Source organism: Haliotis rufescens, unplaced genomic scaffold, assembly GCF_023055435.1.
Source record: "Haliotis rufescens isolate VD_foot unplaced genomic scaffold, xgHalRufe1.0.p SCAF_26, whole genome shotgun sequence".
Lineage (NCBI taxonomy): Eukaryota > Metazoa > Mollusca > Gastropoda > Lepetellida > Haliotidae > Haliotis > Haliotis rufescens.
Window position 1 is genome coordinate 5,598,217 of NW_025963957.1, and position 72,089 is coordinate 5,670,305.

The 72,089-nt window shown below is 40.9% G+C and overlaps 1 protein-coding gene across 2 annotated transcripts; it reads left to right on the top strand.

Annotated features, from left to right (window-relative positions):
* The first annotated feature begins 1,181 nt into the window (after positions 1 to 1,181).
* Positions 1,182 to 60,361, top strand: LOC124147379. 2 transcript variants are annotated; one of them, XM_046518079.2, is made up of 6 exons: positions 1,182 to 1,522; positions 51,064 to 51,422; positions 54,135 to 54,289; positions 54,830 to 54,982; positions 55,747 to 56,056; positions 58,291 to 60,361. In XM_046518079.2, the coding sequence occupies exons 1-6, from the start codon at positions 1,437 to 1,439 to the stop codon at positions 58,512 to 58,514; spliced, it is 1,287 nt and encodes a 428-aa protein (XP_046374035.1). In that variant the 5' UTR covers positions 1,182 to 1,436; the 3' UTR covers positions 58,515 to 60,361. The 2 variants fall into 2 exon arrangements, with proteins under 2 accessions (XP_046374035.1, XP_046374036.1); XM_046518080.2 differs by lacking the exon at positions 54,830 to 54,982 and having other exon boundaries at positions 1,190 to 1,522.
* The last annotated feature ends 11,728 nt before the right edge of the window (positions 60,362 to 72,089 follow it).

The window sequence follows — 72,089 nt, forward strand, 5'->3', positions numbered from 1 at the left end:
GGTCTCCACATCGTGCAGGTCTCCACATCGTGCAGGTCTCCACATCGTGCAGGTCTCCACATCGTGCAGGTCTCCACATCGTGCAGGTCACCACAGCGTGCAGGTCTCCACAGTGTGCAGGTCTCCACAGCGTGCAGGTCTCCACAGTGTGCTCTGTGCAGGTCTCCACAGTGTGCTCTGTGCAGGTCTCCACATCGTGCAGGTCTCCACATCGTGCAGGTCTCCACATCGTGCAGGTCTCCACAGTGTGCTCTGTGCAGGTCTCCACAGTGTGCTCTGTGCAGGTCTCCACATCGTGCAGGTCTCCACAGTGTACAGGTCTCCACAGCGTGCAGGTCTCCACTCAGGCGAAGTGAAGCAGCGCTGATCGCGGTGAGTCGAGGATGGGTGACATGTTCGACAGTTGAACTCCTAAAAGATTCTACACCACACTGAAGCTCATGTCATACTTGCTGTCTCCACAGGCAGGTGGATTTGTTCGAAATATGCCTCTGGTCTTTCAGCAGTCAATGGGTACCAGGTAGGAGACTTTCTACAGCCTCACAGGCTGCCTGGATATTACACTCCCCAGGGAATGAAGACTAGAACTCGAGTGCAGACACATAGTAAATACCCGAGGGAGCTGAGAATTGAAAAAAATCACGCACTGGGGTAATAGTGGATTCTATAACCATACGATTTTATGTGGAAAACGGTGCATTATAAATGGGCGTGTTATTATGTTAGTCTCACCTATATAAGAAATGCACAAAGTCCATGTAATCCTCCCATTTATATAAAATCATTTGATTACATCCATAACAATTTCTACACGCTCTGCTCATTTCTTAACTTATTGAGAACCTCTGAGCCCTAAAGAATCCTTGAACCTGTCTTTGTCCAAACACTTTCTTCAATTCCCATTGGGATTTCTTGACAATTTCTTAAACGCCGTTATGTACTAGACGGCCATGCCCCAACAAGTCATCTTGTTAAATGAATAGAGTTGATTATAACTATTCCCATTGTTATAGCAATGTCACATATCAGCTTCAATCGTGTTCATGCGAAGACAAGGCTGTCTTTCGACATAGGGATCGTTCCATGGAGACAGATGTTCATTACTATAACTACAGAAACCTTTCACAAAGGCGGATAATTTGAGAAAACTCAACGAGACCCCATGCTTACTTTCCAATCGATATCGGTCCCCACACAACACACACTGCGCATATGCGGAAGGGATCCCATTTTCAATTAGATCTGACTATCGCTGTGTCGTTTGTCGAACATTCAATAACGTGAGACTGTGTGAATCTGATGTGACAGTGTCCCTTCGTGTAGGTATCGCTGGATGCAAGTGAGGAGATCTATGTGTCTGGAGAACTAAAATGGAGACCTGAGGTCGAGGGTATATCTGTGTGACTGTCCTTATTCAGGTTTAAGGACTTGAAGCCATGATATCTATGGACATTATGGAGAGGTTGCCCTTCAGTACGGACAAGCTGAAGCAATCAGCGCCATGTGCCTTGAAAATAGCCGGGTAAGTACGCTTGTGTTTTACTGAACGAAGCGACTGAAACGTCATTGTCATGACACTAGCTAGATATTTTGCTTCGCAAGTGCGCTGCTGTTTTTCGTCTGAAAGAGCTACGGGTTACAGGCTTGTCAAAACAAGATCTGATTATTGGTGTTCAATTTATACCATTAACATCGATTGTGTTTCCCCACCGACGCCGCACAAGATCAAATATTGATATCGTGTGCATGTTAAGCTCACCTGGACTGATTCATAAAATAAATGTGGGTTCAGTGATGAACTGTTCCCTTCAATCTTCTGTAGCCGCAGCCTTAGCTATATGCTTTCCATTAGATCATAACAGAGGAGGGGAACGGATGACCAAGTCGTCTAATATGCCGCAATTATCTGTGCAGAGTTGCGTCCCTTAGGCACGCCAGGAACCTATGATTGAGGGTTAGAATCCCGGTTCGCCCATATCATGTTTCTAGGTTTGTTAGCACCATACTCGTGCTCACGGTTTCACCTAAGTGATAAACGTCCGCATCACTTCGGGCTTTCCTCCCACATTAAGCCGACACGCTGCGATATAACTGGAATACTGTTAAAAGCAGCGTTACATGCCACTCACTCATAAAAGAGTATTGATAGCGATCTTTACCTTACACTTGTGTAATCATATATAGATGATTATTCACAATGACGTGAATATTGCCGTAATACTTTATCAACCATGTCCTCATTCATAAAAGATTCCGGGGGAAAATAGATCTTCAGCAACCCATGCTTGCCGTAAAAGGCGACTACCGGGATCGGGTGGTCAGGCTCGCTGACTTGGTTTGATGCATGTGATGCTCATGACATTAGTCACTGGATTGTCTGGTCCAGACTCGATTATTTACAGACCGCCGTCATATAGCTGGAATATTGCTGAGTGCGGCGTAAAACAACAAACCAACCAACCAACCAAATCATTCATAAAAACAACAGCAAAGTAAAGCTAACTATGTAGACCATGCTTAACCAGCTAGCTGAGACCGCTTGTAAACATGTATTGTTGAATTGAAAGAGGCATCAGCGGGAATACAACCTACGAGGTACTTCACTAAGCACCAGTGGGAATCCCATGTCACCACTGACCATTACCATTGCACGGAGAACCGGCGACCAGAGCCCGCTTGAAAACATGTCTCGTTGAACTGAAAGAGGCATCAGTGGGAAATATTACCTCTGAGGTACTTCATTAAGCGCCAAGGGGAATCCTACGTCACCAAACAGCAATACCCCTACTTTAACGATCCCCATCAGGAGGATGAGGTGGAGCGGAAACATCAACGAGATTGACCATCATCCACATCTCAACATGCTAGGAGGCCAGGGGATGTCAACGCAGGGCAAGCTACAATACCAGCTCATGTCGGAAGGTCGATACGGCTGTATGGCCAATAAGTAGAAAAATGTCCGGAACTACTTTGTCCGGTCACGCTTTCCGCCGATTCAATCGTAAGAGCGTTCGTGTAAACACCAGGTTTATTACTCTCTTCACTGTTTGATTAATCCATAAATGTGAAAATCCGGACGATTTAGTTCAAACGTTAAACGTATCCCAGAAAATTAATAATACGCAAAATCGTAGCTACGAATAATAATAATAATAATAATGATAATTAAAATATATATTAAAAAAATATTTTAAACAAAATAAATGAATAATTATTATAATAATAATAATAATAATAATAATAATAATAATAATAATAATGATGATGATGATGATGATGATAATGATGATAATGAAGATGAACATGATGATTTTCATGTGTTATAGAGGCCAGAAAATCAAAGAGCGTATATATCCTCAGATTTCAGCCTGCTGGCTTGTTTATGCCTACGTCTAGGTATTCATATACGAGCAATAATCTTGAAGGTGACATTAAACCCATGTCAGCTCTCCCTAGAGATAAGATCTACGTATATAAGTGGCATACGCCACGGCGTTGTCCGCTTTGGCGGGGTATTCCCCGTGACATATTCATATATTCCATCATCAGTTATCCAGTGCTTCCACCTAGACGTCGTGGGTGATCCTTATGCCACGATGCTGTGCCAGTCTTCGATCAATGACTATTATAGTGCAATAGTTCCTGCTCCCACTGTCCGTCATGCTGAGAAGGAAATATTGCCATTGATATTGATGATGGGCGTCTCACGCAGTTGCTCATTCAGGACCATGATGTATCAGTCACGCTACTAAATCGCATATATAAAGATAAAGATACTTTCATCACGTTGCATGTAGGATAAACAGGGAAGGGCTGTGCCAGTTGACTAAGGCGCCTCAATGTGAACTGCAGAGTTGCTTCCCTTCGGAGAGACAGGATTTTCTGATTGTGGGTTCGAATTTCATGTTTCTTCATGATCATTTGTTGCCAGAATCATATCTGTGTTCAAAGGTTTCACCAACGTGGTAAACATTTTAGACCTTGAACTTCGGACTTTCCTCCCACGTTATCACGCGGTGATATAACTGAAATACTGTTGAAAATGTCATTCACTAATTTAGGATATATATAATTGGCAGTAAAAGTCATGATATATGCAGGGGCAGGGGGGGGGCAGTCGTCTAAGGCGCGATTCGCTGTGCAGAGTTGCGTCCCTTGGGCACGCCAGACACCTATGATTGTGGGTTCGAATCCCGGTTCGCCCCAATTATGTTTCTAGGTTTGTCAGCACCATACCTGTGCTCGTAGGTTTCACCGAAGTGGTAAACATCTGAGACCCGCATTACTTCGGGCTTTCCTCCCCCATTAAGCTGACACGCCGTTATATAACTGGAATAATGTTAAAAGCGGCGTTAAACCCAACTCACTCACTCACTCATTCACTCATGATATATGCAAGAGGACTGAGAACACTGTCTTTGCACATTCAAATTGTTTTACTGTAAGTATTTTATTATTCGATACATGCAGGTTCGTCATTATGGTAACCTCCATTTTTATGTTTTAATAACCTCCAAATAAAGTTCTTGAACTCGATAGTTTGGATCGTTTGATTCCACTCAAACCTAGATGACTGAAACAGGGGAAAGATATGGAAGTAACTGATTGCCCTTGACCTCATATTGAACATGTACCAGAATCCCTGAGTTCATATATTCCTGTTTGATGCGTCCAGAGCTCTCGTCCCACATCGTGACAAGAACGGTAATTAGTTACATAATACCCCGTGAAGATCCATGTTAGAATTGATCTTCCGCAACCCAACAATCCTGCTTGCAGTAAGAGGCGAGACAGAGATTGGGTTGTCAGGCTCACTGACTTGGGTTGATGCATGAAAATCGTTTCCCAATCGATACTCATGATGTCAATCACTGGCTTGTCTGGTCCAGACTCGTTTATTTACAGACAGCCATGCTATATAGCTCTAATATTGCCGAGAACAAACAAATAAGTTACATGAAAGAGACTGCGCAAAACAAGCAGGACAGGCACAACCGCAAAGAATCGACATCTTGAAAAAAATATATCTTTGAGCAGTAATTCATCCTGACAGTAATTGAATACATGCGCCATACAGAACCAAGGGACATCACGAACACCTATTTCGAGGAGTTGAAATAATGCCCATGTCAGTCATCAGCAAAATCTATATATGTTAAAGTAAGGATGTAGCCTTCGTGAGAGGCTCAAGTTGTCTCATCGTAACGTGATTCGTTACTTAAACATGAGTCTCCATCGCAACAACTGGATCCGCCATTGCTTCCTCCTCATCTGGGGAAAGCGAGACGGTCACATGCACAGGCGTGTTAATAGAGACATTCGATAGCACATGTCTGAGCCGAGTTGATTGGTTCTAATGGACAATGGTCAAGAAAGGCTTCATTTGCGTTGCGGCGTCTGGCTGTGGCATGTGCTCGTCTGACTAGAGAAGCTCTTCCTTGTTCCAAGTTTGATGGGTATTTGATGAGATAAGATATCCTACGTGTCTGCAATGGCGAAGTGCTTCCGATCCTTCGGTGGAGATATTCAGTATATTCATAAGGCTGGTTCGCGATCAATAACATATAGTGCTATTTTTCTGAACCACGTATTGGGCATGGGTGACTACGTGGCCTGTGGTTCATCAAGCATCTCCCAGGTGACACAACAGATTGCTTGTGGTGTCTAATCCTGAAATGATTCGTATGATCAGAGCTCGTGGGATTCATCTGCGTCAAGTTGGCTTGGGGTGACTGAAATACTCGTACTCAGTTCTAACCTTACTTAATGTACCATGCGGAAATACATTCGTAGTTGTAAATGGTCATGTTAACAAATCATACGGATAGCCAATTGAAAGTTTAGTGCAGCCTCTAAAATCCTGGGAAATCACAAACACACTGAAAGTCACGCTAATCCGAATAGAAAGTAAACAGTGAGGTCACACATGCAGCATCCGAAAAGTTCGTGGCTCTTCCTAGTTAATCACCCCCACCCCATCCCCCATCCCCCCACCCCCCACCCCCCCACCCACCCCCACCCACACACACACACACACACACACACACACACACCCACACACACATACACACACTCACTCACTTACACTCCAGGAACGAACACGAAATACAGAGAGGCTTCAAGACGTTGTTAATACAGACCACATATTCATTCCAATTCCCCAAACGTAGTAATAAGTCGTCACAGATATGTATCCACGATCTGGTATTAGCATGGGACGTGATTACATCCATTAACGCGATACAGGCGGACTTTCACGCATATCAACAGCTCCATCCCTTCAGATGACATGGCCATCCCGTGCTGTACCACGTGACTATTGTCTGACAAAGGGAACCTATTTCATTACGTTATACATAACTGAACAATTACCCCGCGAATGCACTAAGGTGAATGTCCAGCTAAATAGTGACCAGTAGCTCAAGTACTAATGACAAGACTTAGTGTTACTCCTGATAAGGCATGCTAGCCCCCATTTGCATCGATTCAAGAACTGATTTTGATCGCTGCCATGTTTGCATGAACAAGGTTTGGTACATGTCCCCAAATTGATTCAAATAAAACTGTTCTCTATAAAAAAAACTGCCCTCCCTGCCATACACTAAACTAAACTGCATGAAAAAGAATGTACACAGGGAAATTGGATTTGGCCAAAGTATTACAAACGTTTGAAACGTTACTAGGCTAAAACAGTCGCCGAAACACAAACTTAAGGTCCAAAACACAATGATGATACCTGTATCAAATACATCACCACCGAGTGACCACTTCTTGTGTGTTTGCTGTAACCACCATCACACAGGTGTATACTTTCTCTTGCCCTGCAGTTTATTATGTGACGTGATAACTACAGTGAAGGCAAAGTATCAAGACGTCTGAAACTGTAGCGCCGGGAAGATTTGACATTGTGCACAAAGCCAGCAAGTTTATACTGCTTCATTATATTCTGCACTTGTATTCATTGCATCTGAGAGACATCATTACACAGTCACACATTCCATCCCTAGTATCCAGTCGGGAATACATGTAAAATCATTTATATTGATGGAATGTTATCTTGAATCTCAGAAAGCCCACACTAATACGCCAAAGTAATAAAGACCCGCATCACTTTCGGCATCCCTGCCCCATCCAGCTGGCGTACTTGATATAACTTAATACTGTTAGAGCGGCGTTAAACTCAACTTGCTCACCACCGCTGTAAGTTACGGGATGATGAGGTAGCCCGGAGGTTATAGCATTCACTTGCTACGCCGTCGGCACGGGTTCCATTACCCACATGGTTTAAATGTTTGAAGGGTATACTCCCCAGGGAGTTGAGAATGATAACTGGAATGCAAACGGATCCACTGGTAGGGGAACAAATATAACCGAATATGAGCAGACACCAGTACCTGGATGAACCTCTTCTGGTGTCACCTGCCAGGGTATTGCTAGAATAGTGGCGTAAAACCATACTCACACCTTTCATTTACAATGAAGAAGCACCTACCTCAATTGACGGGCTAAAGAAAGTATATATTGAAAATTGGATTTGGCCAAAAAATTACAAACTGAAAACATTCGGAGAAGCACTTCAAACGTGAGGTCCAAAACAAAACTGTGATACCCTTAGCGGATACATTCCCATCGAACAACCGTTTTTTGTTTCTCGTTTGTTTTATTTTAGCCACCGTCTATCATGGGTGTATACCTTCTTTTGTCAGGTAGTGTAGCTTGGGTAGTCTTAGTTGTTTTTAAGCAAAACGAACCCTGTAAATAGTGCTAATAATTCTGTCTATAAGAACAGGGATGACTCCAGCTTAATGTCCCTGTGTTCTTCCTATTGTTAGAGGTGCCAGTGTATTTAGCACAGAACACAACCATAATGATGACGCATATTGATTTGCTATTCGGGGTGTCGCTCTCCCTCATTAACTGTTAATGACATGACAGGTGATGGTGTCTCCATGGATAGACACTGGCGTGTATGTTTCGCTTCTCAATCACCTCAAATTCCATTAACAACTGGAGGTGGTCAAATCATCGGAGACGCCACAATCCGCTGTTGATAGGCTAAATTAAAGCTGCAAGCAGCAATGGCGGGCTCCAAGTTACACTGTGCACAAACGTCCATGTTCGAATCCTTAAAGGGTTTCCTTGTACCAAATCCGTCACAAGTAGGCACAACTTGCTGGGTATTGCCGCTACGAAATTGGCGTGTGCTAAGTCTGTTTTAAACCCATTTCCGACATAAAAAATGTTCGAATCCTCAAAGGGTTTGTTTGTACCAACTCTGTCAAAAGATAGTCACCGTTTGCAGGACATTGGCGTGTTCCAGGGGTGTCCCAAATTCTAATCAAATATTACCACCAAGTGTTGTTACTTTTTCCATGCACCCAAGAACAGAAAATAAGATGCATATGATACACTAACTTCATGTAAACTTGCAATAGTTTCTGTCAACAAGCTAACAAGATATGATCGTTAAAGTAAAATTTCGGTAATTTTTTTTATCAAAATCAAAATCCAATACAACCGCAACTAAAACAGATATCCAAAAACGGCTAAGAGAGTTTGCTGTGTTGTGTGTGGAGACAATTCTCAGAAAATTTGGAAGCATTTCATGCAGTGGACTCGGAGTTGTTTGCGTTTGAACACAGGTACCCAAAAGACACTTTGAAAACCTTGAATCCAATATGGCTGCCAAACCATGTGACCAATGACCAAAGTCAAAGAACAAAATATGTCAAGCAGCTCAAGCAGCAGATACATGCAAGTTTTCAAAGTAATCGGATAAGCGGTTGCAGAGCAATAGGGCGAAATACATCTTTAAAAACGTCTTGATTTTTAGTTATCTGCCCTTGGCCTTTGGGCCTACGGCCTTGGGTTTTTGGCGGGCACTAGTACCCAACGGTCTTCATACACATACAAAATTTGAACAAAATCGAGCTAGTGGTTATTTTGCTAGCTCTGGTACAAAAATCGGCGGAATAATAATAATATTAAATCAAACGCTAACACTGGGGCTCTTCAGCCTTTCGGCTTGGTGACTCTTTAACAGGCTGTAACTTCTTTGTCAGTTGGGCTCCAGTCAAACGGATTAGTGTTCTGCGTTCGTCCGGGCCCCAGGTTCCTGTCGCATTGCTAAACCTGTTTCCGACCTCGTTCATATTCGAATCCTCAAAGGGTTTACCTGTACCAACGCCGTCAAATGTAAGGAACCTCTTGTGAGACATCACCACCACTAAATTGACATGTGCCTGGGTGTCCCAGGATGTTTTAACCAATTTCCAACTTCGACCATGTTCGAATCCTCAAATGGTTTGCTTGTACCAACGCCATTATATGTAAGGAACCGCTTGCGAGACATCACCACACGTGTCCTAGTGTGTTTTTAACCCGTGCTTGACTTCGACCATGTTCGAATCCGCATATGGTTTGCTTGTACCAACGCCATCAAATGTAATGAACCGCTGGTGAGACATCACCACATGTGTCCCAGTGTGTTCTTAACCCACATTTGACTTCGACCATGTTCGAATCCCTAAATGGTTTGGTTGTACCAATGTCGTTAAATGTAATAAACCGCGTGTGAGACATCATGACATGTGTCCCAGTGTGTTCTTAACCAATGTTTGACTTGGACCATGTTCGAATCCGCACATGGTTTGCTTGTACCAACTCCATCAAAACGTATTGATAGTCCACGTTTGCAGGACATTGCCGCTACCAAATTGGCGTGTGCCACAGTTTCCCAGAGTGGACTAAATGCCGACCTCCATATTCTAATCCGCAAATGGTTTGCAAATGGTTTGCTTTTAACAACGCTGTCAAAAATAAGGTACCGTAGCAATTGGCAATTGAGAAAATGAAGAATCCCGATCCGATCAGTCGCCTCCTGTGACAAGCATAGTTGCCTCTTAAGACAAGCATCGGTTGAAAAAGGCCAATTCTAACTCTGGTCGTCAAGGGTAGTACACATAATATTGAACAAGGCTGTGGAGAACGCTAGGGTTTCTGCAAAGCCAGTGAATGGGGGTTTATAGTAGATTTATGAGGCGCTTCCTTCAGTATTTGTACTTGGGTGAATTTTTTTATCAAAATCAAAATCCAATATAGCCGCAACTAAAAAAGATATAAAAAAACGGCTATGCTCATTTGTTGTGTTCTGTATGGAGACAATTCTCATAAAGTTTGAAATCATTTCATGCATGGGATTCAGAGGAGATAGTATTTGAAGACAGGTGCCCAAAAAACCCTGTCAAAACCTTGAATCCAATATGGCTGCCAAACCACATGACCAATGACCAAAGTCAAAGAACAAAAAATGTCAAGCAGCTCAAGCATCAGATACATGCAAGGTTTCAAAGTAAACGGACAAACGGTTGTGGATCAGCAGGGTAAAATATATCGTCAAAAAATACTTGTTTTTCAGTTATCTGCCCTTGGCCTTTGGGCCTACGGCCTTGGCTTTCTGGCGGGCACTAGTACCCAACGGTCTACAAACACACACAAAATTTGAACAGAATCGAGCCAGTGGTTATTTTGCTAGGGCAGGTACAAAAATCGGCGGAATAATAAATAATAATAATAATAATAATAAATAATTAAAGCTGCAAGCAGCAATGGCGGGCTCCAAGTAACACTGTGCACAAACATCCATGTTCGAATCCTCAAAGGGTTTCCTTGAACCAAATCCGTCAAATGTAGGCATCACTTGCAGGGTATCGCCGCTACAAAATTGGCGTGTGCCAGGGTGTACAGGTCTGTTCTAAAACCATTTACGACCTCGAACATGTTCGAATCCATAAAGGGTGTGCTTGTACCAATTCTGTCAAAAGATAGTCACCGGAAATCGTCGCTACGAAATTTGCTTGTTCCAGGGGTGTCCCAAATATTAATCAAATATTACCACCAAGCGCTGTTACTTTTAGCATACAACCATGAACAAAAAACGAGATGCATATGACACACTAACTTCATGTAAACTTGCAATAGTTTCTGTCAACAACCTTACAAGATATGATCTTTAAAGTAAAATTTCGGTGAAAAAAATGATCAAAATCAAAATCCAATAGGTCCGTCGATTTAAAAGATATCCAAAATCGGCTAACAGAGTTTGATGTGCTATGTATGGAGACCATTCTCAGAAAGTGTGAAAACATTTCATGCAATGGATTCAGAGGAGTATGCATTTAAAGACAGGTACCCAAAAGACAATGTGAAAACCTTGAATCCAATATGGCTGCCAAACCACGTGACCAATGACCAAAGTCAAAGAACATCAAATGTCAAGCACCCAAAGCAGCAGACACATCTAAAGTTTGAAAGTAATTGGACAAGCGGTTGCGAAGCAATTGGGCAAAATATAGCTTTTAAAATTGCTTATTTTTCAGTTATCTGCCCTTGGTCTTTGGGCCTACGGCCTTGGAATTTGTGTGGTATCTGGTACGTAAGTATCTGGATACACATACAAAATTTGAATGGAATCGAGGCAGTGGTTATTATGCTAGCTCTGGTACAAAAATCGGCGGAATAATAATAATATTAAATCGAACGATAGCACTGGGACTCTTCAGCTTTTCGGCTTGGTGACTCTGAACCAGACTGTAACTTCTTTGTCAGGTGAGCTCCAGTCAAATGGATGAGCGTTCTGAGTTCGTCAGGGCCCCGGGTTTATGTCGTAATGCTGAGATAAAGTGCTAAACCCGTTTCCGACCTCGTCCATGTTCGAATCCTCAAATGGTTTGCCTGTACCAACGGCGTCAAATGTAATGAACCGCTTGTCAGACATCACCACGTGTGTCCCAGTGTGTTCTTAACCCATGTTTGACTTCGACCATGTTCGAATCCTCAAATGGTTTGCCTGTACCAACGGCGTCAAATGTAATGAACCGCTTGTCAGACATCACCACGTGTGTCCCAGTGTGTTCTTAACCCATGTTTGACTTCGACCATGTTCGAATCCTCAAATGGTTTGCCTGTACCAACGCCGTCAAATGTAATGAACCGCTTGTCAGACATCACCACGTGTGTCCCAGTGTGTTCTTAACCCATGTTTGACTTCGACCATGTTCGAATCCTCAAATGGTTTGCCTGTACCAACGCCGTCAAATGTAATGAACCGCTTGTGAGACATCCCCACATATGTCCCAGTGTGTTCTTAACCCATATCCGACCTCGAATCCTCATGTCCGAATCCTCAAAGGGTTTGCTTGTACCAACTCCGTCAACAGATAGTCACCGTTTGCAGGACATCACCACTACAAAATTGGTGTGTGCCAGAGTTAACCAGAGTGTTCTAAACCCATTTTCCACCCAGACAATGTTCGAATCCGGATAATCGCCTCTTGAGACAAGCATGAGTTGCTGAAGACCAATTCTAACCCTGATCTTCAAGGGTAGTATACATACTGCAAAAGACACTTGACGGTCAAAGGGAAATAATCCTGAGTTTTCTGAGCGATGTATTCGGTATTTTGTCCATATTACCACCAAGCGGTGTTACTTTTAGCATGCAGCCAAGAACAAAAGATGAGCTACATGTGCCCGACTAACTTTATGTAAACTTTCAATAGTTTCTGTGGAGAACCTTACAAGATGTGATCTTTATATAAAGGAAAAATTCGGTGAAAGAAATCATCAAAATCAAAATCAAACAGAGCCGTCACTAAGACAGATATCCAAAAACGGCTAACAGAGTTTGGTGTGTTATGTGTGGAGACAATTCTCAGAAAGTTTGAAAGCATTTCATGCAGTGGATTCAGAGGAGATAGTATTTGAAGACAGGTACCCCAAAAACCCTGTGAAAACCTTGAATCCAATATGGCAGCAACTAAAAAAGATATCCAAAATCGGCTAACAGAGTTTGATGTGATATGTATGGAGACAGTACTCGGAAAGTTTGGATGCATTTCATGCATTGGATTCAGAGGAGATAGGATTTGAAGACAGGTACCCCCAAAACCCTGTAAAAACTTTGAATCCAATATGGCTGCCAAACCACGTGACCAGTGACCAAGATCAAAGAACAGAAAATGTTCAGCACCCTAAGCAGCAGACATGTGTAAAGTTTGAAAGTAATCAGACAAGCGGTTGCGGAGCAATAAGGCGAAATATATCTTCAAAAAATACTTGTTTTTCAGTTATCTGCCCTTGGCCATTGGGCCTACGGCCTTGGAATTTTTGTGGTATTTGGTACCTAACAACTTGCACACACACACAAAATTTGAACAAAATCGAGCCAGTGGTTAAACTGCTATCTCTGGAACAAAAAACGGCGGAATAATAAATAATAATAATAAATAATAATAAATCGAACGATTACAATAGGGCTCTACAGCCTTTCGGCTTGGAGCCCTAATAATAATAATAAATCGAACGATTACAATAGGGCTCTACAGCCTTTCGGCTTGGAGCCCTAATTACAGTTCAAAGCGGAGTTAAACCCATCTTCCCGAGGCAATAGTGCACAATAACCTATATCAAAGTCAAGTGGAAACTTGAAGACTTTCATATAGTCCAGTGGACTCTTTTGCCTCGGGAAGATTTGTTAAACCATACTCACAGAACCCCGTAGAAACACATTCGCAATTGCAAGTTATATAAATAAACAGCCGACATCGAACGTAAAATTCTCCCTCTAAAGTCTCACAAACACAACCAAAGGGATTTAGAGTAAACAGTTAAATTGCATCTGAAACAATACGGAAATTTCAGGATTTTTTAAAATAATTGAGTCTATTATACAATTATAACTGCCTTCGTTCCGGAGAAAGCGATTGATAAAAAGCCAAGCCTTAATCTTATTATCAATCTGTTCCTTTTTATTTTATAAGCCGAATGAGCACACAATCCGAAACAGCAACCGTCAAATACATGCCATTAAGGGCCATGAGCCTGCAATTCGGGATCAATCAATCTGAGAGAGCATACTTCATCAACTCCCCAAATACGCTATGCGCCGTGGCTCAGAACCAATGGACAAATAGCATTAAAATTCACCTTGGAACACATGTTCTCGTCCAGTCTGATACTTTGACACAAACATATTCATTGATTTAATGGTGTTTTATAATAAACATGGGAATATTACCAAAGACTCGGGGAAGTACAGAAACAATATGACCACTGATGAGAGGCATAATGCTTAACTGATGGACGGGGGAAGTGATTGGTGGGCGGGTTGGGGGGCAGTCGTCTGTGCTGCGCTGCGTTCCTCGATTGAATATAAAAACCTATGATTACGGTGCGCCCTGATTATGTTTCTAGGTATTTCAGTACCAAACAGCCATGCTCGTGGATTTCACCATCGTGGAAAACTTCCGCATCACTTCGGGCTTTCGCCCACGTCCTGCCGTGATATAACTCAAATATTTACCAAAGCGACATAAAACCAATCTCACTCACCTGATCATTCAATGACATACGTGAAATGTGTAGTCCATCAATGACATACGTGAAATGTGTATTCCATCAATGACATACGTGAAATGTGTATTCCATCAATGACATACGTGAAATGTGTATTCCATCAATGACATATTCGTGGCCCTTAGAAACATAAAGTGTGTACTTGCTCCTATAGTCAATTATTCATTCCTGCATTCGTGGTCATGGACCTTGCATAGTTTCTTTATTTTTTCTTTAGGAAGAGAATCACGTTTAGTTCCCCACATGTCATAAAAAGAGAATCACGTTTAGTTCCCCATTATGTCATGGGAAGAGAATCATGTTTAGTCGTATAATTTCCAGTGGAGTAGAAAAGACGAAAGGTAGACACGTGAACGTCGCCTTCCACTGCGCAACAGGTAGACATCGAGTGGTACTATCAGACTGGAAACCTCTAAGAACACGTGGTTCAAATACGTCACAATGGAATGCACACAGTACTAGTGTTATAACTACCAATTAGGAACTACGTGGACAGTACTCCAGCACAGCTAAAAGATAGCAGGATAATGTAAGCCTCGTTGTGGGAAAGCAGTGCTTGGAATGATCGCTCGATGATTACCTTTAAATGCACACTTAAAGGGGGACTACGTTTTCAGTACAGGCCAAGATGTTTTAAGCAGTTTCTGAAATTGAAAAATGTCTCTATGTAATGAGTGTATTGACTTACGTCTAGAATAAATAAAATTTTAACAGATATACACAGTGATATTTGGACGATAGGGATTGAACCAGCTTGGACTCCCACTCACTGTGCCCGAGCTTAGTGAACCCTTAAATAAAATTTACGTAATTTATTGAGTATTTAAAAATGTTTTGTTTTATTTACATTTTCTGCATCTAATTGCATGGAATGTTTGAAATTGGATCAGAAGTAGGTGAGTAAAGAGAAGAAGTTTGATGCATCTCACGTTTAAATATACGAGGAATACATAAACGCGTATTATTTTCTTGTAACGTATCTGAGGAATTGTTTGACCTTCTAACCATACAATCCGTATGACACCGACGTTTTAATGACTTAAAACAAATAATTGCGTGCTTCCAACTGAATAACTAAATATTTGTATGACTTTATCCAGGTACACTTCTCGATAAGTCGACTCCTGTATGTTCCATGCTTCAGTCAAGATGTCCTATCGCCTGATTCCATGGCTTCTCGAGTAGTCATGTGAGAGACAGCAAGGGAATTCTGTGTCGCTTTCGCACAGACTCAATGACGTTCGTCCTTTTATTTCGTATTTGAATTTTAGCAGCAGATAAGCAAATCAATATTCGCTACTTCAGGGAATTCCAATAATGATTCAAACATTGTTTACTGAATTTGAGTGATGTGCGGATGCACTCATAGCGACCATCTTGTTTGAGGAAGTCATCTTTGTCAATCAAGACTTTTTTCATGTATTATTAGGGCTTGCGCTTTGGGCTGCGTCTAATATTCTTTGCTGCCAAAGTCAGAACTTGAAGAAAGGCTTTGATATGCCTTTTTGTGAGTTCTGAATTCTCCTTGAATGATGAAGGTGGAAGGATGGTGACTTCAGTGGTCACATGTGTCTACGGGCCATCCTTGCCCGGTCATTATTAAACGTGACAACAGGACAGAAATGTGTGACTTTGATACATGACTGTGGGCGTCTTTAATAGGTTTGTGCAGTTCTGTTTCAGCATCGATGCGTTTGTTTCATACTAATCAAAGTATATAGTCCCCCATAACTAACAAGGATCTGCCGATTGAGTTCTTTCTGAAAACAATAGTTTTGTAGTTGACAACCAACGGTTACGTTAACGTTCATATTACATGGTAAATACAATCGAGCCTTAAAAGTAAGGTGCGGCCAATATACAATAAAATAGCATTAAATAATACTATACTATAAAGAGGTGAGGTGAGGTGAAATTGGGTTTAACGTCGCGTCCAAGATTATTGCACTTATATAGCAACGTGCATGTACGTGTGTGTGTGTGGCTGCTTGTACTAGTCCGGACTGATGCCGATTTATAGTGCTAGCTCACTGAGATACCATGCCGCAGTTTAACATGAATACCCCACTCAGTATACTGACTCTGAGCCGACCAGTCCTTGTTTTAGCCCCTTAATGTCGATCGCCAGACAGGGTAACAACAAGTACCATCTTTTAACGTCTTTTGGTATGACGCGGCCGGGGATCGAACCCCGAACCTTCCGCTCTCCGGGCGGACGCTCTACCACAAGACCATGGAGGAGGCATATACTATAAAGAAGTTGTTATGCATAAATTGTGTCTACTTTGTTGTCCCTCAACATCTAAGAAATGCTTAATTAGTATCAAATAATTATACACAAGTTATTCGTGAAATATATTTCATAAATCTTTTATGTTCAAAAGAACTTTTTTTTCTTTGTCACAGAATGGGTAGGTGTCTCAGCAGGAAAAAAACACCGGATAAAAACGTTATCCGTTGGGGTCAGTTACAGAGTAGATACTTTCAGTGTTTGCAAACATGGCCCCGACCTTGTCGGTCAGAGAACATTTTGGTTCGTTGTAACCATGTGTTAGGTCATACCATGTGTCAGGTCATACCATGTGTTAGGTCATACCATGTGTTAGGTCATACCATGTGTTTGTAATCATTATCTACATTATCGCCTAAGATACCGAAAACCCTTTTGGATTTCTATTGTCTGCTGTCTGCTGTCTGCTGTCACTTATCACTAACTTTGTGGCATAATAATTTAGTGTCTACATTCCAGGGACTTGCACGTGCACTGTTTTGGCACCGATAGTGAGAGATGAGAATAATGTTTCGACGATAGGATTTAAGATCTCGCTGTGTATTTTCTCAAAATACCCGAAACCGATCGCGTGATAACCTCTATGAATGTTTACTCTCAAAAAATTATAATGATAATTTCCGTAAACAACATTTTGCCTTCGTGATGAAAAAGTAGCTTTTCATATGCATGTGAAATTTCGTTAGTCGAAGTCCTGGTGATCATCCAAATACTTCAAGTTCTCTTCTGTTCAAGTCAAGCGGAGTATCGATCTAAGATCATGGCACCGATAAGGGTTCTTCGTTTCATTGTCTCTGTTTCTTAGACTTTACCATGTGTTCCCATGTATTTCATGTGAATTGACTTGGCATTGCATGTGTTTGTGACGGATGCGAACACGCGAACACCTGGTATCATCAGTATTTGTTAGGAATTCATAAACACGTGCATATGACGTGGAAATCGTACAATTGGCATTTAGTGGAAATGTCTTATGAGTGAGTGAGTTGGGTTTAACGCCGCTTTTAACAGTATTCCAGTTATATCACGGCGTGTCAGCTTAATGTGGGAGGAAAGCCCGAAGTGATGCAGGTCTCTGACGTTTACCACTTCGGTGAAACCCACGAGCACGGGTATGGTGCTGACAAACCTAGAAACATTATCAGGGTGAACCGGGATTCGAACCCACAATCATAGGTTTCTGGCGTGCCAAAGGGACGCAATTCTGCACAGCGAATCGCGGCGCCTTAGACGACTGGGCCACCCGTGCCCCCGGAAATGTCTTATGAAATGGTGTTTGTCATTGTTATTTAACGAGATATCGAGTCAAAAGGGTTCGAGATAACGGAGGTTCACTGTAATTGTGTTCGTAATTTCAGTTATATAAGTTGCTTACAAAACGAATTGTGTAAGAAGGCGAGTTTCGCCGAGCGGTGCACAGGCTACAATACAAGATAATGAAGAATTGATAGCCGTAATCTCACAGGAGAATAGCATCTTAACTATCCTAATTGGCGTTTGACAAGCCCTTGTCTCGCTCATTTGCCGCGCACCGTACGTTGGGAAACTTCTAGATTATCCTCAATTCCACAAACAATTTGGAATAACTGGAGTGTATGTGATTTATGCGTCAATGGCTGTGTTAGTCGGAACGAGTTGTATCGAGAGCGACGACGTCAGGCTCGTTTTTGACTTCCCAGGTATTTCAAATGTGATGCGGTTTTACAATACTCCATTCATATTTTATAAGAGTTAACTTAATAGCGACAAGAAACATAGATGAGAAAGAATGAAAAAAAGAAAGTGAAGTTTGACGTTTTGTGCGTAGGTTTGTTTGAATGCTTTGTGGACATGGCGGATATTAATAGGATTTTACAAAACTGACATGGACCACCTACTGCTCTGGACTTGACTGGAGGTAGCTGCAAACAGCATTCAATCTTGACTAGGGACGGTTCTGTCGGTCTGAACGGTTGTGCAACACGCATATTACTTCTGGTGTCATACTTACAATGCATATGGTTTTACGCCGCTTTTACCAATAATTCAGGAATATCACTACGAGGGACATCAGTTGAACCATCGTGAATTCATCGAACGTATTAAACCACTAGGCTACCCCATCGACTCCAGCGTTATAATTAAAACAATTGGTCCAGTGTGTAGACGTAATTGTTTCTTAATTGTAACTTCCATTTTACTTTTACAGAGATACAAGTAGGAATACCTATTATCGACATTGTAAAACCAATAGCAGAGTGTGCAACTTCCTGGTTGGTTGAGAAAGCGTTGTTGGATGAAAATGGAAGCCATGGTATTTCATGGACTTTTTCAAGAAGTAATGTGGGTAATTAAAAACTGAAAAACATGACATTCGCCTACGCAAAATGCATACATCATTCAGAATATACTACTCACAAGGATTAAAAGAACACCCTTTTCTTTCATACTGCTACTCATGCCATCATAGATTAACTATAGTCAAATGAAAGAATCGGGTGTTCTTTAACTCCTTTCGATTTAGTATTTATTTTGTCAGTATTTATCATTTATATTTGTCAACTTCGATTATGGTTCATTGGATTAACATGAAGGGTGTGTGTGTGTGTGTGGGGGGGGGGGGGGGGGGGGGGGGGGGGAGGGGTATTCGGTATGAAAGGCCACATGATCACGATACAATAAGTGAGACAAACCCTTTTGCACATTGACAGGTGGGACAAATGTTATACTATCTCAATACCAGATACTTATTGCATAAACTGGCAGATTTACATGAATTCATACTGTAGCATTTACTGTCGCATGTTAAAGAGGGAAAACACGAACAGAAGATATGTAGGGTATGATCTCAGTGGAGTTGTCTCAGTTGAAGATATGTAGGGTATGATCTCAGTGGAGTTGTCTCAGTTGAAGATATGTAGGGTATGATCTCAGTGGAGCTGTCGCAGTTGAAGATATGTATGGTATGATCTCAGTGGAGTTGTCTCAGTTGAAGATATGTAGGGTATGATCTCAGTGGAGTTGTCTCAGTTGAAGATATGTAGGGTATGGCCTCAGTGGAGTTGTCTCAGTTGAAGATATGTTGGGTATGATCTCAGTGGGGGACACGGGTGGCCCAGTCGTCTAAGGTGCCGCGATTCGCTGTGCAGAGTTGCGTCCCTTGGGCACGCCAGAAACCTATGATTGTGGGTTCGAATCCCGGTTCACCCCGATTATGTTTCTAAGTTTGTCAGCACCATACCCGTGCTCGTGGGTTTCACCGAAGTGGTAAACGTCTTAGACCTGCATCACTTCGGGCTTTCCTCCCACATTGAGCTGACACGCCGTGATATAACTGGAATAATGTTAAAAGCGGCGTTAAACCCAACTCACTCAGTGAAGTTGTCTCAGTTGAAGACATATGGAGTATGTTCTAACTGGAGGTGTCTCAGTTGAAGACATGTGGAGTATGTTCTAACTGGAGTTGTCTCAGTTGAAGACATGTGGAGTATGTTCTAACTGGAGTTGTCTCAGTTGAAGACATGCGGAGTATGTTCTAACCGGAGTTGTCTCAGTTGAAGACATGCGGAGTATGTTCTAACTGGAGTTGTCTCAGTTGAAGACATGTAGGGTATGACCTCAGTGGAGTTGTCTCAGTTGAAGACATGTGGAGTATGTTCTAACCGGAGTTGTCTCAGTTGAAGACATGTGGAGTATGTTCTAACTGGAGTTGTCTCAGTTGAAGACATGTAGGGTATGACCTCAGTGGAGTTGTCTCAGTTGAAGACATGTGGAGTATGTTCTAACCGGAGTTGTCTCAGTTGAAGACATGTGGAGTATGTTCTAACCGGAGTTTTCTCAGTTGAAGACATGTGGAGTATGTTCTAACTGGAGGTGTCTCAGTTGAAGACATGTGGAGTATGTTCTAACTGGAGGTGTCTCAGTTGAAGACATGTAGGGTATGACCTCAGTGGAGTTGTCTCGGCTAGGAGGACTCAATCATGTCGAAGCCTGTGGATACTGGTTGTTCGGGGCTTAACGTGACGGGAATAATAAAGTGTAGGACCACGTTCCATGCCTCACGAGAGTGCTATTGATTTATTGGGAGAGGTGGCCATGCAATGTTATCAAAACTTGTCTCCCAACAAAACTTTATTTAATTAAGTTTCACTTCTTGTCTGGACGTGGCCAAGTCCAATATGAATGCCCAAACGTGATGACATTTCCTGAGGTTTCTGCAACAGAAATCAGTTTCCTCTTGACAAGTTAATGAATACCACTGCCACGTCATGGGCCCCGTAGTCCGCACGGACCTGGTTGTGTTCAGGGAAGGACAGGCGATGACCAAGTGTCACACCATACAGGGAATAAGAGCGACAAAACCCTTTTCAGATTTATAAGACATCTCTGCTAAAATCAGAGTCAAGTGTACGATTCCGACTATAGCATGAGCATGTGTTTATGAATCACTTTCATATAGTGATGACACCACGTGTTCGCGAAAAGGGTGAGTATGTCCTGCTCTACCGCTAACACCCGCCACTCAAACATGTTTTGTATATGCATATAAAAATGCTTGTTGCGTGACCGCACGGCAGTACTCCTGCCATACGACGGCGGCCTGTAAAACTCGAGTCTTCACCAGACATGACGCTTTCTAACCGTCAGTACTAAAATTTCCTGTAAAGAGTAGTGTTTCGTAGGTGTGCCAGAAACCTATGGTCGTCTGTCCAAATCCAGATTTGCCTTGATAATGTTTTTGTAGCTTCCCCACTCGGAGATAACGTTTGCTACGTAACAGATACAGCCACTTCCACAATACTGGCGTGCATCCGTTATATATCATCACATCATATTACTTCATAATTCAATGAGTCTACAGCACGCTGTATCGTCTTCATCACCCCGAGTCATGGTACAGAGGACAACATCAGATATAGTCGCTAAATGCCCTCACTTAACGCCCTCCTATGTTTGTACAGAACTGGAGTTATATGTGATGGTCATGGTATTATCTGAACTAATACATCGCCAGAATTAACGTTACGTTGGCAAGGAAACCAAATATTGCTACAATTGAGAGCGCATACAGCGAGTGTTGATGGATGAGGTGTGTTATATTACATTCGTGATTGTTGGGTGTGTTGGAAGTGTGCCACACGCCCGCCAGGAGTTCGTACAGCACGCCCTTGTTTCCAGGTGAATTAATGAAACTCTCTGACATGTTGTTTGTGTGCCAGTGGAACTATAGATGGCGTCCAGTGCAGGCTTGGAAGGTTCGTTAGGACTCGCTATTAAAGCTGAAGAAGGAAAACGCATAAACCGAACTCAAGGATATTCTCAGATGTGCCTAAAGGAGTGAGTGACTTGGAGTGAGTGAGTGAGTCAATGAGTGAGTGAGTGAGTGAGCGAGTGAGTGAGCTAGTGAGTGAGCTAGTGAGTGAGTGAGTGAGTGAGCGAGTGAGCTAGTGAGTGAGTGAGTGAGTGAGCTAGTGAGTGAGCTAGTGAGTGAGCTAGTGAGTGAGCGAGTGAGCTAGTGAGTGAGCTAGTGAGTGAGTGAGCGAGTGAGCTAGTGAGTGAGTGAGTGAGTGAGTGAGTGAGTGAGCGAGTGAGCTAGTGAGTGAGCTAGTGAGTGAGTGAGCTAGTGAGTTAGTGAGTGAGTGAGCTAGTGAGTGAGTGAGTGAGTGAGTGCTACGAATGAAAAAGACAGCACGTATATGTGAGTGCTCGAGATGGATTTACCATCGCTTTGAACAATATTCAAGTTATATCACAGCGTGTAAGCGTAATATGAGAGATCTCAAACTCGAGTGAATCCTGCGAGTACGGTTAAGGTGCTGACAAACCCAAAATCAATATCAGGACGAACGGAGATTCGAACCCACCAACATAAGTTTCAGGCACGCCTAAGGGACGCAACTCTGCACAGCGAATTGTGGCACCTTAGACGACTGGGTCACCCGTTTCACTTGTTGAAAGTCTACGTGCAGCGCAGCGAAAGTTTGGAATTTAAGCACATGTTTGACGAGCGAACATAATACTATCTACTCTACATGAGCCTTTTGCCAAAAGATGAGCAAGGAGCTTGTTAGTGTTTTAAGAGTCTTAATGTTGTACAGCGATAGCCATTCTGTATGGCCCACCCAGTACATATTCTACAATCTTGTCTCACTGTTTAGGTTTAATAAGTGGCCCTACTCTTTAACATTTTCTCTGAGGATGATTCATGGCGCCCGTGCACTTTGGAGAGTCCGTTGCCAACGTTCACGATCTGAACAAAATGCAATAAAGCTACTGCTAATCTCGGTTAGTATTGATACTAGGTCATACGGCTGTTCCAGGGTCGGCGCGACCTAGACATGACTTTCCTTAAAGCAACACGCTTCGTATAATGAGCTTCACTACCAATGAACTTGATCAATGTTCCAACCATCGATCCGCTGCTCGATCTGTCATCTGCACGAGGCACTTTGTTCGGCCCAAACAGTCGCATGGTTTAGAAACTACTGCTGCCTTCACTGTGTTTACAACACGAGGACAATGAGAGGTTTGTGAGGGTTTCACAGTTTGTATTGAATCATTGCAGAGTGGAGCAGAGGAGATGATGAATTAGAGAAACAAAGAGATCCATGGAATCTGAATTGATTCAGATTAACTCTGAATGAGATCCGATCTATTTTCCAGTATCCGCAAGCCAGGATGGATTGGGTTTTGTCTAGGCTGGGCTTTACGGGAAAGTAAATAAGGTGTATATATTTGCAAGTAAATGTGACCATTTCACCGGCGTGGCGATTAAATGTCCCAGGTTGTTCATCAAAGATCGGGGATGCTGAACAAATGGCCACTGACGGTGATCATGTGACCGGTGAGTGTGATCATGTGACGGATGAGTGTGATCATGTGACCGGTCAGTGTGATCATGTGACCGGTGAGTGTGATCATGTGACCGGTGAGTGTGATCACATAACCAGTGACTGATCAAATAGCCGATGGCGGTCATTGTATGTGATGCTACGTGAAACAGATCCCCGGGCAGGTTTGTACGGTGACAGATTCAAACCGCGACACCGTCGACCTTGTCCTGTGCTTCTACTGCTCCATCGCTCCTACCAGGAGCACGTGTCTGGTGTTGATGACGTCACTATGTGATAGCCCCAAGTAACCAGCCTTACTCTTATGCGAACGCAAAGGGCTAGTTCATATAACTATTCTGATAGGTCGAAGAAGGCAGACGAGGTACGTTTGCATTCGTCAGAATTGCTGTGTTAATTATAAAAAAAAACAACGTTTATATGGTACGTGTTGTTACCCTGTCTGGCGCTCGGCATTAAGGGGTTAAAACAAGGAGTGGTCGGCTCGGAGTCAGTATACTGTGTCTGAGTGGGGTATTCATGTTAAACTGCGGCATGGTATCTCAGTGAGCTAGCACTATAAATCGGCATCAGTCCGGACTAGTACCAGCAGCCACACACACACACACATGTGCATGCACGTTGCTATATAAGTGCAATAATCTTGGACACGACGTTAAACCCAATTTCACCTCGCATAGCATTATGCCTGATTGGCATAAGTCCTTGCAAGCCGTTTCAAACCTTCTTTCAACTTGAAACTGTTTTGATGGAAATTGACAGCAATTTAATCAATGTTTTGTACCAAAATACAACACCAGCATTGTATTCGTGGCAGTAGAAACAGTGTATTGCTTTATTTGTAGTCGGACGTTAGTGGCAGCAAGTGAATGAAACACTAGTAAAATGTCAAGCGCTGGAGTGGCCAGGTTTTGACAGGAAGTGATTAGTATGACCGGTCCCTAGTTGTTGTAAATAAACATGGTAGGCTTGATTTCACCACCAATGCTGGAGACGAACACTTTCACCACTGTGCTACATCATCGTAAACATACCACTTGGTCGCGTTAATTGTAAGTTAGGAGAATGTGTGACAAAGTGGTTTCGGAGCATCAGCTGGTGGCACCGTCAAGACCCTCTCTGTCAACAAAGTATACCGGCCCTAAAACCATGCTCTCACATGCAGTGAGTGATCAATTTGATTGAATCTATTTCACATGATGGGTTCTATCGCACTGCGAGGAGCATGTATGTTATTGAAGGCACGCGACATGATATATGATCAAAGTGATTTTGGATGATGGTCTCCAACATCAACCTGTTCTCCATCTAGGGGAGCTTTGAAACATAGGTTCCATCAGCATCATTTCTCCCTTGGCTCTTGGCGAGATGCTGACTCAAGTGACGCATCTCTCTGTACTGTCACGATTCTATATATACCCATGCAACCTGTATTCCAGAAGTATTACCATTACAGTGATGCTTATGGAAATAGACGCCGTTAAAGTTGAGACACGGTATGAAACTCCACACCTCTTAGGGCAAGTAGCTGGTCACGTGTCTAAATCATCCCTGCCTGTACGTACTGGTTTTACTGCGCAAAGGTTGATTATTTACATGCGACATTGATACAACTTTATCATCATTGACTGCGGCATAAACAATATGCAATCACCCGCTCAATGTTGGACCGAACTCTGCTCTTCAATTCCTCCCTATCTGAACGTCATTGCAATCTCCCGATTGCTTTATTGCTGAACCTGGGCCGTATGAAACCGTATGTGTTAGACTGTGTGTACGTCCACGCGCCGTAATGATTACTTTATATATTTAGAAGTTGATAATGGCTCCCCATGGCGCGGATCCCGGTGGGCAGGGTTTCTTCTATATTCGGGCACAGCCTCACCACGCTGCGGGTCTTCTCCGGTTTTTTCTATGTCTCATTGCAAAAATAATTAGTGGATCTGGCCACGGCTGTAACAGTGACCAATTTTAATTTCGCCACTATTGATGTACCAGAACCTCGGGGTGAGCACGTGCTTTTTGATCTTTCGATCGGGATTTGAAGAGCAGTCACTTCCAAGGTTCAACTGAAATTAGTTTCGTAAATCGATGGTGGTAGACCTATTTGTCAGGTTATCATACAGGTAATCATTCAATATTGCTGAAGTTGTTCTTGAGAGGAGTTAAGTACACTGTGTATATAATTCTGCGGTCTAGACTTTCTTATATTAAACTACTGATCTAAAGAGTTTAAGTCGACTTAGACTGCTAATACATTAAAGGGTGAAAATATACATATTTCATTTGGAATGTATTTTAAAATCCAATCAATTAGGGTACAACAAACAAACGACAATTCCATGGCACCTCGGATGAATTAACAAAAAGCCATCACACATCTGGTATCGTAACTGTCACTTTTCACTTAAAGCAGAGATGATGAGAGTTTGATAACTTATAACTAAGCTTCTGAAAGCTTCCATGGCACCTCGGGTACGTCATCGATGTCTTGTGTGACCTCCTCGGGCATCCAGACAGACCTGGACACGAAGACTCATCGATGTCTTGTGTGACCTCCTCGGGCGTCCAGACAGACCTGGACACGACGACTCATCGATGTCTTGTGTGACCTCCTCGGGCGTCCAGACAGACCTGGACACGACGACTCATCGATGTCTTGTGTGACCTCCTCGGGCGTCCAGACAGACCTGGACACGACGACTCATCGATGTCTTGTGTGACCTCCTCGGGCGTCAAGTCAGACCTGGACACGACGACTCATCGATGTCTTGTGTGACCTCCTCGGGCGTCCAGACAGACCTGGACACGACGACTCATCGATGTCTTGTGTGACCTCCTCGGGCGTCAAGACAGACCTGGACACGACGACTCATCGATGTCTTGTGTGACCTCCTCGGGCGTCCAGACAGACCTGGACACGACGACTCATCGATGTCTTGTGTGACCTCCTCGGGCATCCAGACAGACCTGGACACGACGACTCATCGATGTCTTGTGTGACCTCCTCGGGCGTCAAGACAGACCTGGACACGACGACTCATCGATGTCTTGTGTGACCTCCTCGGGCGTCCAGACAGACCTGGACACGACGACTCATCGATGTCTTGTGTGACCTTCTCGGGCGTCCAGACAGACCTGGACACGACGACTCATCGATGACGTAAGCCTCCTGATGACGTCATCGGGTATGCGGTTCCACTCGTCCAATATAGTACGTTCCAGATGCTGTACGTTCTTCAGAAGGGTTAAACGTTGTTTAATCTGTTGCCGATGATGATCCTCGAGCTGTGCTATCGGTGAGCGGTCGGGTGCACGTGAGTGTGACGCCAGGGCATCACGGGTACATTATTGATATTGAAAAGTCCTGGATTATTCGAGCAGTGTGGGCCCTGGTAGTGTCCTGTTGGAACAATTCTCGGTGTGGTTGTCTTCTGAGAAAGGGAAGGAGAACTGTGTAGTTACAGAATGTGATCCCATCTCTCGGTTCTGCTAATAACCTTTGCATTTTTCCATCCGCATTCTTTTTTATCCTCTTTGCTTCTTCATCTCGTGCTAGTATCTTTTGTCAAAACACTATTTAATACAACATTCAAGAAAATTCGCTTTTCTCAAAATGCAGGGACTTCTAACAGTCAGATTGCTGTTTCTCCACCTTGATACAGCTTCCTTTAGCCGAGGTGTACTTTCTTTTGTTCGACAGTATATCTGGTGTCATTAAACAAGAATAAAGTGATAATGAAAAATTGGTCATATGTTCACACGTTTATTACTAACAGATAATTGTATCAATAGACGACAATATGAAAGATAAAGAAAACATGATGACAATGATCGCTGATGAAATAAATCACAAGCGACTTAGCCAAGCAACTGTACTACAGTGATAAATTGAGAGTAGTTGAAACAAGACTTTGACAACATACGACAGACCAGATGCCAGACAGTCAACTGAGTCGGCTGCGACCAATTAACACCTGAATTAAAATACTCAACATTCTAATGAGTGAATAACGTCGGCAAGGTTAAATGGCGGGAAATAAACACAGAGGTCCTATTCCTAAAATAAGTCAGGGACCTCGGAGGGGCAATCTCTCCTGGTCAGCCGGGGAATACGGTCGTTTGAAGTGCTAAGCCAAAGTATGATTCTTAGCATGGCAAAAATACGAATGGCAAACTAACTACTACATCCACAAAGAAGATGTAACTATCAAAATAAAGCGCAGCACAACGCTGAACAACAAAAAAGGCTATCAAACGGTTTCATTAAAGATTTACAAACAGTTGTGTAGTATTATTGAGGAGGCAAAAATGATCATAAATACAAAAAAATATAGATTCCAGTACCAGATAATCCCTCTAATGTTTGAAAATCATAGTCACAAAAACACTGTCAACACTTGAAAGTAGCAAACATATATGAGATAACAAACAAACAAACAAACAAACAAACAATACATGGTAAGAGCGAGTCATTTTATCACAAGAGAATGAAATAATCTAGTTTTATGACCAGGTGACATCTGGAAAACGAATGTAGTTCCATGTTACTGTCTCTAGATGTGGTGAGGTCGAGGTAGACGTCTTATAACGTCTTCAGATATGTTGAAGTAAGCTATAAGCTAGTATTAATGTCCTCAGATGTCGTGAAGTCGACTGTAGTTATGTATCAAGGTATTCAGATGTCGTGAAGTCGACTGTAGTTCTGTATTAAGGTCTTCTGATGTCGTGAAGTCGACTTTAGTTCTGTATTAAGGTCTTCTGATGTCGTGAAGTCGACTTTAGTTCTGTATTAAGGTCTTCAGATGTCGTGAAGTCGACTGTAGCTCTGTATTTAGGTCCTTAGTTGTGAAGTCGACTGTAGTATTTTTGTTTTAGGTTGCAAGTAATGTACCAAGCCTAGTCGCATGCAGGGTACAGCCATGTCATTTAATGAAGAAAACTCAAATTATGGTTCTTTAGTCTTATATCAATCAAAACTGCAGACACTTCTTAAAAACAGATTCTTTAATATTTCGAAAACAAATGAACATGATTTAGTCTTACACGACGCATTTCCAATATATCTGACATCAAGGACACGACAACTGAATTCAACCAATGGTGTGCGGCTGTTTCTTATCAAAACATACTGTTTTATTTTATCCTTTCACCTTCCCATGCCCCTGACAGCATTCACAAACAACAGTCTTTGAAGTCGGGGGAAGAATAATACAGTGAAATGGATCAAAGTGGTTAAATTTTCTTCACGTTTTGCAGCCGTCCCTGTACACATTCGTTACAGATTCTATGTTGGCCTGTGCCTGGTAAAGAAATGCCTATCAATGCTGCTGAATGGTTTTATGCCTCTTGTTCCTATGGCCACATTGAGAATGGCAATAACAATATTTTTCTCCACGCTGCACATGTAACAAACTTAAGATCCGTGCCAATTTCAATCTGTTTGAAGAAAGATGTCGCGTGCACGTTGCATGCCAAGTTAAGTTGATGTAACAAATAATGAAAATACTTTGCTGATGGAAAGCCTTTAAACAGTAATTTTGGAGACATATATATATATATATTGCCATCGCCTTTGAATCGACAGAAATGTGAAAAAAAGGACAAAAGCACTTCCATAGCCATAATCACCATGACAATAATCACCATAACCATAATCGCCATAACCACCATAACCATAATCACCATAGCCATAATCGCCATAACCAAAATCTCCATAACCATAACCACCATAACCATTATCGCCATAACCAAAATCTCCATAACCATAATCGCCATAACCATAACCACCATAACCATAATCACAATAACCATAATCGCCATAACCACCATAACCATAATCGCCATAGCCATAATCACCATAACCAAAATCACCATAACCATAATCGCCATAACCATAATCGCCATAACCATAATCGTCATAACCATAATCACCATAACCAAAATCTCCATAACCATAATCGCCATAACCATAATCGCCATAACCAAAATCACCATAACCATAATCGCAATAACAACCATAACCATAACCATAATCACCATAACCATAATCACCATAACCATTATCACCAGAAATATCTACTAAGTCCATGTATCACCATCAAATAGTAATAATACCACATGGGAGTGTATCCTGGTCTACCTTTGGCACCCATCACAAAAACATGCAAAGCCTCGTTAATTCTTCTCCTGAACAAAATACAGGAACATTGTACAATTCAAAATATGGAATTGCAGTGTTCATCATAGTGAATACTGATGCGTCACATTTGGATATGTCCTCCACACAAACCTTTTTGAAAACTTCACTGAGATCTTGAATGTTGTAACCCTGATTAATCAACCGTTGAGCAAGATTCGTATGATGCTCTTTGAGATCATCGCAGAAAAAACATGCTCGATCGTTCTCCCAAAGTTGTGAAATGTAGTCACCAAAAGCTGGAACTGCTGAAAAACCTCCACAAAAAGGGAATTTTGGCTATTGGAAAGTCGAAGTCATCGTCTTGTGGAGAGTATTTTGTAGTCACATATATGATTGTAACCTGATGTTGGCTTACCTGTTCCTCAAAATAGCCTTGGGATGTTGTATAATAGATTAACCAACCATCGAACCAACGACATCCCGGTCATACATGTATTCTCCATCCATGTATTTCCGTCAACAGTCGTCATGGACGGTAGCTCTGTATTAACGTCCACAGATGTCGAGAGGTCGGCGGTAGCTCTGTATTAACGTCCTTAGATGTCGATAGGTCGACGGTAGCTCTGTACTAACGTCCACAGATGTTGCCACCTTTGTACAAAAGGCCTTCAGTGGGAATGGTTTGTTGTCGGTGATAGAAGTAAGGAAAGCAATTTGTCACATTTCCCTTTTTTCAGGGATTGACATATAAATTGTAAATGCACGACATGCTTGAAAGGTACCGTGGCCTCTCCGCGTCACCTTCAGATACTTAACGTTAAACGTTGAACGTCACTTCATTATTCTTTATCATCTCTACTGCTTCAATTCCCTTAATAGAAAAAACATGAGCCAATTACTATTGTGTAATATGCATGTGATTTAGTATTAACGCCGCCCAATATGCAGAATGCATATTCGCCACCTACCGCTACGCGGTATTATATTGAAAATAACCATATGTTACTCAATCATCGTCCAACTCATTTGGTCAATTATTCTCTTTGTTCGAACAGAATCAATATGTTGGTAAACCGGTATCAATGTTCTGTATGTTGAACTGATCTCATCTGCGCTGAACGTTTCACTTCCATCAAGACTGATTTGGCGCATTCACGTGTTCGACGAGTCTTCTCTCGGCTGTGAAATTGCGCGTACCGCCTTTAGTCCAATAACCTGTAAATATAACAGCAACCATGGAAACATCCTCAAATAGAAACCCCCCTTTGATTAAAACCACTGTTTCACTAAAGATTCGATATATTTCATTTAAAGACTCCTTTCAAATGTTATCTTATTCAATTGAGATTAGTTTCACGTTTTTCAGTCAATGGGCCATCGATTCATTCCGTTTTTTTTTATTAAAATGCTACTTCACAAAGATTTGATCAAAGGCTTATTTTCATATCAGTTAAACAGTAGTTAACCTTCAAAGTTGGAAGAGTTTGGCGATGTGTCATTGTTTCCACAGACTCTAGCGACATGAGATTCAGGTCACCTATTGTGCCCCAGTTCGGTGCAGAGTTTGCAAAGCTGCTCAACGTGGAACACGATTTCAAACTTCATCAAGAAGCAGTGGAGGGGAAACAGAATAGGGGGCTTTCTTCCAACACGTTCAGCTTGCCCCTGTGACAGTGTAGGTTAATATGACGTGCAATAGAAGGGTGTGTGGCTCTGCTGTAAGGCATAATTTGGTGAAGATTCTATGACGCAGTTTCAGAGCTCAACACGTGCCCAACATAACCGCGGGGGCACATCAGCATAGTTGGCACCTGCCATTTACAAACTTGTCTCGAAACAACAGAAACGTCCTCTGGCTCCCTGGATTAGTCCTTTCTATTTGGTGCATATAGGTTTGGCGTTGAGGCCTATTATTGGTGGAGACTTCATTTGAGCTTTCTGCATCCTTTCCGATGATAGTAGATATATTTTGACAGTTGCGTTCCTTAGCTGCAAGGATCTTTCTAACCAGATTGGCCTCAAGTATGATGCTTGTTCTGTCAACACAAAACACATGCTAATGACGTGAGTGAGTAGGGTTTTACGCTGCTTTTAGCATTATTCCAGCAATATCACGGCGGGGGCACATGCTAATGTGACCAAAGTTTAAAACCACTAATTCCTTCATGATCTTTGACAGAGACGTCGTGATATATCAGACATTTGTTGTTAAGGACATTGTTTAGAAGCTGGACAATCACATACTTTTCACCTCTGCTTTGATTTTTTAGCCCAATGGAACTGTTTCAGCAGATAATCGACATTGAATAATCTCTGGTGTTACCGTTTTATAATTACTGCAACTTTCTTATGCATATGTGGCAATTAACATCCGTGTGGTCGCTGTTTACGTTGGAGATTCAGAACAATGGAATCATTCCGTTAATTGGAAAAACTGTAAATAGTGTGGTGATATTGATAATGCCTGTTCTACAGATAAATCGACCCCGAAAGGAGGCATGTTGATGCGGATATAAGATGGGAAATTCCCCACAGAGATAGAACACTTGCTTCATACCTCTCGAATCCCACTGAATGTATCGACCCAATCGCTCCACGCCAGTAATAAAATGGTGTTTCACAGCGAGCCTGTTGCCCAATACACTGAGTACAGTCATGACATGGATGGCAAACATTGGAAGACGGCCCAACACGCGGCAAGTGGCTCGTAAGCCTCGCAACACAAACCGCTGTCTCAAATATTGCTGACTGGGGCAAAAACCCTAATTTACAATCTCACTTGAAATTGATTTTTAGGTCCATTTATATGTCATAAAGAAAGGAGAAATTCAGTTATAATATTTAACACTAAAGACAAAATATATATTACCTATAAAAGCAGAAGGATAGTATTGTCCTGAAGAATGTTTGAGGAATATCCCTCAAACCTCAAATAAAACGTCATATTTCCCATCTTTAACAATCATATTCTTTCCGGGAAAAGCATCCTCACATGAGGTGCAATTATTTAACCGATGTACGTTAATACGTCAGTGTGAGTTTTCATGGAAGTGTTTCTGGGTTCTGTCCATTGTCACGCAGCCCAGGAGTGTAATTTCAGATTGACCCCCAATTCTTCCCCTCGTAAGATCAATAGGTATCCCACGAAAGAGGTTCACTTAGGATGAAGGATACTCCTCTCGTGGTACGGTGCATCTGTGATTAACAACTTCTAGCTTGGGGGCCGACCTGAATACTTATTGAGGGTTCCTTAAGAGATTACAATTCCGTGTTAACGCCGACCCAAGGAGAAGAAAATTGGTCACTTTTTTTGAATGGCTATATTTGGGTTTAACCTACCTACTTCATGCACTGATTTTGTCGATACGAACGTCATTTGACTTCACTATTTGTCATTGCTAATGTATAGCGTAAAACAGGAACTGAACTACACATTTGTTAAGTTTACGAGCACACATAAAATAAGAGTTTTGTCGTAGATACCATGACGAATGTCGTCGCCCTGGGTGCTAATAATTTTAGCCAAAAATGGTAAGATATTGGAAGTGCTCTCAAATCACATAGGAATTTCTTCGGGCGACTTCGCCAAAAATCAGTGTAGTATTGATACCTCATGGTAGTGTAGTCCCTTGAATCTTAAGTTTAGTGTTCCAGTACTTCCATACAGGTTGAGCAATGCGAGTATGATTTACGTTTTGATTGATCTTGATTGAAGAAAGTCTTTGTGAAGATCATGGACATATTTTTTAATCACTCTATGACAATAAAGCTTCCATTAATTAGATTATTAAAAATACCTATAGCTTATTTTCTCTGCAGTGCAATGTCTTGGTTACTTAAAATATACGCAAAAGGTTTTTAGTCAATACGGACATAACTATTTATCCCAATAACCAAATTAAACAAAACAATCGCATAATCCAATAGTTCTGCCCAAGAGAACTTATGAAGGGTACAGACATGCCATTTAGTGAAGTAACCTCAGATTACATTGCTTTCGTCTTATATCAATCACAGCTGCAGACACTTCTTAAAAGCGGATTTTTAGATAAAACATAAAGACGATCTGATCTGACTCGATTGATTTCCAATACATTTGACATCCAGGACCTGACAATTGAATTAACAATGGTTGGGGTCTGTTTCATATATAAAATTTACTGTTTTTATTTCATCTTTTCGCCTTCAAATGACCCTGCACTTACAGCAGTCGCATACAAAAGCACGTTCCTTTGAAGTTGGGAGAATAATTGTACAGTAAAATAGATCAAAGTGGTTAAAACTTTCTTCACGTTTTACAACGGTCCCCTTGCTCATGTTCTATGTTGGTCTGTGCGTGGTCAAAAGAAATGCCGAATAGTTTAACGCCTCTTTTTCCCAGGGCAACATTGAGAAATGCAAAAACAAGATTTTTCCCCGCATTGCACATGTAACAAACTTAAGATTCGTTTCAGTTTCAAAGAAATCTAAGAAGTTTGAAGGACGTGCCACCTTTGTTAAACTGACCACACAATTCATATTATTTTGCTGATGGAAACCCCCCTTTGAAAAGCAATGGTGGAGATATCAATTTTATTCAAAGCGATGTAAGAAACCCATTTTCAGGCCTTTGATGGCATCTCCTTTCGTTTGAGAGAAACGTGTAAATATATCTTTTCCATAATCAAAAGAAATCTCGATTATACGATTCCGATCTAATACGCATGTGTTTTTAACACTATTAAGTAGTGATTATATCAAGTGTTTGCGCAAAGGTGCGTACCCTCCACACTGATGACACCTATCACAAACACACGCAAAGGCAAGTCAACTGTTCACTTCCAAAACACACTGGAACATATGGTTCAAGTATAAAAAAGTGAGTAGCACCGAACGTCATTTTAACTACTGATGCGTCAAATTTAGAAAAACCCTCCACATATTTACCATATAGCATTTTGAAAGCATTAATGAGGCCTTGAATGTTGTTACCTTGATCTTTTAAGCAAAAGAGTCACATGACTCTTTGACATCTTGGGAGAAACAGTATGCTCGATTGTACCTCAAAAATTGTGAAATGGAGAAAACAAAGGCTGGAGCTGCTTGAGTATTGCTTGACATAATATAAAGCGAATGTTGACTAGCAAAGTCGAAGTCATCCATCTCGTGGAGAGTGTTTTGTCACTTTCAATCTTTGTGTATTGATCTAAATCTAAAGCAGATGACTGGTTTCCCGTGTTTCTAGTTCAGGTAGGTAAATTAGTGGAAGGGAATAATACCTTAACTGATAAACTCCTTGGCCAAATTACTTTGTTTTGACTTTGCCAATCGAGCAGAAATTCAGATTCATTTACATAAAGAACCAGACCAGGAAGGGGGGAGCCCATAGGGATATCTACTTCTTGCCAAAATGTCTTACCCCTTAATTTTAATAGATATTATCAATGAGGAAGTCCAGCATTTCACATAATGTTTTCTCAGATGATTATTGCTTTCATTTTTGACAAAATGTCCTGAGCCTCTAAAGACAGATTTTGTGACCATGTTTTGAAACAAAAGCCCCATGGATCAAGGAATGAGGTTTTTCCATAAGTTTGTCATGTGGGATAGTGGTGTACAAAGTTGAAACATCACACGTTTTGGCAGAATTGAACTTGGTTCTTTCCTGAGATTGCAAAAAGCCAAGCAAATCTCTTGAGCTTTTGAGAATCAAGGTGGTATTAATTCCACTTGTCTCTAATACCTTCTGTGAACATAAAGACTCCTCCTAATGTCACCCCTCTTGTCACATTGTCTTGTGCATTTTATAGTCATATGTATGATTGTAACCTGATGTTGCCTAACCCTTCTGTTTCCCTGCCTCAAATTAGCCTGAGAGTATTTTATAATAAATTACCTTACATATCGCATTACTTTATTGGTAATATTTGTTCAAAAGCTAACTGTTCCATCAGATAAAAATCTGTTGGAGACAAAGGATGCACAATGATGGTATCTTCAGGATGTTTGATTAATCCCCTCTGATAGATGGACTTGATGTACTGACGAAATATACATGTGTCAAACAAACGCTGACGGGAACAGCAGGGGTCATGATGGCTCCTCCAAACAAAGCCAGGCCGACTTATACAAGCTTCATGAAGAAGTACTAAATCCTTAGTGAGAGCTCTCTCTAACAAACCTAACGAGATTGCTCACGAACACGGGAATAACAAAAAAAGTGTCTGGTATACTACGACACAGGGTCCATATTCTTTTACTTTCGTAGACGGTGAGATGAGGTGAAATGAGGTTTAACGTCGGGACGTGCATGTGTCTGGCAGTGGATGTGTCCGAACTAATGCAGGTTTTAGAGACCATGACGCAGGTTAATATGGATACTCTTCTCAGACACATTATATTGACCTGTCCTTGATGCCAAGTGCAAGGCATGGAAATAATAAGAGCAATGTTTGGTCTGACGCTGCCTGGGATCGAACCACCGACCTTCCACTTCTATGGGCAGACGCTCTGCCCACTTAATGCATTACAATGCTCAGATGTCGTGAAGTCGACGGTAGATAAGTATTGACGTCTACAGATGTCTGAGAGTCGAATGTTGTTGTGTATTAACGTCTTCAGATGTCGTGAAGTCGACGGTAGATATGTATTGACGTCTTCAGAAGTCGACGGTAGATATGTATTGACGTCTTCAGATGTCGCGAAGTCGACGGTAGATATGTATTGACGTCTTCAGATGTCGTGAAGTCGACTGTAGATATGTATTGACGTCTTCAGATGTCGTGAAGTCGACGGTAGATATGTATTTACGTCTTCAGATGTCTGAGAGTCGAATGTAGTTCTGTATTAACGTCTTCAGATGTTGTGGAGTCAAGTGTAATTCTGAATTAAAATCATCAGGTAGTGTAAAAAACCAATGGTCACGTATTCAGTATTAACGTCTCCAAATGTGAAATCGACTGTAGTTTTGTATCACTAACTGTGCAGTGGCCACTATTGTACATAGTACGTCGGTTGCCATGGTTGGATGTTGTCTATTAACCGAAAGGCATAATTCGATAAGCAATGAAGGCATTTTGTCACATTTCCGATTTTCAAGGACTCAAACTTGGAAGGTACCGTGGGCATCTCCGCGTCACCTTCTGACATTTATCAGTTAACGTTGAAAGTCTTTTCATATTCTTTTATAAATTATCTTCTGTTTCAGTTCCCTCCATAACAAATATAGGAACTAATTACTATTGTGTGATATGCATGTGATTTAATTTTAAGGCTGTCCCATAGGATCAACTAATTAGCTTCATAAATGCAGAATGCATATTCACAACACAGCACTAAACTGATTATAGTGAAAACCACCATATGTTATTCATTCATCGTCGAACTCATTATTCTTTTTGTTAGAACAAAATCAGTCTGTTAGAAATTATTATCAGTGCGCTGTATGTTGAACTGATCTCATCTGCAGTGAACGTTTCATTGCCGTCAAGATTGATTTGGCGCATTCACGTGTTTGACGACAGTCTTCTCTCGGCTGTGAAATTGCGAATACCAGTTTTAGTCCAATAACCTGTAAATATAACGGCAACCATGGAAACCTCCCCTAATTAAAAACACCCCTCTGTGTCTGTTTCTCTAAAGATTCGACATATTCCATTTAAAGGGTCCTTTCAAATGTTATCTTATTCAATTGAGATTAGTTTCACGTTTTTCAGTCAATGGGCCATCGATTCATTCCGGGTTTTTTATTAAGATGCTACTTCACAACGATTTGATCAAAGGCTTATTTTCATATCATTTAAACAGTAGTTAATCTTAAAGTTGGAACAGTTTGGCTATGTGTCATTGTTTCCATTGACTCTAACGACATGAGATTCAAGTCCACAATGCGCTACCATTCGGTGCAGAGTTTGCGAAGCCGCTCAAGATGAAACACGATTTCAAACTTCATCAAGAAGCAGTTGAGGCGGAAACAGAATTGGGGGCTTTCTTCCAACACGTTAAGTTCAGCTTGCCCCTGTGACAGTGTAGGTTAATATGACGTGCAATAGAAGGGTGTGTGGCTCTGCTGTAAGGCATAATTTGGTGAAGATTCTATGACGCAGTTTCAGAGCTCAACACGTGCCCAACATAACCGCGGGGGCACATCAGCATAGTTGGCACCTGCCATTTACAAACTTGTCTCGAAACAACAGAAACGTCCTCTGGCTCCCTAGGTTAGTCCTGACGCGGGGCATTTTTAATGAATGCCCAATAATCCCTTGGATTTTGTATAGATTGGTTTGGCGTTAAAGGCCCACCAGATCTGGCGATTTTATATTTCATAACCCACTTCATCCTTTCTCCGTGATAGTACATAAAGATAGGTGCGTTCTTTAGCTGCAAATATCTTCTTGTCGTTTGAATACCAGATTCGCCTCGAGTACACAACACCCGTGCTAATGTGACCAAAGTTTGAATTCTCTAATCCCTGCATGACCTTTGACTGACACGCAGTGATATATCCGAAATTCGTTGTTTAGGACATTGTTTAGAAGTAGGACAATCATGCTTCTCCTCTTCGCGAACACCTGGCATGATTTTCAGTGATCCATTCAAGAAATTGTCACTACTATTTTGATTTTTCCGCCAATGGAACTGTTACAGTAGGTAATCGAGACTGGTTTTTCTCTGGTGTTAACGTTTTATATTTACTGCAACTCGCTCATCACTATGCGGCAATTTGCATCTGTGTGATTAGGCGCTGGTATACGTTGGAGATTTAGAACAATGCCATCATTACTGGATTTGGAAAAACTTTAAATAGAAGCAAGGTTGCAGCTGTGATAATGATATTGATAATACCTGTTCTACATGGAGAACGACACAGAAAGGATGCATGTTGATCCGGATATAGGATGGGAGATTCCCTACAGAGATAGCAAATGTTCTTGCATACCTCTCGAATCCTGCTTACAGTATAGATTCATCACTCCATGCCAGTAATAAAATGATTTTTCACAGAGAGCCAGTTGCCCAATACACCGAGTGCCGTCAGTGATGGAAAACATTGAAAGACGAACTGACATGCGGCAAATGGGTTATAATCCTCAGACTCGATAACTCGCAACACAAGATATCTGAAATATTGCTGACTGAGGCATAAAGCTAATTTCCACTTTTTATTGATTTATTCGTCTATCTAAATATCAAAGATAAGAGAAATTGAGTTATAATGTTTGACCTATAGACAAAATGTCCATAAATCTTCCATAGCAGCAGGGAGTATTGTACTGAAGAATGCTTAAGGAATTTCCTAAAATCCTCAAATGAAACATCCTATTTCGAATTTATCACATTTTCCGTCCCGTGAAAGCATCCTCACTGCTGGTGCAATTACTTAACTGGTGTACATTAATACGTCAACGCGAGTGTTCACGGAAGTGTTTCTGAGTTCTGTTCAATTGATACGTCAACGCGAGTGTTCACGGAAGTGTTTCTGAGTTCTGTCCAATTGTGTGTTGTAAGAGGAAATTGTCATGCAACCTAGAAGTAAAATTTCTGATTGACTCACAATTCCTCCCCACGCCAGATCAATAAATATCCCAAGAAACAGGTTTACTTTGGATGAAAGATACACCTATCTTGGAATGATGCATCTGACATTAACAACTTCTAGCTTCGGGGCCGACCTGATTGCTTCTTGAGGGTTCTTTCAGAGATCACGTTCCCTTGTTAACACCGACCCAAATTGAAGAAAAGTGGTCACTGCTTTTGAATGGATATAGCTTGGTTCAACCTATCTACTTTATGCACTGATCGTGTCGATAAGAAAGTCACTTGACTTTACACTGTGTCATTGCTAATGGCGTATTAAGGAACAGAACTGAACGCATTTGTAAAGTCACCAAGTCCACATCAGATCAGACCTTGACGAATGCTTACGGTAGTGTCCTGGAATTGGATATTGGAAGTGGGTGTACATTGGGAGTGATCTCAAATCATATCGGAATTTCTTCTGTCAGCTCCATCAAGTTCGGTATGGCTTTGTTGCCTGATGATGGTGTAGTCACTTGAATCTGCACGTTATAGTTTCGGTAGTTCAATATTGGTTAAAACATGTGTATAATATACATGGTGATTTGTCATGATTGAAGAATAATGATTATAATAATTCAATGAAAATGAAACGTCCATTTATTAGATTATTTTAGGATTCTTCTTTACAGTACAAAGTCTCGGTACCTTTGCAAAGGTTTTCAATTAATATGACATATCTATTTATCATAATAACCAAATCAAACAAAATCGGGGCATCAATGACTAGTTCTGCTCAAGAGACCTTGTACAGGGAACAGACATGTCATGTAGTGGAGTAGGCTCAAGCTATACTTCTTTAATCTTGTATCAATCACAGCTGCAGGATACAAATGCAGCTTTTTAAATAAAAAGCCTAAACACGATCCCATCATATATAAAAAAATATACTGTTTTTATTTTATCTGTTTGCCTTCCCGTACCCCTGCACTTACAGCATTCGCTTACAAAAGCAAGATTCTTTGAAGTCAGGAGAAGAATTTACAGTGAAATAGATCAAAGTGGTTAAAATTTTCGACATGTTTTGCAGCCGTCCCTGTGCACATTCGTTACAGATTCTGTGTTGGTCTGTGCGTGGTCGAATAAATGTCCATCATTGATTCTGAATGGTTTAGCGCCTCTATTTCCCATGGCCACATTGAGAATGGCAATAACAATATTTCTCCGTGCACTGAGCAAGACTTAAGATTCCTATCAGTTTCACACAAGTCCAATCTGTTTGAAGGACGTGTCACCTTTGCATTCCAAGCTAATTTGATCTTACAAATTATGATACTATTTTGCTGATGGAAAACCTTTGAAAGGTGATGACGGAAACATCAATTGCAATTATCAGGACATAAATGAGGAACACACTTTTAAGTCATGTTGACATCATTGAATAGAGAGAAATATGAACCTATATTAGCAAAGCCAGGTAAAATGTTTGGTTCAACACCAACTAGAGAAAATATCTGACTGTATTGTTTGATCCTGGAGAGCCTGCTGAACCTTTTTTTGGAACTACAAATCACAAATTATGGGGCAGGTGAATCCCTAGAGGCAGTCAGATGCAGTATACCTACATGGTGGCATGGTGGGATAGATACAATATGTGTGATAACTGTTCTATGAGTCATATAATGATGAAGGAGCATACAGTGTTATTTCAGTGGCACTGCAGGCACTTGTTGTGTTGTATGATGGCCGTTTGGGTTCTGGCTGCTTTGTCATCACCATAGGCTGAATAACACTGTCTTTTGTCTTCCAACCATGACCATCAACAGATGTAAGATCGTGCATGGCTTGCAATGCCCTACTCGAAACATAGACTTGGCTACAGGTCCTCAGCAGCCCATCTTGCCGTAGAAGCCGACTATGCTTGTCGTAAGAGGCGACTAACGGGATTGGGTGGTCAGGCTCACTGACTTGGTTAATACATGTCATCGTATCCCAATTTCGTAGATCGACGCTCATGACATCAATCACTGGATTGTCTGGTCCAGACCGTCATATAGCTGGAATATTGGCGTTAAACAAACAAACAAACAAACAACAAAACTATGGCTGTTTGTATTTTTGCCTCCAATGTCCATTCAATGCAGATTTAGGAGACAGCATTTTGCTAAAGTATAATTGTGTCCATCCAAACCAGCAAAATATTAAAATGCTATTCTCAAGCTCGAATCCGCCTTTACTTAACAGTCTAGAAAAATATATTTTCTTAGCACTTAAGATAGATATTCTACAGATGTCATTAATTATCCTAAGTAGTATTACTGCCCACTATTGTACATCATAAGGCAAACATTTTGGGGCTCTGTCAAATACATATGTGAGTGTGTACATACTTGTATATGGGCCGGTGGCCTCATTACGGAATAAACAACATCAACTGCAATAAGTACAAACCCACGTCAATCAGGGTAGGAGAACGGGACAACGTAGCAGTCCTGTAGCAGACATTGAAAACATATTTTGTTTCAACAGCTTCTACACAAAAGGTCTGTACAGCTGGACATGTATAGGCACGATGTAACTCCAAAATCTAGTGTAGGTAAAAGGCAGAGGCAGTCTAATGCCAGGAACATGAAAAGTTGTGAAATGTGGACACCAAAGCCTGGTGCTGCTGCAGCGACTCGACATAAAAGGACAATTGACCATTGGAAGTTCAACCCTCTTGTGCAGACTTCCTTGTAGTAACATATATGTGTTATTTAACTTAATTTTGCCTGACCTGTTTTCATGCCTCAAATTGGGGCGGTCGGGTAGCCTAGTGGTTAAAGCGTTCGCTCGTTACGCCGAAGACCCGGGTTCGATTTCCGACATGGGTTCAATGTGTGAAGCCCATTTCTGGTGTGCCCTGCCGGGATATTGCTGGAATATTGCAAAAAGCGGCGTAAAACCATACTCACTCCCTCAGGCGTATTTAATAATATGTATTATTACTTGCCCGTGAAGAGATCACCCGTTTAATAAACCTACAGCTTTATTACACATTGTGTAATACCAAAACGCGTGCTTATGTACACTCGGAACACGTTTCACTAACAAATATTGAAAGCTCTCAACATCCCTTGGCTTATTCAACGACATTGCGTGTGGAGTTGATAGATCACTGAGAGCTTATGAACGCTCGATGACCCCAGCAACCTTGTTGCTAGGCTGACGTCACATGGCATTGTTTCGCCGATGGATCTTGCAACAAAATTCCACAAAGTACGTCATCGGGTATTGTGACGTTATTGTAAACCTTTAGGTGCAACGCTCGTTCCACAAGGTGATCGTATTGTAGCGCAACGACAGTCGTTAGGTCTAAGTTAAAGTATGTGAGTTGCGATAGTCTTAGCCCTACGATAATTTTGTGAATTCTAAAGGTGGACCGTTGTATGGTATTAAATTCATACGTTTCAACGTTTGACGTGTTTGAAGTATTATTCTGTTAAACTCAATTGGACTATGCCATGGATCGTGTATGTGTCAGCCTATTCATACTCAACAGTATAATTCTAAAAACGTTATAAATGGCAAGTAATAAAAAAAACACTAAACTCGCTCCCGAGTAAAACCAATTTTATGAAACTCATGAATAGTTGTGGTATCTGACTCGCTTTCGCTCGTCAGATACCACAACTATTCACTCGTTTCATAAAATTGGTATTACACGGGAGCTCGTTTAGTATTCTATATTTTAATATTACTTTTACGATAATAAGTGTCCTTTAAATCAAAAGTAACTGACTATGTTTTCTCCATTTTTCCGTTTTTAACTGAAATATGTATATGTCAGGCAAGCCTCACGATCACACATCACAGCGAAGCCAGTTAAAGCTTCAAGAGATGTGACGTGAAATAGGGTTTCTACAAGTATACCAGTACTTCAAGAATACAGCACTCAGTGCAAGGCAGGGAAACAATAAGTACCGTATTTAACGTCTTTTGGCATGACGCGGTCAGGGATCGAACCATTGCCATTCCACTATCCTGTCAAACGCTCTGTCTACTAGACCACGGAGGTCCTTCCGAAAATATTACCATCCCTTGGCATTAACCTAACGCCATCTGATATGTGACATGGACTCGGGAATAACAGGAAAGTATATGTTGTACTTCTAACCGACACCAGATCCATTTCTTTTGTCCCTTTGCAGGGGCGAGGTTCATGATATTTGTACTTAGAGGGGCGAATATGGTGTTTGTGTGTGTGTGTGTGTGTGTGTGGGGGGGGGGGGGGGGGGGGGGCTTGCTAATCCCGACCTATGGACGTTTTATAGTGCCTGTTTAACGTGGATACCCCACTCAGACACAATACACTGACTCGGAGCCGACCAGTCCCTGTTTTAACCCCCTAAGAGACCCACCATATGATATTCTTTCTGGGATTTTTATTATAAAACATATTGTCCCCGAACATTCCGAAAGAGTAATTATGCTTCAGACTGCTGAATTTAAAATTTGTCTGCTTTTTGTTTTTGTTTTTTCTTTTGTTTTTTTCTTTTTTGGTTGTTTTTTTTGGGTGAGTGTATCCTGCCCCCCGGTGGCACTCCTCACAACACTTATAATGGTCATCGATGGTACTCTCACAAAACTGTGTCTCGTGTGCACAATTACCACTCTAGGAAAAAGCTATCCTACTTTTTCCAGAGATTTTAACAGTAATCTTGTTATACGTCTCTTCAGAGTCTGTAACGCAACTAAAAGCCTGTTATTCTACATCCTGGTTTTGGATCATTTAATTGGATTCCTGGTAATCCCAACTCCTACATGACATTTTTCGAAGCCGTTTTGAATACAAAAATATAACCGATGTTTTATCACCCTGCTTCTCGGTTAATTAATAAATTATTTCAGCGACAGTGAAGGGCGCTATTATCATTACCTAACGCTGTAAAACAGGAGTGTAATCTTATTAGAAAATATTGAAAGTTTCTGGAAACATGATTATACAAGGCCATGACACTTGCTACGAACTGACTCATCCTCCTTCATCAACCTTGACGACAATACCACCCCTACGACGCAGCCTGGTGTTACGACGTCGACAATGCGATGTCAGCTAATGACGTCTTAGTGTCTCGAGCGTGTTGAGACGAATCTGGATGCTGATTGGACGATATGAAATAAGCACGGCATGTAATGTAACTGTGTTTATGCAATCGTATAATGTAGGCTTCATCATAGTGGAGATATGTTAATGATGGTGGGGCGTCAAGGGGTTTTCAGTGTATCTATGTTAATGTGAAATAGGGGCAGGTATCGAAACATTCAGAAGCATGTTTGTTTATTTGTTGTTATCTCACTTAGCAATAGTCCAGCTATAGTCTGTAAATATTCGACCTTGAACCAGATAATTCAGTGATTGGCATGATGAGCATCGATCTATGAACGGGGATACGATGACGTGCATCAAACAAGTCAGTGAGCTTGACCACCCGATCCCGTTTGTCACAATTAGCTGAAAACTGTCGCAATACACGGCGAGCCTAAGGTCCAAAAACACAACTATGATACCCATAACAAAAACACCATCGAAAAACTATCTCTTGTTTGTTTCATTTTTAACCACCGTCAAACACGAGTGTATACTTTTTATCGCCCGTTAGTATATTGCCCATAGAGACAAGGGCATAGAGGCAACCAATTCTGGTCTTTCTGAGAATTATATTTTTGTTGCACACTGAGAAGAACAACTTTTTTTCGATTGGTCTGCAGTTGGATTGTTTGGGAAGCCGTTCAAACTTGGGCGCTGTTGAAAGGTCTCAAAAGGGTTTATGTTACAACGTTCTAACAATAGATTGACGGACCTGACTGCTCTCTTTGATCAACAAACCAACATATTTCCAAACTAACGTAATTCTGGGTATTATATATAATAACATAACATATTGGTTAATCCCTAACCACTATCCGAATGTTACACTTTACTTGGACAAGCAGCTGAATTGCCTTCAGTGTGGGTGTGGGTGTTAACGCCGCTTTCAACAGGGTTTCAGGTATATAAATGTGTGTCAGGTCGATGTGGGAGGAAGGCATGAAGTGTTAACGCCGCTTTCAACAGGGTTTCAGGTATATAAATGTGTGTCAGGTCGATGTGGGAGGAAGGCATGAAGTGTTAACGCCGCTTTCAACAGGGTTTCAGGTATATAAATGTGTGTCAGGTCGATGTGGGAGGAAGGCATATATGAAGTGTTAACGCCGCTTTCAACAGGGTTTCAGGTATATAAATGTGTGTCAGGTCGATGTGGGAGGAAGGCATGAAGTGTTAACGCCGCTTTCAACAGGGTTTCAGGTATATAAATGTGTGTCAGGTCGATGTGGGAGGAAGGCATATATGAAGTGTTAACGCCGCTTTCAACAGGGTTTCAGGTATATAAATGTGTGTCAGGTCGATGTGGGAGGAAGGCATATATGAAGTGTTAACGCCGCTTTCAACAGGGTTTCAGGTATATAAATGTGTGTCAGGTCGATGTGGGAGGAAGGCAATAAGTGTTAACGCCGCTTTCAACAGGGTTTCAGGTATATAAATGTGTGTCAGGTCGATGTGGGAGGAAGGCATGAAGTGTTAACGCCGCTTTCAACAGGGTTTCAGGTATATAAATGTGTGTCAGGTCGATGTGGGAGGATGGCATGAAGTGTTAACGCCGCTTTCAACAGGGTTTCAGGTATATAAATGTGTGTCAGGTCGATGTGGGAGGAAGGCATGAAGTGTTAACGCCGCTTTCAACAGGGTTTCAGGTATATAAATGTGTGTCAGGTCGATGTGGGAGGAAGGCATATATGAAGTGTTAACGCCGCTTTCAACAGGGTTTCAGGTATATAAATGTGTGTCAGGTCGATGTGGGAGGAAGGCAATAAGTGTTAACGCCGCTTTCAACAGGGTTTCAGGTATATAAATGTGTGTCAGGTCGATGTGGGAGGAAGGCAATAAGTGTTAACGCCGCTTTCAACAGGGTTTCAGGTATATAAATGTGTGTCAGGTCGATGTGGGAGGAAGGCATGAAGTGTTAACGCCGCTTTCAACAGGGTTTCAGGTATATAAATGTGTGTCAGGTCGATGTGGGAGGAAGGCATATATGAAGTGTTAACGCCGCTTTCAACAGGGTTTCAGGTATATAAATGTGTGTCAGGTCGATGTGGGAGGAAGGCATATATGAAGTGTTAACGCCGCTTTCAACAGGGTTTCAGGTATATAAATGTGTGTCAGGTCGATGTGGGAGGAAGGCAATAAGTGTTAACGCCGCTTTCAACAGGGTTTCAGGTATATAAATGTGTGTCAGGTCGATGTGGGAGGAAGGCATGAAGTGTTAACGCCGCTTTCAACAGGGTTTCAGGTATATAAATGTGTGTCAGGTCGATGTGGGAGGATGGCATGAAGTGTTAACGCCGCTTTCAACAGGGTTTCAGGTATATAAATGTGTGTCAGGTCGATGTGGGAGGAAGGCATGAAGTGTTAACGCCGCTTTCAACAGGGTTTCAGGTATATAAATGTGTGTCAGGTCGATGTGGGAGGAAGGCATATATGAAGTGTTAACGCCGCTTTCAACAGGGTTTCAGGTATATAAATGTGTGTCAGGTCGATGTGGGAGGAAGGCATATATGAAGTGTTAACGCCGCTTTCAACAGGGTTTCAGGTATATAAATGTGTGTCAGGTCGATGTGGGAGGAAGGCATATATGAAGTGTTAACGCCGCTTTCAACAGGGTTTCAGGTATATAAATGTGTGTCAGGTCGATGTGGGAGGAAGGCAATAAGTGTTAACGCCGCTTTCAACAGGGTTTCAGGTATATAAATGTGTGTCAGGTCGATGTGGGAGGAAGGCATGAAGTGTTAACGCCGCTTTCAACAGGGTTTCAGGTATATAAATGTGTGTCAGGTCGATGTGGGAGGAAGGCATATATGAAGTGTTAACGCCGCTTTCAACAGGGTTTCAGGTATATAAATGTGTGTCAGGTCGATGTGGGAGGAAGGCATATATGAAGTGTTAACGCCGCTTTCAACAGGGTTTCAGGTATATAAATGTGTGTCAGGTCGATGTGGGAGGAAGGCATATATGAAGTGTTAACGCCGCTTTCAACAGGGTTTCAGGTATATAAATGTGTGTCAGGTCGATGTGGGAGGAAGGCATATATGAAGTGTTAACGCCGCTTTCAACAGGGTTTCAGGTATATAAATGTGTGTCAGGTCGATGTGGGAGGAAGGCATATATGAAGTGTTAACGCCGCTTTCAACAGGGTTTCAGGTATATAAATGTGTGTCAGGTCGATGTGGGAGGAAGGCATATATGAAGTGTTAACGCCGCTTTCAACAGGGTTTCAGGTATATAAATGTGTGTCAGGTCGATGTGGGAGGAAGGCATATATGAAGTGTTAACGCCGCTTTCAACAGGGTTTCAGGTATATAAATGTGTGTCAGGTCGATGTGGGAGGAAGGCATATATGAAGTGTTAACGCCGCTTTCAACAGGGTTTCAGGTATATAAATGTGTGTCAGGTCGATGTGGGAGGAAGGCATATATGAAGTGTTAACGCCGCTTTCAACAGGGTTTCAGGTATATAAATGTGTGTCAGGTCGATGTGGGAGGAAGGCATATATGAAGTGTTAACGCCGCTTTCAACAGGGTTTCAGGTATATAAATGTGTGTCAGGTCGATGTGGGAGGAAGGCATATATGAAGTGTTAACGCCGCTTTCAACAGGGTTTCAGGTATATAAATGTGTGTCAGGTCGATGTGGGAGGAAGGCATATATGAAGTGTTAACGCCGCTTTCAACAGGGTTTCAGGTATATAAATGTGTGTCAGGTCGATGTGGGAGGAAGGCATGAAGTGTTAACGCCGCTTTCAACAGGGTTTCAGGTATATAAATGTATGTCAGGTCGATGTGGGAGGAAGGCATATATGAAGTGTTAACGCCGCTTTCAACAGGGTTTCAGGTATATAAATGTGTGTCAGGTCGATGTGGGAGGAAGGCATGAAGTGAAGCCATGTTTAGATGTTTCCCTTTTTGAAGACGTCCTTGAGCACGGACATAGTTGTGATATATATTGAAAAATAATGAGGGCGAATCCGGGGGTGAAATGGGGTTTTAACGTCGCGTTCAAAATGCTTACACTTAAACAACGACTTGCATCTGGATGTACGTCTCTGTCTGTGTCTGTGTGTGTTTGTGCTCGTCCGGACTAATACCGGTTTTATAGTGAGACTGAGATACCATGCCGCAGTTTAACTACTACTACTACTACTACTACTACTACTACCACTAGTACTACTACTACTACTACTACTACCACTACTACTACCACTACAACTACTACTACTACTACTACTACTACTACTACCACTACTACTCTACTACTCTACTACTACTACTACTACCACTACTACTACCACTACTACTACTACTCTACTACTACTACTACTACTACTACTACTACCACTACTACCACTACTACTCTACTACTCTACTACTACTACTACTACTACCACTACTACCACTACTACTCTACTACTCTACTACTACTACCCCTACTACTACTACTACTACTCTACTACCACTACTACTACTACAACCACTACTACTACTACTACTCTACTACTACTACTAATACTACTACACTTCTATTACTACTACCACAACTACTACTACTACTACTACTACTACTATTAGTACTATTAGTACTACTACTGCTACTACGAAGAGGAAGAAGGAGAAGAAGAAGACACCCATGAAGATCCGGGGTAGAATAGGTCTTCAGCAACCCAGGTTTGCCGTAAAAGGCGACTAACGGGATTGGTAGGTCAGGCTCGCTGACTTGGTTGATGCATGTCATCGTATCCCATTTGCGTGATGTCAATCACTGGGTTGTTCTGATATTTACAGAACGCCGTCATGCACTGGAATATTGTTTAGTGCGACTTTAAACAACAAACAAACAAACAAACAAACAAACAAACAAACGAAGAAGAAGAAGAAGAGGTTCTGATTTCTTGGGACTGTGACAAGGACTTGGTCTTGTGATCAGACCGTTGTGATGAGGAGTGTAGGGAGAGATGGTTGTGAAGATGTTGGAAGACAATACACAGAAGCTTCAAATGAAAAGGGAATTTAACTGAAAGAAACTGAGTACCGGAGTGATATGGTTTGTGGCTTAATGCCACGCGCCATGCAGGGTAACAACAAGTACCATCTTCTGATGTCTTTTGGTATGACGCGGCCGGAGATCGAATCCCCGACCTTCCGCTCTCCGGGAAGATGCTCAGACTCAGGACCACGGAGGCGGTATCAGGACGAATCTGTTTGTTCATAAACGTTTACTGAAATGGTCTATTGAATAATTTAATGACAAATCCAGACACAAAGAAACAGCTGCGTCTTCAGTGTAACATTGAATCAATTAACGCCGCTTCGACAGCGCTTTAGTCACATTACGAGTGTGAGGGGCGGTCGGGTAGACTGGTTGTTAAAGAGTTCGCTCGTCACGCCGAAGACCCGGGTTCGATACCCGACATGTGTGAAACCCATTTCTGGTGTCCCCCGCCTTCATATTGCCGGAATATTGCTAAAAGCGTCGTAAAAGCATACTCACTCACTCACTTACAATACGTGTGTCACCCAAATGGGATAGGAACACGCAACGTGACACACATCATGCACATTCACTATGGTGCAGTGTCAAGCAATCAAGCATTTTGTACCTAACTTATCGGATCCTGGCATGATTAAGGGGCGCAACTCTACGAATGTACCGCCTCAATCCACTGGGCCAACCATGCTAACATCGAGTTCCTCTTAATAACTGTACAGATGTACAATGTATAACATCTTCTGTCCAAATATTCAACTCAAACGAAGCTACAAATCCATGGATTGCCATGTTTCAATGATCCTGAGTTCGGATCCAAGAAGTCGCACGTCCTAACTCCAATACTGATCAAATCGGTTTTAAACCCTAGCCCAAATCGCTCAATCCTTTTTTAACCAGTAATATGAATTACGTCCGTTTAATGCCAAAGTTGATATGTCTTCTTTGACGTTATTACCATTTATCGATCATAAATAACGCGAAATGTCAAACAATGAGATTATCGTTCACTTGGCAGCATATCAGAAAAACGTGAATGATTATGATCGATATAAATTGTGAAATATTAAAGTGGAGAAGACGTATTACCCTTGTCGGTATTAGGTCTCGAAGATGAAGAAACAAAACTGATTGAAAGCGATGAATCAGCGGCGACGACAGACGTCCGTGGGAATTACACGAAACAACTGAGAAGAAACAATACTCCACAAACGTTGAAAGCTTAGGGTATCTACATGTACATCAAGCACTATTGTGGGCTGTTTGTATGAATACGTTTTAATCACGCCGGATCGTATTCTATCATGTGAAAACAGATCGTTTTGCTCTTAGACTCTATGTTCAGAGGGGTGTTTGGTCGATTTTGTTTGTGGTTATTCTTCCAAGTAAATATAAAACGCCAACACTAGAGGATAACCAGACACGATTTGCAGACAAACAGATTCAATTGTGGGCAAAATAGTCGATGATCACTAAATGGATCTCTAAAAATCAGTCAAGGGACCCAGCACCCAATTCACTTCACGACCAATGTGAGATTTATTCCAGCACAAACAATATATTTCCCTTCACATTTAAAACTTTCCTGAAAAACAGTCATATTTATGTAGATATCCTTCGTGCAATGTATTCTTGAGTTCAAAAACAAGATCTAAATACCTTTTTTTCGATGTATCTTGCTGATCAATGTCAAACTTACATAAAAATGACAAAATATATTTCAGAAAGGATTTTTTGTCACCCAATTACTTATTATGGTTCTTTTATTTTTTCAGTGCACTTTTCTCATTAATCGGCATCGCTGCGTCAATACGTTGGGCAACGTCTTCCACACAACCTCCGCAACTCAACGACATCCCAAACAACGGATGCAGTTCTTCAACAACTGATGGTTGCCCATGGCAACACGTGATATCAGACTTAGCCAATCGTCTGCAATTACTAGAGATGGCATTCAAAGAACAGGTGGTTGCCAGGGAAACAATAATAAAAGAAGTCAGTAACCAAACAGATGTGAATTCTTCGCTGGAAAAAAAATTAACAATATTTCTTCAGCGGTTGTCTCAACTTGACTCACATATACATAGTCTAGAGGTCAGGCTTGAAGAGTTGACAAACAGATTACACTCAGATGGTAGGCAAGTTTAATTTCTTTGTTGTCATAGCAACAGACTCATTTAACTTTGACTTGAAATGGTAACCCCGTTGTTATGTATATTTACAGTGAAACCTGACACGTCATTCGTTTTATTGCACAGGTTTTTTTTTGTCTGTCTCGACACACCATTGACTTTTAGAACATCCCGTTTTATTTGTTTTATTGCTGACGTTTAGACTTAATCGTTGACATAACAACTTACAGATATCAAATCTCTAACAAATGGCATTGTTCTTTGCAAGCGTAAGGTTACTAAGAACAATTTGAAGTTGAAGGCACAAATTGATTACATGGCGTCATCTGAACAATGGGCTGGCTTCAGTGAAGTTTGTCTCTAGGGCTGGCATTTCTTGTTTCCTTTATTGTCTTTCCTTTGAGTAATATTAGAATGACACACTTGAAACTAGAACATACGGATTATCTGTCTCGTGAATGTATGCTGCAAGTTCCACGCCAAAGGTCTGTTCTCGGTATTAAAGTTGGCTTTGTCTCCAACAGTGATGCCTGCCACCGCTGAAGAGATCACAATGAGACCCCTGGGGTGTCACGTGGGCAGTCACATGCCCACACACTCAGCACAGGCATAGTGATGACATAACTGTATCCTATTTGGGATTCATCCTGTGCTGAACCGTTTTTCTTATGTGAGAGAGTTAGTATGGTCTTCCGCCGCTTTTCCCTCAATAAATAAAACCGACAAAATGAATCACTATCAAATAGTGATGTTGCCAGGTGTTTGCGAACAGTTGAGTATCCTGCCCCAACGGTGGCACCCGTCACAAACACATGCAAAGGCATGCCAATTTCACCTGAAAAAACACGGAAACATATGGTTCAAGGCAAAATAGGGAATTGCATCGGAAATCATTTTTGTCACCGACGCGTCAAATATGGAAATGTCCTCCTACCAAACAAAACGTTTGGAAAGCTTTACTGAGGCGTTGAATCTTGTAACCTTGATCAAACAACTTTGAAATTTTCGTAGAAAGAGCAAGCCCGATTGTATCTCAAATTGTAGACACAAAGACTGGAGCTGCAGGATTATTGCTTGACATAAAGGGAAAGTTGAGTATTGGAAAGTTGAGAGTTTTTTGAAACTCTGAATCTTTATCCATAGATATATAAAAAATATATAAAACAGTCTCCTCGTCTCCTTTATATCTAGATCAGGTGGGTGAATCAGTGGAAGGCGACTGGCTACTTGATTTTTTTTATAACGTCATCATACCATCGATATAACTGAAGTTTAAGATAAACGTCTTGGCCAAATTCCCTTGTTTTGACTTTGCCAATCCGAACAGAAATTCTATTCATATGAAGAAAGAAGCAGATCACCAAGGAGAGGAGAACAATTTGTGCCCATGGGGGAGCCTACTTCATTCTTAAATGTCTTATCCCCGGGGGGCACCATATACCCGGGAGTTCGGCGTGACGACTTGCAAATGCTTTACAAACGGGGCTACCTATACCCCAACGTCCCTATGCCACTGTAAACTGGTTCTGCCACTGTTTAACTGTTGCTGACACTGTTAAACTCAGGTTGACACTGTTTAACGCGTGCTGTCACTGTTAAACTGGTTCTGCCACTGTTTAACTGGTGCTGTCACTGTTAAATTCGTGCTGTCACTGATAAACTGGTGTTGTCGCTGTTAAACTGGCGCTGTCACTGTTAAACTGGTGCTGACACTGTTAAACTGGTGCTGACACTGTTAAACTGGCGCTGTCACTGTTAAACTGGTTCTGCCACTGTTTAACTGTTGCTGACACTGTTAAACTGGTGCTGACACTGTTAAACTGGTGTTGACACTGTTAAACTGGTGCTGTCACCATTAAACTGGCGCCGTCACTGTTAAAGTGGTGCTGACACTGTTACACTCGTGCTGACACTGTTCAAAAGCGTGCTGACGCTGTTAAACTGGTGCTGTCACTGTTAAACTGGTGCTGACACTGTTAAACTGGTGCTGACACTGTTAAACAGGTGCTGTCACTGTAAAACTAGTGCTGTCACTGTTAAACTGGTGCTGTCACAGTTAAACTGGTGCTGTCACTGTTAAACTGGTGCTGACACTGTTAAACTGGTGCTGTCACTGTAAAACTAGTGCTGTCACTGTTAAACTGGTGCTGTCACAGTTACACTGGTGCTGTCACTGTTTAACTGGTGCTGACACTGTTAAACTGGCGCTGTCACTGTTAAACTGGTTCTGCCACTGTTTAACTGTTGCTGACACTGTTAAACTGGTACTGACACTGTTAAATGCGTGCTGTCACTGTTAAACTGGTGCTGACACTGTTAAACTGGCGCCGTCACTGTTAAACTGGTGCTGACACTGTTAAACTGGTGCTGACACTGTTACACTCGTGCTGACACTGTTCAAAAGCGTGCTGACACTGTTAAACTGGTGCTGTCACTGTTAAACTGGCGCTGTCACTGTTAAACTGGTGCTGTCGCTGTTAAACTGGTGCTGTCACAGTTAAACTGGTGCTGTCACTGTTAAACGCGTGCTGTCACTGTTAAACTGGTGCTGTCGCTGTAAAACTGGCGCTGTCGCTGTTAAACTGGTGGTGTCACTGTTAAACTGGTGCTGTCACAGTTAAACTGGTTCTCTGTGTGAACCACAATGGTTTTACGTGTATTTGTCCAATAATCTTTACAATCTTTGACTTTGTCCACTTTTCTTCTCCACACAGAGTCGCTTGGATTCTTAGTCATAGTGATGATAATTGTTGAAGTGATGCTTCGACTTCATCCAAAGGTTCAGAAGCTGAATCCTTTCCGAAGATTTTCTAGAGATGGGAAAGACTGCAATCAGAAAGCCGAGAAAGATTCTTCGTCCGTTTCCAAGGTAACGGTTGCCATCATTTCATTGTGAAAATAGTTATCCTTTATATATCTCTGTCTCTCTCTCTCTCACCTTGCATGTGAGTGCACAATTCTTTCTTATGGCTTGACTTTCTTTGCTTGACTTTTTTTTATTGATATCAATACGGAATGCACAATAGTTTAGAAGCAATACCATTTGCAATTTAAATGTTTTTATCAGTATGTTTCAGACAATGCCAGTCCCTTAACGCCGTCAATTCAGATTTCCCAATATTCCAATTTGGTTTCTTCAAAGCCGAAAGGAGTATTATGTACCTTTCTATTGATCCGATCATAAACGACTTCCCTTTAGCATGTTTTGCAATTATACAAACCGCATTTGAACTGATTGTGGTTATAAACGACCTGAAGTCTTTTCTTATCGATTCTGCAGCATAGACAAATTTAGACATCTTGAGGAAATGTATTTGAATTCATCAAAATGAAAAGATTGTTTTGGATGATGAGCTCTGGCTTGTGTCTTGCTAGGGGATGAAGCTGAGCCACACTTCTCTGTTTGCAGATGTCGTTGTATGTGTACAGCATGCTCAAGTGGACTCCGGTCAACCTATCTTTAAAACGATTCCCCCTACAGCGTGCTAAGTACAGGAAATCATCCCTTCAATCTACCAGTGCCTCCACCAATGGCGATCACTCCCCTAGGCACCGTGTTGCTGTAGGTTCTTTACTGTGCATCTTCGGCAGCTAAGGTGTATTTTCCGCTTTGTGTACACGGGGAGTTTATATGACCTCGCGGTTATGGCGTTTGCTCGTCACACGGAAGATTTGAATTTTGAGCATCAATTTTCCTGGGATTTTTATATAATTTTCGTATGGGAATTACACAACTTTGATCGCCGAAGATGCACGTTTTCTAGTTATTGATATCTTGTAGCATGCACCAAGGATTTAGCCGCTTCCTGTGATGCTTTCGTTTCATATTCTACTTACTTCTATGACATTCTTTCAAAATGGTAGATAGACTTTTCCTTAACTTTTCCTTAACAACCTTTAGTCTTTAACTTGCTCTCACGGTAATACAGCAATACACGGAAACGTTTCTATTCATATTAAACAAGAAGGATTTCAGCTTTCTTCATTTTGATTTGGTTGGTTCGTTGTTTAACGCCGCACTCAGCAATATTCCAGCTATATGACGGCGGTCTGTAAATAATCGAGTCTGGACCAGACAATCCAGTGATGGACATCATCAGCATCAATCCACGCAATTGGGATACGATGATATGCATCAACCAGGTCATTTTAGTAAGTCGATGACTCATACTATGAAAGTGATATGGTGGAACTCCATTAGACCTGGCATTATTTATCTTAGTAACTTCGGTATATGATTAAAATGACATGATTAAAATGACATGATTGATTGATTGATTGTTATTTTGACGCTATATTCTTCCTCATCGGTATTCATTTTTCCAGAACGGTGTAAACTTTTCTCCCAAGCACGGCGTGTCTCTGAAGAACGAGTTGTGTGTGGTGTTGTTCAAACGTGAAAACAATAACATCGTAGCGACGCTGATAGAAGCCATCTTGAAACAACTGGATGACGTCAGGTTATCGGTGAAACCTCACTACATGATAGAAGGGCCGGAACACCTCAAGTCTATACCCAGGGTCAAACTGTTTCTGGTCGTGTCTGAGATGGAAGACAAGGGAGGCCAGAGCTTCCTCCGAATGCAGGATAGCGACCTGCATACGTCAGCGGTTCGTTTCATGAAGTCGCTAGGAGGTACGTCAAATCTCATATATGCCCATATTTGGTCGACTTGAAATGTCACATGATCAAGAAAAGACTTTGTAAGATTAGTGTGCAATCTATAAGGCTTGTTAAATGGCTGACAGCGTGTCTCGGTCCTTCTCACATATGGATGTTTTGGTCACGTTCAAATGTTCAAACGAATTTCTCAAATCAGTCTTTTCGACATATGTAAGCCACTCCTATACATTTAGTGTCGTTAAAGGCGTGTTGGAATATCTCATTCATGTGAACATATTTCATAAAAACTTTAATTATGCAGATCCTGTGAGCTTAAGCGGGCGCTATGCATACCTTGCCCTTTACGTTAACAATGTGCAAATATTCATAGTGGAAAGAAAAACAAGCTATAATAACGGCACCCTATCGAAAATGACAATTTATTGAGTTACGTGAAGATGGCAATTATGGAACATATTCATATTACTGACAAGGGGGCATGTGTGTCTTTCTTACACGTGGGCGTTGTGCAGATTGGCCATGAATAAGTACAGAAGCATGACTTTGATGAGTGAAAAAGACTAAGCCTTCTTCTTTTTTTAAACCTTAATAGAAAATCTATGTATGAGCATGTAGTTACCGAAAATGAATATTAACTATTTATATATCCTTAATAACAACTAACATAAAAGATTTGTTCATATTTCAATACCAGAAACGCTTAATGAGAACCTTTCAGCCTTTCGACAGAGTTCTAATTCAACTTTACCTATCTGCTAACTTTCATAACGATATTTAGAAGTTTTGCTAATTTCTTTTAATCACGCAACCCAAGTGGGATAAAAGGGTTCCTGCCATGCCTCTTCTTTTGTATCTCAATGAGGATGCAGTAGTAATGATGGAGGGGTCCTCGGAGATGCCTCCAAGACCCATTTTCTTGAGATAATAGTAACATGTATCTATCTATGCGACGCTAACTGAACGCACAGAAGTCACCGATCATTCTTGATTCTTGGTGGGCCTTGTGTTTCTGGGAAAAAATAGAACGCCTCCGTAGTCTAGCGGTAGAGCGTCCGCCTGGAGTGCGAAAGGTCCGGGATTCGATCACCGATATTTGTTGTTACCCTGCCTGGCGCTTGGCAGGCGTTAAGAGTCTAATACAAGGACTGGTCGGCTCAGTATACTGTGTCTGAGTGGGGTATTCATGTTAAACATGGTATCTCAGTGGGCTAGCACTATAAAATCGGTATGGGTCTGGACACACAGACACAAACACACACAAACACACACACACACACACACACACACACACCGTCACACACACACACACACACACACACACACACACACACACACACACACACACACACACACACACACACACACACACACACACACACACACACACACACACACACCGTCACACACACGTGCATGCACGTTGCTATATAAGTGCAAAAGTCTTTGAAATAAAATGTCCCTGGTGGAAAAAACAAGCAAACACATCCTTTGTTCTCGTATAGCACCAAAAATAACTGGACGTACTGGTCTATACATAAAACATTGTGGGTAAAAATGTACTTGTATCCTCTTTTCTGAGACATTGTTTGTATGATTTGATATCGAAGACTCAACAAGAACTCTTCCAGGGTTCAGGTTAAGGTCTAACGATATCTAATCTTTGATCGCCAAAATAAAGATCTTTAATATCTGATCACAGAAATTACTCGACATGACAGTCTAGCTTCAAAAACAATTATTGACGTCATATGCAAAACATGTGTCCGCTTAAAAAGCCCTTTTTGGGGATGAAATGTTCATCAAATTATAACAAAATTAAATTTTAACGATCATAAACAATAACGTGTCTAACATCTGTTGTAAACCTGTTTTAGAGGCAGTGATTAATGATGGTTTACTTTTTTTATAAATCAATATCCTCTTGGAACTCTTTTTAGCTTCTAGATTCGCCTCTGTGGTCCAGAGGTAGAGCGTCTTCCCCATTCCACTACCTCACCTTGTACATTCATGAATTCGACATTTTCCAGTAAAGAAGATGAAGATGCATGAACGATGCCAGAGTCCTGTGATGTTCCAAATGGAGGGATTTTACTGACGCCTGGTGTTCAAAAGAAACCATGCTTGCTTCTCTTTCAGCACTGCCCCATCTAAAACGTATTCCTCGTCTGTTTGTAAACGTATCGCAAATGTCTTGGAATTATGCCAAATGTGAACAATCAAATAAAAAATTATTTGTTTTGTTTCAGCGCAAATAATTCTCATAATGGCAAACGACGAAGGTTCAAAGAAGCTGACGGCGCATAACATGTACAACACCAGTTTACGTCTCGTCCAATCACATGAGGTGTTACAAGAGTTGGCGTCTACCGGAAGAGTGTTTAGCATTTGGCGCGAGTTGACGTCACATCAACTTAGTCACCTCAGGAAAATCATACGTTCAGTATTAAATATAAAGACAAGCATACGGTGAGAGAAAATGGCCTAACTGGGCGTGTCCATAACCTGAACTGCATATCGAAGTCGTGGACGGAAGGTCGTCTCTACGATATAATGCCCATAGGGCAGTCTGGAGAGAAAATACTGTGCATCCGGTGTCGCCGGAAGTGAAGACGTTTGTGAGCTGCGACAGTTTACTATAGACATTGGGCCTGTTTCTCACTTACGATGGACTGCGACGGTTGGTCGATCCCTGAAATAAAATGTTATAGCTGGACGTTCATACTAGAGAAACATAGAATAAGCTGCATTTCTTGTCCATTGGAGGTTATTGTTAGGTATTGAGTACAAAGATGCATAAACAGATTGGTGATTTTTGTAGTAGCTTTCATGGAAAAACGTGATGCGTAACATGAGAAAAACATTCATACATTTCTGGGTCCCGTTCCAATAAGCGATCTTAGCGTTATGACTGTCATATGTTGGTGTGCTTAACGACTGTCGTGGAGTGATGTTAAAGCATTGGAAGAAAAGGGGAGGTCGGGTAGCCTAGTGGTTAAAGCGTTGCTCGTCACGCCGAAGACCCGGGTTCGATTCCCGACATGGGCCCATTTCTGGTGTCCCCCGCCGCGATATTGCTGGAATATTGCTTAAAGCGGCGTAAAAGCATACTTACTCACTCATTGGAAATAAAACGTCTTGTGGTGAGATCGCCTTGTTGGACGGGACCCCTGAACCATTTAGTAAGCATATATTTCCGTCTTACTACATCATGTCATCAATTCATCCCAAACGCTCAAGATATATTGTTTTCACAATGGAAGTCTTGCATCAGTCGCAATATGTGCATATGCAATCACTATCTTGATTAATTTACTCATATGTCAATTCCAAGTCAGCATTCTGTTTGTAGCTTTGTGGTTTTATTGGAATGATACAACATCCGATCGGTAATTCTGTTTGAACGTTAGATGTTGGTTATTGGTTTATCATCATAATTCTTGTCATTAAATTCAGAAAAAAGCTTTCATGTTTATTTTGAAACAAATATAACACTTAATCCTGAATAATTAGTTTTTACGGGACTCCAAACAGACCAAAGCCTCTTGTCCATTAACACAGGCAGAACCCATTGCATTTTCAGTGAGGTTGTGGAGTACTTTAGTGTCAACAGTACATTCATGTAGATGCTGTAAGTCAGGGCCCGGGCACGGGTGGCCCAGTCGTCTAAGGTGCCACAATTTGCTGTGCAGAGTTGCGTCCCTAAGGCACGCCAGAAACCCATGAACGGGCATTCGAATCCCAGATTCGCCCTGATTGTGGTTGTAGGTTTGTCAGCACCATACCCGTTATCGTGGGTTTCACCGAAGTGGTAAATTTCTCGGACCTGCCTGCACTTCGGGTTTTCCTCCCACCTGACACGCCGAGCTATATCTGAAAGTATTTCAAAGCAGCGTTATACCAAACTCACTCACTCATGATTCAAACGTCGGCTAAGACGAAGTTGGATATATAAAAAATGTTCTGAACGAAATCCGTTCTAATCCCATAGCAGTGGTAATAAATGTTCAAGAATAATTTTGTTCATGTACATTTGAGTTAACTTTGTCTCATAACCAATTTGTACCACTGAAAGATCCATCGTGATGCATAGAGAAAATGACAAGGGTTATCTAATGATGTATTTATCTACATACGAATATATTTGTACTATAACATGAAGACAACGCTATATTTGCCTGTGTCACACCTTGTACAAACTACAGTATGTATGCTCAACGTGTTCCTTTGTACCAGTTTATTTTACAGTGGATGTTTTGTTACGTATTATATTGTTGTTGATTTATTATGTTTGTTGGTAATTCAGTAAACTTGATGAGATCAACTCACAGTGTTGACTTTATGGCAAGGGAAACATAATGGGGTGCGCAGTTTAAGAGAAGTGGATCTTGTGCTGCTTTCGTGAACGGACGTAACGGTGCGAAAACAAGATGTTTCGTGTTGTAATTTATGAACAAAAGGACACATATGAAAAGGACCCTTCTGACCCACGGGATATGCATATTTAATTCATAGATGAAAAGACAAATATTAGGACCCTTAAACCCCACGGGACATGCATTTTTAACCAATGGATGAAAGGATAAATACTAAAAGGGCCCTTTTACCGCACGGGACATGCATATTCAACCCATGGATGAAAGGATAAATACTAAAAGGGCCCTTTTACCGCACGGGACATGCATATTCAACCCATGGATGAAAGGATAAATACCAAAAGGGCCCTTTTACCACACCGGGTATGCATATTTAACCCATGGATGAAAGAATAAATACCAAAAGGGCTCTTTTACCACACGGGACATGCATATTTAACCCATGGATGAAAGGATAAATACTAAAAGGGCCCTTTTACCGCACGGGACATGCATATTCAACCCATGGATGAAAGGATAAATACCAAAAGGGCTCTTTTACCACACCGGGTATGCATATTTAACCCATGGATGAAAGAATAAATACCAAAAGGGCTCTTTTACCACACGGGACATGCATATTTAACCCATGGATGAAAGAATAAATACCAAAAGGGCTCTTTTACCACACGGGACATGCATATTTAACCCATGGATGAAAGGATAAATACCAAAAGGGCCCTTTTACCGCACGGGACATGCATATTCAACCCATGGATGAAAGGATAAATACCAAAAGGGCTCTTTTACCACACCGGGTATGCATATTTAACCCATGGATGAAAGAATAAATACCAAAAGGGCTCTTTTACCACACGGGACATGCATATTTAACCCATGGATGAAAGGATAAATACCAAAAGGACTCTTTTACCACACGGGACATGCATATTTAACCCATGGATGAAAGGATAAATACCAAAAGGACTCTTTTACCACACGGGACATGCATATTTAACCCATGGATGAAAGGATAAATACCAAAAGGGCTCTTTTACCACACGGGACATGCATATTTAACCCATGGATGAAAGGATAAATACCAAAAGGACTCTTTTACCACACCGGGTATGCATATTTAACCCATGGATGAAATTATAAACATGATATTGGCTCTTATTGCACACGGGATATGCATACTAGTATCTAATCTATGGATGAAATTATAAACATGATATTGGCTCTTATTGCACACGGGATATGCATAATTAATCTATGGATGAAATTATAAACATGATATTGGCTCTTATTGCACACGGGATATGCATAATTAATCTATGGATGAAATTATAAACATGATATTGGCTCTTATTGCACACGGGATATGCATAATTAATCTATGGATGAAATTATGAACATGATATTGGCTCTTATTGCACACGGGATATGCATAATTAATCTATGGATGAAATTATAAACATGATATTGGCTCTTATTGCACACGGGATATGCATAATTAATCTATGGATGAAATTATGAACATGATATTGGCTCTTATTGCACACGGGATATGCATAATTAATCTATGGATGAAATTATAAACATGATATTGGCTCTTATTGCACACGGGATATGCATAATTAATCTATGGATGAAATTATAAACATGATATTGGCTCTTATTGCACACGGGATATGCATAATTAATCTATGGATGAAATTATAAACATGATATTGGCTCTTATTGCACACGGGATATGCATACTAGTATTTAATCTATGGATGAAATTATAAACATGATATTGGCTCTTATTGCACACGGGATATGCATACTAGTATTTAATCTATGGATGAAATTATGAACATGATATTGGCTCTTATTGCACACGGGATATGCAAATTTTAATCTATGGATGAAAGGACAAAGATCAGAGCTCTTATTGCACACAGGATATGCATACTAGTATCTTATCTATGGATGAAATTATAAACATGATATTGGCTCTTATTGCACACGGGATATGCATAATTAATCTATGGATGAAATTATAAACATGATATTGGCTCTTATTGCACACGGGATATGCATAATTAATCTATGGATGAAATTATGAACATGATATTGGCTCTTATTGCACACGGGATATGCATAATTAATCTATGGATGAAATTATAAACATGATATTGGCTCTTATTGCACACGGGATATGCATAATTAATCTATGGATGAAATTATAAACATGATATTGGCTCTTATTGCACACGGGATATGCATAATTAATCTATGGATGAAATTATAAACATGATATTGGCTCTTATTGCACACGGGATATGCATAATTAATCTATGGATGAAATTATGAACATGATATTGGCTCTTATTGCACACGGGATATGCATAATTAATCTATGGATGAAATTATAAACATGATATTGGCTCTTATTGCACACGGGATATGCATAATTAATCTATGGATGAAATTATAAACATGATATTGGCTCTTATTGCACACGGGATATGCATAATTAATCTATGGATGAAATTATAAACATGATATTGGCTCTTATTGCACACGGGATATGCATACTAGTATTTAATCTATGGATGAAATTATGAACATGATATTGGCTCTTATTGCACACGGGATATGCATACTAGTATTTAATCTATGGATGAAATTATGAACATGATATTGGCTCTTATTGCACACGGGATATGCAAATTTTAATCTATGGATGAAAGGACAAAGATCAGAGCTCTTATTGCACACAGGATATGCATACTAGTATCTTATCTATGGATGAAATTATAAACATGATATTGGCTCTTATTGCACACGGGATATGCATAATTAATCTATGGATGAAATTATAAACATGATATTGGCTCTTATTGCACACGGGATATGCATAATTAATCTATGGATGAAATTATGAACATGATATTGGCTCTTATTGCACACGGGATATGCATAATTAATCTATGGATGAAATTATAAACATGATATTGGCTCTTATTGCACACGGGATATGCATAATTAATCTATGGATGAAATTATAAACATGATATTGGCTCTTATTGCACACGGGATATGCATAATTAATCTATGGATGAAATTATAAACATGATATTGGCTCTTATTGCACACGGGATATGCATAATTAATCTATGGATGAAATTATGAACATGATATTGGCTCTTATTGCACACGGGATATGCATAATTAATCTATGGATGAAATTATAAACATGATATTGGCTCTTATTGCACACGGGATATGCATAATTAATCTATGGATGAAATTATGAACATGATATTGGCTCTTATTGCACACGGGATATGCATAATTAATCTATGGATGAAATTATAAACATGATATTGGCTCTTATTGCACACGGGATATGCAAATTTTAATCTATGGATGAAAGGACAAAGATCAGAGCTCTTATTGCACACAGGATATGCATTATATGAGTAAAGGTGCAAGTATTATAAGGGCCCCTTTGCACATTTACCATGAATAGAAGGACAAGAATGTTTAGGGCCCTTTTCCCTACGGGATATGCATATTTACTATGAATAAAAAGGACAAAAATACTTTCAGCCCACGCGACATACATATTTTAAGACACGAGGGAAACCGTTTAAAGGCTTCCTAATGTATTCATATGAATGAGAACTCCACTCCGTGTCAGCCATACCATGTGTGGAACCTAACAAGACTAAAGGTATAGGTAAGGTTAATGTGTCACAAAGGAAGATTTTAGAGGTTTTCAGGACGCGTTTATAATTTCTTTGAACAGCAAATTGTCTCGGAAGATGTTCATAACAACAGTACTAATATAGGACAAAAAGCGACATAATCATTCTCAGATGTTCCCTTCACATTACATCATGGGTCGTTTTCACTCATTATACTGTGCCATACCTATGTCAGCAGCTCAAACCTTGCATGTGAAAGAAAGAAAAAGAGCTAAATAGTCACCAATTTGAACTTGTCTTCATTTTCATAAATATCTTTTAGTTTTTTTCTTGTGGGCCAAAAAGGGACCTCGTCCTGCCTCCTTCTTCAGATATTCAGAGTCTGATGTTCCAATAGAAATGGAGTTGACATTAATGAAGCATCCTCTTTTATCCAGTGAATATTTTATCTCCATTGTTGTATGACAAATACTCTGGACACATTCGCTGACAAAGTTTCATTTCGGAAGTGGCCCAATCTCTCTCTCATCACAAACCTCTCAGCAATCATAGAATTTCTCTCGCTCGTGAGTGAAATTTGATTATTACTCACCCGATGAAGGAGTATGTTATGTTATGTTTCTCACAATAAAGAAGTGGACATTCATAAATTCTCTTCCTTGTGTTAAATACCTTTGAAAGACTTGGCTGCATATACGAGGATGATAACACGTCCGACAATAAGAGAAGAATTTCACATGTGTTGAATTGAATTTTAAAAGAAATGTCGATCTATCGGTAGTAAAGGTTCGTTTCACACACTTCAATAGTACCGATATTGCAGCATAAGCTAAATCAGACAACGTTCTACACACATTCACCACCAAACAATGGCCCACTTCGACATCTGAGCGTAGGACATGATAACTTGGTATTCAAAGACGCGATCTTGAAACCTGGAATATATTTGTTAAAAGCATGCAAGTTACTCAAAATCGTAGCTATGTCATATTTCACCTCCTAACGCTGTTCACGTTAGAACAGGTCCCAGGCAGCCTATGCTTGCACATGGATCAGGGGATCAGGCTCGGTTGATGGCGGGTCATAGCAGTGAGGTGACTGACTGACTGACTGAGTATGGTTTTACGCCGCTTTCAGCAATATTTTAGCAATATCACGGCGGGGGACACCAGAAATGGGCTTCACACATTGTACCCATGTCGGGAATCGAACCCGGGTCTTCGGCGTGACGAGCGAACGCTTTAACCACTAGGCTACCCGACCGCCCCTAGCAGTGAGGTGGTGAGGTGAGGTGAGGTGAGGTGGGACGAGGTGAGGTGAGGTGAGGTGAGGTGAGGTGAGGTGAGGTGAGGTGAGTGCGTGCGTGCTTTATAAGTCCGTAATGATGCCGATTTAAAGATACCACGCCGCAGTGTATCATGAATACCCAACTCAGACACAGTATACTGACTCCGAGCCGACCAGTCCTTGTTTTAGCACCTTAATGCCGAGCGCCAGACAGGGTAACAACAAGTACATTTTTTTAATGTCTTTTGAGCCTTCCGCTCTAAATGACTGTTCATGTGTCGATGTTTATATTATTTTGGAGGATACATTTGTGGGGTGTTTTTTAGATTGTATTTTTATCGCAATTAGCTGCACACCCCCTGGTTGTTTTTGTAATCCACTTAGTTATTAGTCATATATTGTTATCTTCTTGTTCCGCTTATGGCACAGATTTGGCAATTTCCTTTCAAAATGACGATACCGTTAATACGTTGTTCAGCCTACTGGCTAATCCAGTTACGTTGTACGCTAATGGAACATTGATCGAGCGAGTAGTCCTGAGCGGAACAAACAGTATCCTATCGCTATAACTTGCACTTTACCCATAACTTACCACCAAATGCCGCTGCATAAACAACCTGATGCAGAATTATTTCACATAAAGCTTCTGGGTGCTGGGCTTCTGACGGTTAAACAAGTAATGTTGTAGGATTTCATAACAGGTTCACACATGAGTAATGAGTGAGTTGGGTTTAACGCAACTTTTAACAGAATTGCAGTCATATCGCGGCGTGTGAGCTTAATGTGGGAGGAAAGCCTGAAGTGATGCAGGTCTCAGACGTTTACCACTTCGGTGAAAACCACGAGCACGGGTATGGTGCTGACAAACCTAGAAACGTAAACGGGGCAAACCGGGATTCGAACCCACAATCATAGGTTTCTGGCCAAAAGGACGAAACTCTGCACAGCAAATCACGGTGCTTTTGACGACTGGGCCACTCGTGCCCCTTCACAGATGGAAATCCAAAGGGAATGTTCTGGTGAGTAAAAGGGTGAGATTTGTAGTAACCTTGTATCACACAACCAGGCAACGTGTGGCTAAGTTATTTGTGTGGCACTCTACTCATAACTGAAATACAGCTTGTTTGTTTGTTTGTTTTACGCAGCACTCAGCATTATTCATGCTGTATGGTGGCAGTCTTTGGTTGTATAATCCCCAGGAAACTAAGAATTCAAACTGAATGTGCAATGACCCCTTGACCAGGGTAAGCATTGTCCAGAAAGTGTTAATTATTGTTGTGTATTTTTATCGCCCATTGGGATCCCAGGTTAGACTTGATCCTATGCGACCAAAGTTAGTGGTAAAATGGAACCGGTTGTCTGGCTCAGGTTGTTCGGTTGATTGAGTGGCATCAAGTGAGTGCCATTATGACCCATGAGTAGTTGCTAATGAGACCAACCACTGGTCTGTCAGGCTGGACAACTTACAGGCTGCCGTCATAATGCTGGAATATTGGTTTGTTTGTTTGTTTGTTTGTTGTTCAACGATGCACTCAGCAATATTCCAGCTATATGACAGCGGTCTGTAAATAATCGAGTCTGGACTAGACAATCCAGTGATTGATATCCTTAGCATCAAATTACGCGATTGGGAAACGATGACATGCAGCAACCAAGTCAGCAAGCATGACCACTTGATCCCGTTAGTCGCCTCTTACCGACAAGCATACTCGCATGTTACGGCAACCAGATCTTCACAGTCAGAATATTGGTGAGAGCTCAGCCTTTAACAACAAACAACTCAAACATCATCATTATAAGACTTGCAAAGCAGCTGATCCTCTCTTGAACAGTTGTCAATATTACACAAACACGGATTCCATTTATCCCAGCTTTTATTCTTTCCTCGCCAAACAATCTACATGAACATAGCACCAATGATAGAAAACTAGTACTTGCACAGGTCTTGCCAATTTACTTGCATGTAAGCCCACACGCCTAGACGTTACCCTGGGTGGTTCTCCACCACTGTCAACAACATGAAACACTAATGGAAGGCAGGATCTCACGCAAAACACGGGTGCTAAAATAGGTTCAGAAAATATCTGCAAATATAGATAACTCTTTATTATATACATTGGTTTCAAAACTATCATTATGAAACAAGTTAGTAGATACAAGCTGACATAATATATTGTTTACGAATGAGTAAAGGTCAACAGACCACAATCCATAAGATTTCGAGGTTACACTGCTGCTCCAATTGGAATTGATCCTATTACTTCCATGCTACCATTTGTCAACAGCTGTCAGGAAAATAGTCAATGCAACAGGATACAAAACAATTTAAGAGCAGTGTTGTGACCAATATTATTTGCCAATTCTATTTTGCAGGAAAAAGGACTAACATCTATCTCTCATTGTCCTTCTTCCATTGTTTTCAAGATTTCCAAAAACAAAATCCGACCAAATGCAGGTATCAGTTTAGCAAATAAGACGCAAATTCAGGTTATATTTTAGTATATTCAGGTTTCAAAATTAGCAATTTAATGTAACAAGTTCAGTATTCGACAGGTTCAGGTATCAATTCAGCATGTCCTACGAACAGTAGGTCCATAACAGAGTAATTAATAATAAAACCGTTCGAGGAATGACGTTTATCCTAGGACATGCAAATCTGAGCACAAACATGTTGAACAATGAAAAGCTCATATATTACTGGGGAAATGACCAGGAAGCTGGAGGACAATACTCCTGGGTCTTCTGCAAACACTAAATTCTTAATAACAATTTGACAAAACTTTACACAACAGAGTGGCTTATTCTCCTTGTATGCCACACGATAATAAGATGTTCAAACAAAAATACCTCTTCTTGGTATATGCTATTAAGTACTCCAGTTGAACCTTTGACCCCAAGTAGTTTTCAATACCATTGGGAAAAGTTGAGTATCATATCAATAATATTTTTTTGCAATTGTAATGAAAAGTTTTCCCTTTCATTTATTATTCTTCAATAAGACAAAAAAATAAATCTTTGTAAAATATTTGGCATGTAAAATACTCCTAAATCTGGACCAGTTTTTCCACAGGGCCAAGACGGAGACGTGGGATTAGTTTCAGTAAATATGAGGAAGCGTGGAAGCAGTGATACCTACAAATGCAGCTTTCATTAATCATGTAAACATTAACAAAATTATCATCCTAAAGAATAACATAACCATGACAACGTGAACATTAATTTGACAACAACTGTGAATATTCATATTGAATAAGCAAAACAAAAATAGTTATGCTTCTGTTGAAAAGTTCTTGGGAATATTCTGTTCCTAGGATGTCCATGGACTCATAATTTGGCAAAGTAATGGCACACCGTTACAATGAAACAAAACGAAAGACCACCCAAACACTGGCAACATGCCTGTTTGTTACCATGGTTACACAACATAAAAATCACAATGATTGATGGAATGTTGATAATATTACAGAACATTTAAATCAACTGCAAGTAATAAACAAGTAAGTCTGTGCCTGGGAGAGTTACCATTCAAATACTGATTATTGATGTGACAAATAAAACCAAATTTATTGCAGCCTAACAAACAAATGCTATATAATCTATCAGTTGAATAACTGTAAATATTAAATGATATTAATAAACAATCCTGATCATGAATAAACATAATGTAGAGAATGGAAAAAATGAATTGTGAAGCCTCTATTAATTATCTTTACTACGAAGATAAGTTAGGGATCATCTGAATCTTTCGTATCACAATAGTTTAAGTTAAACTGTCATGGCAAGACAAATTGGAACTAGAGGATCATGCGAGAATCAAGTGATCCCTAACTTTTGTTTAGGAATATATATATGTTAGGATGGTTATCAAATTCTGCTTCAAGCAAAACAATGACATTATCTTTAACACTGTGTCTCAAGTCTTCATTAGCAATTACACTTCTGAAACAGAAGATCAAAGTAAATAAATCAGTTTTGAAACCTTTAAAAAAATCTGGTCCAACTCTGTAGAAAATAGTCTTTGAAGAGTTCTCTCCCTTGTATCAGTAAGTTTGCCCAACACTGCGATCCATATAAACTTGATCAGTGACAGAGAGATCTGATCAAAAGCAATTAATCATATGCATTTTCACATAAGCTTTTCTGTTACCATGGTTACAAAATGTTTCTTTCATAATCATCATAATATGCACATAAAACGTAGCTTTGATGTAGGCTGTAAGGGGTGCAAGTCTCCAAATAGCATACCCTCGCCATAAGCTGAATATACAAGTATTTCCATCAATGAGCATATTTTTCCAGCATCTCTTTCACCATGATCTCTACAATACAATGGATGTTTTTTAATGAAAATTAACAAAAAAACAGACATGTTTTATAAAAAATAATCAATGCTAAACTGTCAATGTACTATTTGTAATAAACAAATTTACTACAAAAATGGAAACAAACGCTAGGGCACTGCAGCTCACCAGTCCCACTCATCAGTTAGAAATACAATCAACACATCAATAATCACATGTAACAGCGCCAATCCTGATTCTAGTTACCATGCTTTAAACAAATCCATTTAAGGATCGACCATTTCATCTCTTAGGGGGGTGGGAGGGGCATGGATTTTGTATGGGGACTTGATCTATTTTAAGCTGCAACTACAAATCCCTAAATTTCCTTAATATGAGCCTAAATAAAACAAAAAACATCTTTGCAACAATGCATTTTTGGTAGCAGACAGTTTCTCTTTTAACAGTCTGAAGTAAAAAATAATAATTTTCAGGCATTTACTGGGTACACATATTATTTTTCGATAAAATCCCCCCCCACCCCAATATCAAATGGTTGGTTGCCTGGGACTATGTGGGAAGAGTTTTAATTAGTAAATAAGGCAGCCATGAACAGACGTGATCTCAATAGAAGACGTACAATGACATAGGCTCTCCAAAGCCTATGGATCTGGAGAACAAAAACTCTGTTGTTATTATGATTATATACAATGAGAGTGAACAAAATGTTTCAAAGTGCAAAATATGTTAAAGTGCTAAAAATAATGTCAACATAATAAAGCAGACTTTCTCCGAATGCCATGCTAGAATTAACTAATACTAAGGATAAACATGATCTAGAAACAAACTCTTACATAAGTCGTCCAAAATATTAAGAAACGGCAAATAGGTTTGCTTTTCAGAATTACTTCTCCATTCGTAATATCATCAGATCTTAGCATGGTTGTCTTGACACTGACCTACTGTTACATATATCTGATTAATGTATTCACTAAGACATTATATCACAATAGGAGAGCTGAAAAGAGTCAGGTAGTGTGTTCTTCGTTCATATGACTATGACATATATTGCACTTGATTGATAACAATACTTCAGTCCAAATTCACAGAATCTCCTTCCATAGATTCCTTTTCGGAAATATTCCTTAATTCCTGCTTAAATATTAGAGCATTACTTCTCCTAGTGCTATTTAAAACATGCAAAAATTAGGAGATCTTTGAGTCAACCTGGAAACCTGTCTTGTTCTGATAATCAAATGGGCAAAACATACAAATCTTTTCCAATAATTTGCTCCGACCAGGATATCAAAATCTCCATCAAGTGTACATGTTCTAAACAGAACATGCAATCTCTTGCCGTACTTTGTCCTGACCAGAACATTCTCCTAGATAAGTATGCTCAGCCTCTATCTATGCTCTTGGATAAGCTTGCATGATGCGACATCCTACAACACGAGAACACAACAAATGACAATGCTGCCAGCGGGAGTAGGGAACAACGAAACACAACAACAACATAATGCTGGAGGCAAACTTTAGCAAAAGCACAACCAAGCAAACGGATGTTCTAATGAAAGCAGCCATGTCTACAGATAATACACAGATGAATACATAAATAGACAACAGGGTGACAGAGCTTGAACATCAGTACAGCTGGACACCGAGAAACTGGAGGCCAGGGAAGAGTGTCGGAATAGGCCATGATGGCCTTGAGATTCCCAGAATTTTGTGCTCCCTTAGGTTATCGTACTAATACAGCAAAACCTGCCTGTGGATATGCAACTTGTACACCCATCACCCCCTATACATGGGGCGGTCGGGTAGCCTTGTGGTTAAAGCCTTCACTCGGCAAATGGGTTTGGCTCTATAACTACGGTTGAATCCACCAGGTTGTTCACACAAGCCAGGAAGATACAGCCAGTTTTGGCCTCAGCATAGAAGCTTCACACTATACAAATATCAAAAGCCGTAGGCTCATCTGCACATTTGTACACAATGAGCATCGATATATAAAACAGACTAGATGTTATCATCAAATCACAATACTCAAGCACAGAATCGGACACCAGAATGTGCTTCACATATACCCCTGTGGGACATCAAAACCCTTGTTCAGCCAACACACCAACCACTGGCCTACCCAACACATATCCAGTTCAGAGTCTCACAGATAGGTTTTGCTGTATCAGAATTGTTAAACACTGGAACCAATCTCCAACCAAAGAGGTCAAAGAAATGGGTTTACAAAGTTTGTAAACATGATCAGCTTTCAAAATAAAATGGTCTCTGCATTCACTACAGATTTTGGACAACATGTAATTGTTATTGCAGACCTGGAAATTGGGTCACAAAGTTCACACAAGCAGGCGACATGACCTTTGCCAATTTCCTTCCCAGCATGTGACACCTTTGTTACACTCTCAGT

What these genes read in the sequence shown, in the direction of transcription:
- LOC124147379 (XM_046518079.2), top strand. Translation starts at nt 1,437, where the DNA reads ATGATATCTATGGACATTATGGAGAGGTTGCCCTTCAGTACGGACAAG. An exon ending in ATTCTTCGTCCGTTTCCAAG is followed by an intron (nt 54,290 to 54,829) that starts GTAACGGTTGCC and finishes CTCTGTTTGCAG; the next exon opens with ATGTCGTTGTATGTGTACAG. An exon ending in TTTCATGAAGTCGCTAGGAG is followed by an intron (nt 56,057 to 58,290) that starts GTACGTCAAATC and finishes GTTTTGTTTCAG; the next exon opens with CGCAAATAATTCTCATAATG.